This window comes from Haematobia irritans, chromosome 4, assembly GCF_050003625.1.
Source record: "Haematobia irritans isolate KBUSLIRL chromosome 4, ASM5000362v1, whole genome shotgun sequence".
NCBI classification, from domain to species: domain Eukaryota; kingdom Metazoa; phylum Arthropoda; class Insecta; order Diptera; family Muscidae; genus Haematobia; species Haematobia irritans.
Window position 1 is genome coordinate 124096097 of NC_134400.1, and position 72089 is coordinate 124168185.

The following is a 72089-nucleotide window of genomic DNA, read 5'->3' on the forward strand; positions in this document are numbered from 1 at the left end:
ATTTGCCTGAAATTTTAAGACCACAAGTATGTATATTGAAAATGGGGTGAATCGGCTAATGTTTTAGGGTAGCCCCCATATAGGCCGATCTCCCAAATTTACTTCTTGGGCTTCTAGAATCCGTAGTTTTCATCCACTTTGCCTGAAATTCCAATTACCAATTTGTCTGAAATTAGAATTCTAGAGGTATTTGAGGGCCATTAAGAGGTTTTGGTATAGCGCCCATATAGACCTACCTCCCGAATTTGTTTCTTGGGCTGCTAGAATCTGTAGTTTTTATCCACTTATCCTGAAATTGGAAACCTAGAGGTAATTTAGGACCACAAATATGTCAGCCGAATATGGTGTGTATCGAGCCATGTTGTTGATATAGCCCGAATTAACTTCTTGGGCTTCTGGAAACCGTAGTTTTTATCCGATTTGCCCGAAAATGTAAATATACTGGTATTTTAGACCCTCAAAAATCAGTATCGCATTTTTAACGGTCCATTTGGTAAGGCATCGATATAGACCGATTTCACTTCTTGAGGGTGTATCAAGCGCACTGATCATAAAAATTGAAATTGAAACTGAAAGTAAAATTTCGAGATTTTACTCCTCGTAATCATTTAAATAATGGCGGTAAAAATCTACAGATTTAAGATTTCAAACCTCTGGTTTCTCTAAAACTCAAGCAAAATTGGTTCTTATAAATCCATAATATGATCTAGTCTTCATAGGTAGAATTTTTAAATTTATCTTCGAGAAGCGTACTGGTTGTACTGATGTGCTTGGGAGAATATATGTCATAAAACCCCCTGAAATTCTGTACACTACACGCAAAGAAAAAAAAAAAACGTTTGGAAAACGTGTACCGAAAACGTTTTTTCTTTTGTTAGAGTTTTTTGAATTGCTTCGAAAAGTATATATTTTTATCACCAAAAAAATTCGTTTGTTACAAAATTTTTATTTTTTCAATAAAAAAAGTTATTTTTGAACCAACAACACAGTCCATTTCGTTTATATCAAACACTGTTCTTTTCTAAATTTAGGCCTTTAATAAGACACATTTTACAGTTCATAGTAAACATTTTATATAGTAGAACGTAATGTTGAACATTTTTTCAGAATCTTCCGACCGTAGTTGGAATATATGTAAAAAAAAAAAAAAAAAAAAACTTTGGTCGAAGCAGGGATCGAACCCACGACCCTTGGTATGCAAGTCGGACGTAGCAACCACTGCTCTAAGGTGCCCAACTAAATGTATTTTTCTATTAAATAAACTTTGTTTAATCGGCTCGTGAGCGCCGCAAGCTATGCTATATAAATATAACTTATATGGGTAATTGTCTATTGATGACAACAACGGCTACATGGCTCAGTGGATAGTGTGTTGGCTTACAAATTGGATGGTCCGCGGTTCGATTCCCCGTCCAGGCGAAAGGTAAAAAAAAAATTTTAAAAATTTATAAAATCGTATAATTTCTTCTACATTGTTTGTGTTACAGAAAAAGGTGCTAAGAACTAAAAAACTTCGTGGAAGTGAGGGAAAATGCAATTAGCCAGAAAATTTTTTTTGAGTTAGTCTTTATGGAAATGTTTTTACATCCTGGAAAAGAATAAACGTTTATCACAAAAAGTATATACTTTTCTTCCAAATACACTTCCTTTCAACGAAAAGCAAATGCGAAACGAACTTTGTTTGTCTAAAATTTCGTTTGGGAGGAAAGAATTATTTTTTTGCGTGTAGTAGAAAAAGTTTCGTTATATTAACGAAATGTGTCGTTAAAAGTCAGCCAATGAAACGAATTCGTTCATACAACGATTTTTTCGTTAATATAACGAATTTTCTGCAAATCAACGTAACGTTTCGTACTGTTAACGATTATTTTCATTGTACTAATGAAAATGTTTCGTTATATCAATGAACATTTTTCGTTGGCTGACTTTTGATAAAATTTTCTTTGTGTGTATTATTAACCCACTCCTACGAAGAGTTTTCGAAGGAAACTATTACATTTGATTCATTGTAGTGGGTATTTAAGATTCGGCCCGGCCGAACTTATTACTTTATATGCTTCTTTTGTTTAGAAATATACTTAAAGCACTTTTTACTTTTGGAGTAAAAAACTCATTTAGAATAATGAGGGGATTTTGGATGCCCGAGATTTCTGTCATGTATTGCGTTTTATGTTAATTCTATTAGGTTTTTGTTTCCGGCTTTACTTTATGTTTGTTGTTAAAACAATTTTGTGAACTTTAAAAAATGTACGTTATTTTTGATTTTTTTGCTGTTTAAAATTTTCATACAATTGCTTTTTGGCCATCTTGGTGGCATTGTTAGGACTGGTAACATAAAATTATATCTCTGAATTCCTTTCTTTAATTTTGTTGTTAGTTTTCATTTTATGGTTGTTGTTACTTAAATTTTGAAAAAGTCTAAAATGTTCACATTTTTTTCGTTTTGGCCATCTTGATGGTACTTTGAGGACTTGTAACAAAAAATGTATACTTGTTGATAGCTTTCAACTCAAAAAATAAAAGATTGCTAACTTTGAAAAATTAACGATATTTTTTTAAAAGTTTGTGTAACTGGTGAACATTTAAATTTTTTCTTTTTTTTTCATATTGGTAACATTTTGAGAACTTGTAACAAAAAATTGTATCTCTTAATTTCATTTCTGTCTTTGATTTTGTTTTATGTAGTTTTTTGTTTTATTTATGTATGTTATAACTAATACTAATATTATAGTAAATATAAAATTAGTATAAAAAATAACAAGAGCATTGGCAACTGAGGCCAATATTTAAATAGGTGTATTGGATTTCGTTATGAAGTTGTAAATTGCGTTAATGTTTTCAATGCTGGGTGTTTTAAGCATCATCATGCCCTTATTGTTAAGGAGATGACATAATTTCTTAGATTATTCAAGGTACAAGTTATCAGAATATGGTCGACGGTCAACAGCGTACTGCATTTCTCACAAGAGTTGGATTTATTGTCCAATACACTGAAAAAAAGCATGCCGGGTTCCAAAGATTTTGTCTTTACTTTAAAAATTTAGCTATTGATTCCGAGCCAAAGAAGCGGAGAATACAAGTAAGGATACTGAATAAAAATGCCTCCGCTTCGCTAGAGGTTGATGAACACACTCATTTTATTTTTATACCCTCCACCATAGGATGGGGGGTATATTAACTTTGTCATTCCGTTTGTAACTCATCGAAATATTGGTCTAAGACCCCATAAAGTATATATATTCTGGGTCGTGGTGAAATTCTGAGTCGATCTGAGCATGTCCGTCCGTCCGTCTGTTGAAATCACGCTAACTTCCGAACGAAAAAAGCTATCGAATTTAAACTTGGCACAAGTAGTTGTTTTTGATGTAGGTCGGTATACTAACATCATGTACCAAATGTCATCCGATCCGGCTGAAATTTGGTACATGGTGTTAGTATATGGTCTCTAACAACCATGCAAAAATTGGTCCACATCGGTCCATAATTATATATAGATCCCATATAAACCGATCCCCAGATTTTGGCTTGCGGAACTTCTAAGAGAAGCAAATTTCATCCGATCCGGCTGAAATTTGGTACATGATGTAAGTATATGGTCTCTAATGGCCATGCCAAAATTGGTCAGCATCGGTCCATAATTATATATAGTCGCCATATAAACCGATCACCAGATTTGACCCCCGGGGCCTCTTGGAAGACCAAAATGCATCTGATTCAGTTCAAATTTGTTACGTGGTGTTAATATATGGCCTCAAACACCCATGCAAAATTGGTCGAAATCGGTCCATAATTATATATAGGCCCCATATAAACCGATCCCCAGATTTGACCTCCGGAGCCCCTTGGAAGAGCAAAATTCATCCAATTCGGTTGAAATTTGGTACGTGATGTTAGTATGTTGTATCCAACAACAATGCAGGAATTGGTTCATATCAGTCCGTAATTATATACAGCCCCCATATAAACCGATCTCCAGATTTGAGCTCCGGTGCCTTATGGAGAAGCAAAATTCATCCGATCTGGTTGAAATTTGGTACGTGGTGGTAGTACATGATATTTAACATATACATACTTGTATATTTGTTTAATATTTCATTCTTACTTGCTATAGTACAAAATATTTCTTAGCCTCTTCTTACAATACCTTATCTTCTAATCCCTAAGTCAATACAAACTATAAATACATTAAACTCTAGATAAAACTAAGGTTAGGTTATGTGGCAGCCCGATGTATCAGGCTCACTTATTTAGACTATTCAGTCAATTTTGATACCACAGTGGTGAACTTCTCTTTTATCACTGAGTGCTGCCCGATTCCATGTTAAGCTCAATGACAAGGGACCTCCTTTTTATAGCCGAGTCCGGCGTTCCCTATTGCAGTGAAACCTTAGCCCAAACATTTTTTCTTTCGTGTTATGATACCCATTTTGAAGTGAAATAATTTAATTATAAGGGTGATACGACTTCATTGAAAAGTTTATCGACTTTTGGACAAGGAAAAAAACTTTATATTAGAGATATGCGTCTTCTATGCTAAGCAAAATTTGCATTCATATTTTAAAGACATGAAATCTTTGACCTCATGACAATATTTTTTTCAGTGTAAGTGTTGGTGGGTTGCAATGGTATGTTCCATACTCGTACACAGCCTGGATAATACACGAATCTTTTTTTGATCAATGTTTGTTGGGTATAATGGTTGAGTACAATCAGAGTTAATTCGGTTATAATGTCTATGTTTGTAGTTTTTGTCGAAGTGTTTTATATTTGTTGTAAGCTTTTAACTCAAAAAACAAGTATATACGGCCGTATGTTCGGCCAGGCCGAAGCTTATGTACCCTCCATCATGGATTGCGTAGAAACTTCTTCTAAACACTGCCATCCACAATCGAATTACTTAAGTTGCGGTAACGCTTGCCGATGGCAAGGTATCTTAAAACCTCCTAACACCATCTTCTATATTGTATGTAAGTCCATACGTGGTATATATTAAATCAAAAAAGATCGATCCAATACATATATAATTCAGTTTGACAAAGTAGACATAAAATTTTGACAAAATTTTCTACAGAAATAAAATTTTAACAAAAATTTCTATAGAAATAAAACTTTCACAAAATTTTCTATAGAAATAAAAATTTTGACAAAATTTTCTATAGAAAGAAAATTTTGACAAAAATTTCTACAGAAATAAAATTTTAACAAAATTTTCTATAGAATTAAACTTTTTACAAAATTTTCTATAGAAATAACATCTTGGTAGATTATTTTTGGCTCGAGTGGCAACCATGATTATGAACCGAATAAAATTTGAATAAAATTTTCTATAATAAATAAAAATTTTGACAATGATGAAAATTTTATTATGAACCGAATAAAATTTTAACAAAATTTTCTCTAGAAATAAAATTTTGACAAAATTTTCTATAGAAATAAAATTTTGACAAAATTTTCTATAGAAATAAAATTTTGACAAAATTTTTATATAGAAATAAATTTTGACAAAATTTTCTATAGAAATAAAATTTTGACAAAATTTTCTATAGAAATAAAATTTTGACAAAATTTTCTATAGAAATAAAATTTTGGTAGACTATTTTTGGCTCTAGTGGCAACCATGATTATGAACCGATATGGACCAATTTTGGTGTGATTGGCCCATTTTGGTATGGTTGTTAGCGACCATATACTAACACCACGTTCCCAATTTGGACCTAATCGGATGAACTTTGCTCCTCCAAGAGGCTCCGGAGGTCAAATCTGGAGATCGTTTTATGGGGGCTATATATAATTATGGACCGATATGGACCAATTCTGGCACGCTTGTTAAAGATAATATACTAACACCATGTTCCAAATTACAACCGGATTGGATGAAATTTGCTTCTCTTGGAGACTTCGCAAGCCAAATCTGGGGATCGGTTTATATGGGGGATATATATAATTATGAATCGATGTGGACCAATTTTTGCATGGTTGTTAGAGACCATATACCAATATCATGTACCAAATTTCAGGCGGATCGGATGAAATTTGCTTCTCTTTGAGGCTCCGCAACCGAAATCTGGGGATCGGTTTATATGGGCGCTATATATAATTATGGACCGATGTGGACCAATTTTTGCATGGTTGTTAGAGACCATATACCAACACCATGTACCAAATTTCAGCCGGATAGGATGCAATTTGCTTCTCTTTGAGGCTTCGCAAGCCAAATCTGAGATCGGTTTATATGGGGGCTATATATAATTATGGACCGATGTGGACCAATTTTTGCATGGTTGTTAGAGACCAACATCATGAACCAAATTTCAGCCGGATCGGATGAAATTTTCTTCTCTTTGAGGCTCCGCAAGCCAAATCTGGGGATCGGTTTATATGGGGGCTATATATAATTATGGACCGATGTGGACCAATTTTTGCATGGTTGTTAGAGACTATATACTAACACCATGTACAAAATTACAACCGGATTGGATGAAATTTGCTTCTCTTGGAGACTTCGCAAGCCAAATCTGGGGATCGGTTTATATGGGGGATATATATAATTATGAATCGATGTGGACCAATTTTTGCATGGTTGGTAGAGACCATATACCAATATCATGTACCAAATTTCAGCCGGATCGGATGAAATATGCTTCTGTTAGAGGCTCCACAAGCCAAATCTGAGGGTCCCTTTATATGGGGGCTATACGTAAAAGTGGACCGATATGGCCCATTTTCAATACCATCCGACCTACATCGATAACAACTACTTGTGCCAAGTTTCAAGTCGATAGCTTATTTCGTTCGGAAGTTAGTGTGATTTCAACAGACGGACGGACGGACATGCTTAGATCGACTCAGAATTTCACCACGACCCAGAATATATATACTTTATGGGGTCTTAGAGCAATATTTCGATGTGTTACAAACGGAATGACAAAGTTAATTTACCCCCATCCTATGATGGAGGGTATAATAAAATATTGCTAAAAATAATATTGGGTGTATGATATGCACCCTCCAAAAAATCGCTTCTGTAACATATACCCCAAACACATTTTGCTTCAAGCATATATATTGTTTGTATTATTCAAACATATTATGTTTCACCTTAGGGCATACACTGGTAGTAAAAATTTTTAATTAAATTTTTTTTACAAACATTTTATGTCCCAAACATATTAACATATATGTCCCAAACATGTTATGCTAGTTTATGAACATTATATGCTTGTACTTAAAAATATTGTGTTAAAAAATTTGAGTTCCAAACATATAACTTTAACATCCAAACATATGAAAAAAAGTCTTTTTCGTCCGTGTGGAAACTATATCTAAATCTGGACCGATTTCAACCATATTTGTCATATTTGACGATACCATCAGTTGTACACCTTGTGCAAAGTTTGAAGCAGATTTTTTTTCCAAACTAATAGCGATTGTCTTTGGCCCTATGCCAAAATTGAGGACGATCGGACTTAAACTACGAGCTGTACTTGGCACACAAAAATTAATTTAAAACGATAAAATTAATTTAAGACGATAAATTAATTTAAGACGATCGGTACACTAAACGATTGGCCACAGACTGCTCCTTCTAAGCGTTACACACAAATGTACAAACTTTTTATACCCTGTACCACATTAGTGGTGAAGTGTATAATTAAAGAACTTAAGTTAAATTTTCAAAAATTTGTGCCATTTTTCATTTTCAATTTCCAAATCCTGACATCCGTCAAAATCCCATTGATTAAAACAAAATAATAACTGTAAATGACATCCCTAGTAATTGTGTATTAAATAAACAAATGGTCGTGGGTCAGCTTAAGCGGAAAAAACAAAAGAACTCCCAACACCGAACACCTTGAACACCTAAACTTTATGGATGTATGAATGGATATATGTGGCATAGCATTTGACCACCTGAAATGGCCAAAGGTAAAGTGAAACGCGTTTCATGAATTTAGTTGCTAAATAGCTGCGTTCTTTAACACGTCTTATATAAAAAAGGAATTTTTTATTAACGAAAGAACTAGTTGTGAAAAAACTAACCACAAGAAATGGCCACAATATTATACACTTAAGACAACGTTTGCATTTATTTTCATATATTAGAGTTTTTGGTATAGCGAAAAAAGTTAAACTGAAATTTGAAATTATAAAAATAAAAGATAAAAAACAGCAGCAACAACAAAATATAACAATACCACAAACGTTATCAAAAATTTTACTTTGCCTTGCTTAAAAAACATAATGGGATGTGCCAGCAGTAATCCAATGGTTCAAAATGCTGGAAGTGAAATGCTCAAAACAGCCACACATGTTGCTGAAGATGCCACAAAAACTGCAGAAGTCGCAGTACAAGGTAAAAGGAAAATGATAAGCATAGACCATATTTTACATTAAGAGCTAAAAAGTAGAACAAATTTGACTTGGGTAAAGTTGAAACGAGCAGAAGAATTTGTTCTACACCCTACAGTGCATAAAAAGTCTAAAAGATCCTTAAAATCTGTAAAAAAAATCCTGGATTGGCAGTGTTCGCGAAAAGCAGCGATTTTTGCACTTGTGGTCATAATAGTGAGACTTTTAAGTGTGTCAATGCTTTGTCCCGGAATCTGTAACAAAATGTTACAGTGCGATAAGAAAAAATGAAGCACGGGGCCAAATCAAGATATTAGCATATGGTGGATGCAGTGGAGGTTTGCGTCGGTTATAACGGCGAAATATAAGTATTTGGTTCGCCAAGTGGAACAGTTTTTGCTTTAATTTATCGTCGAGTCGACCAAATAATTCGTCATAGTCCAGTTCAGGGATCCTTGCTAAAATTTCCTGCAGGATGTAATCTTCGCGATCTTTTGTAATTCTTAATGTCTCAGCTATTTTGAGCCTACTACTCGTCTAAGGAATTTTGTTACATTATTCTCCTTATTCATTCAATTCTAGATCTGGGGCAAATTGTCAAATTTGCGACCTAACAGGGGATTTAATTTCGAAATCCTTACGCAAAATTTCAAGTAAATCACGGTGGGCACAGAAAAAAAGTCCGTTGATAAACTGACATTGAAATAAACTTATGTTTAATTAAAACAAGTATATACCCGTAAGTTCGGCCAGGCCGAATCTTATGTACCCTCCACCATGGATTGCATAGAAACTTGTACTAAAGACTGTCATCCACAATCGAATTACTTGGGTTGTGGTATCTTAAAACATCGTTTTCTAAATTGTGAGTTAGTCCATACGTGGTAGAGAGCCAGTATTGAAATGTGGGGGTCGCTTATATGTGGGCTATATACAATTATGAACTTGATATGGACCAATTTTTGTGTGATTGGGGATCGATTTATCTGAGGGCTATATATAACTATAGACCGATATGGACGTAGTTACGCATGGTTGTTAACGGCAATATACTAGCACAATGTACCAAATTTCAACTGACTCGGATGAAATTTGATCCTCCAAGAGGCTCCGAAACCAAATCTCGGGATTGGTTTATATGGGAGCTATATATGATTATAGACTGATATGGACTACTTTTGGCTTGGCTGTTAAATATCACATACTACCATCACGTACCAAATTTCAACCAGATCGGATGAATTTTGCTTCTCCAAAAGGCACCGGAGGTCAAATCTGGGGATAGTTTTATATGGGGGCTATATATAATTATGGACTGATATGAACCAATTCCTGCATGGTTGTTGGATACCATATACTAACATCACGTACCAAATTTTAACCGAATCGGATGAATTTTGCTCTTCCAAGGGGCTCCGAAGTTCAAATCTGGGATCGGTTTATATGGGGCTATATATAAGTATGGACCGATTTCGACCAATTTTTGCATTGGTGTTTGAGGTCATATATTTACACCACGTACCAAATTTCAACTTAATCAAATGAATTTTGGTCTTCCAAGAGGCTTCGGAGGCCAAATCTGGTGACCGGTTTATATGAGGGCTATATATAATTATGGACCGATGTGGACCAGTTTTTGCATGGTCATTAGAGACCATATACTTACATCATGTATCAAATTTCAGCCGGATCGGATGAAATTTGCTTCTCTTAGAGGCTCCGCAAGCCAAATCGGGGGATCGGTTTATATGTGGGCTATATATAATTATGGACCGATGTGGACCAATTTTTGCATGGTTGTTAGAGACCATTTGGGAGTCCGTTTATATGGGGGCTATACGTAAAAGTGGACCGATATGGCCCATTTGCAATACCATCCGACCTACATCAATAACAATTACTTGCGCCAAATTTCAAGTCGATAGCTTGTTTCGTTCGGAAGTTAGCATGATTTCAACAGACGGACATGCTTAGATCGACTCAGAATTTCACCACGACCCAGAATATATATACTTTATGGGGTCTTAGAGCAATATTTCGATGTGTTACAAACGGAATAACAAAGTTAATATACCCCCATCCTATGGTGGAGGGTATAATTAAAGTTTTTAGCAATAGATTTATTTCGGTAGTGAAAGGGTTAACGAAAAATATTCTTGAAGAATAGAGTATAAATTTTCTTCTCATTAAAATTTCATTACTTTACAGAGTAATTGGTATTGTATAAATTGTGTATCCTGTCAAAGCCTTATTCGATAGCTTTTTTTTTTGTATGTGTCATTTTTTGTATGTGTAAACAGCTTTTTTTGGGCTCCCAATATGACAAGTTTCGTCCCAGAAAACTGGCATTAGGGGGATGTTTTGATTTACTTATTTAAATTGGAGCTGAATCACATTACTAACTTTCCGGAGTTTATCAGGAGATGTGGTGTGTATGTTTCAGAAGTGGTGGTTTGTATGTGGAAGACAAAGAACGTCCAGAACAACCGAAAAAGTTTAAAGATGCTGAATTGGAGGCATTACTCGATGGGGACTCGTGTCTAGCGCAAGAAGAGCTTGTCAAAATCAATCGAAGTTACACGCCAATGCATTTTCCATGGAATGAATAAGTGAGGGAAAATGACTCAAAAACAAGAAAATTGGGTACCGTACGAGTTAAAACTGAAAGACGTCAAATGACAATTTTTCACTTGCTAGCAGCTGTGCCGAGATGCGAAAAATCAATTCTTATAGATTTGACAAAAAAATTCCTCATTTTTTAATTTACGCCCCATATACGGTGGGTAACGGATATAAGCACATCTCATATAAGAATAAAAGCATATACGACTTTTTATCGAAACACCATGTCGTTTTGGTGTTTGTTGGTACGAAATATGTTTCGTAAAAGAAAAACGTTTATAAATGACTCTACTCATGAAAGAGTATTTGGTCCTAAGGAGGTAAGCTGTTTCCAATCGTGATCATTTATAAGTAACAGTTCAGTTATCTGCACTACGAAGCGTATGATAAACATTTGACATTACACTCCCGGCAAGTATACGCCCTACTAGACAATAATAAAATCTTCTTATTAAAAAGCTTTTCTGATATCCTTGACCACTCCTTGCTGTGGTGCAACAACAAACATATCAAATGCATTGCGAGACGATTCAAAGTACATAGACTGCTTTTATATGTATACTGAGTTATGTCAGACTATCTGAACGTTGTTTCGTTCAACATTTCATTCGATGTTACGAAATTTAAACTATACTCGAATTAATAGTCTCACAATCACTATAGAAATTAAGTTTTGACAAAATATTCTATAGAAATAAAATTTTGACAAAATTTTCGATAGAAATAAAATTTTGACAATATTTTCGATAGAAAAAAACTTTGACAAAATTTCCTAAAGAAATAAAATTATCACAACATTTTCTATAGAAAAAAATTTTTTACAAAATTTTCTAAAGAAATAAAATTTTGACAAAATTTTTTATAGAAATAAAATTTTGAGAAAAATTTTTATAGAAATAAAATTTTGACAAAATTTTCGATAGAAATAAAATTGTCACAATTTTTTTTTTAGAATTTTGACAATATTTTCGATAGAAAAAATTTTGTCAAAATTTTCTAAAGAAATAAAATCATCACAAAATGTTCCATAGAAATAAAATTTTGACAAAATTTTCGATAGAAACAAAATTTTGACAATATTTTCGATAGAAAAAAACTTTGACAAAAATTCCTAAAGAAATAAAATTATCACAAAATTTTCTATAGAAAAAATAAAATGTTGACAAAATTTTCTAAAGATGTAAAATTTTGACAAAAATTTTTATAGAAATAAAATTGTTGTTTTTTGATCTCAGCTTAAAACCATACTAAACTACAAGTGTAGCTTAACCAATAGAGGAAAAGTATGCTTGTCAAATTTATTTGGGCAAAGCCTTATAGACTGCAAGATGGTTTCGGAATTACCACATTCCTCATCAGCATCCTCTACTTGCAGCAAAACTATCAACCAATTATCAGAATAAATTCGAGTTAATCACTCAACCCAAAGTGAACCACACTTGAACCTTCCGAAAAAAGTTTTGATAGTCGGTTTGACAAAATTTTCGATAGAAATAAAGTTGTCACAAAATTTTCGATAGAATTTTGACAATGTTTTCGATAGAAACAAATTTGTCAAAATTTTCTAAAGAAATAAAATTATCATAAAATTTCCTATAGAAATAAAATTATCACAAAATTTTCTAAAGGAATAAAATTTTGGCAAAATTTTCTAAGGAAATAAAATTTTGGCAAAATTTTCTAAGGAAATAAATTTTTGACAAAATTTTCTAAGGAAATAAAATTATCATAAAATTTTCTATAGAAATAAAATTATCACAAAATTTTCTTAAGAAATAAAATTATCACAAAATTTTCTTAAGAAATAAAATTTTTGCCAAATTTTCTAAGGAAATAAACTTTTGACAAAATTTTCTAAAGAAATAAAATTTTGAAAAAAAATTCTAAAAAAATAAAATTTTGATAAAATTTTCTAAAGAAATACAATTTTGACAAAATTCTTCACAGAAATAAAATTTTGGGAAAATTTTCTATATAAATAAAATTTAGACTAATTTTTGTACAGAAATAAAATTTTAAAAATAAATTATTTTTTGTTTGGTAGTTTTTTGTTAAAATTGTCTCCAAATGTTGGTAGATTATTTTTGGCTTGAGTGGCAACCGTGCAATACAATACGAGATGGTAAATTTTAATTCCATAGAAGTTTTGAAGAATTTGGTTCAAATCTGTACAGATTTAGATATGTATTGTAACCAACTTCAGGTTGCCATCATTCTAAATCTGTCGTCTGACCGATTTATTCCAATGACAGTTAATTTTATTGTTTACATGCTTACAAACGAATTTTTATCTATTGCATCCAGAAATAAATTTATTCGTTATGAAATTCACAAGGAAGACCACAAGTGGCTATCGTTAGATTACTAAAGCAGTTTCATGTGAATAAATCTTTTGTTTCTTGTACCATTGCTCGTTACCGTGATACTGGTAGTGTGGCATCGCATCCAAGAAGGAAACGAAACAATAATCGGTAATACTGCCAGAAATGAACTGAAAATGAAAGCCAGATTTGATCGAGGAACATATCGATTGGACTACAGCATCCCAGCAAAAAAGCGTCGCCAAAAAAGTAATGAAAATGTTATTTTTGGATCCCGAAGTGGTGCAAAACTGACGCAGAAGCGATAAATATAACATGTGCTTGTCATAGGACGGAAGTCCTCCATTCCATCACTTCTTTAGGTGTGATCCGAACTCAATGTTTTGTATGTAAATTAAAAAATTCTGTGATATTTTGTCAAATAAATAATTTTTCATAATTTTTAATGGATTATAACGCTGGTCGGAAACGTTTGACCTCAAATATTTTCAAAAATTCACAATTTTTTTCAGATTGGATTTAGTATTTTTTTCGACAAAATTTAAATGATTTGTACCATTTTATTAATCCCTACTCTGGTTTTAACCTATTTGAAACAAAAAACTTAAAATTACCCATTAAAAGTATGAAAAAACTAAGTTATAAAAAATTCAATTAAAAGAACTTCCTGGGTAGTTAAAATAAAGAACATCATTGGGAGTGCATCTTCTGGAAGTGCTTTTAAAATTGTGCCTTTGGAAGAACTTCCAAATTTTTTTGCTGGGATTTGAATTTTCAAGAACTCACCGATACACAAAAAGTTAGACTGGATAGCAAGAAACAAGAAAGAGGCCAGTTACAGAATTTGGTTTTCTCCGATGCGAAGTAATTTCCAATTAAGCACTTTGTGCACCAACAAAATTAGTTACCAAAGAGGCACCAGAACTCAAGTGTCAAGAAAATGCTGAATAGTATTGAAGCTCTTGACAGACAAACATTTCGGCTGCATACTATGGACATTCCAACAGGACTCAGCACCGCACACTCAGCACGCGTCAACTACGATTGACTTAGGTTAGGTTAGATGGCAGCCCGATATATCAGGCTCACTTAGACTATTCAGTCCATTGTGATACCACAGTGGTGAACTTCTCTCTTATCACTGAGTGCTTCCCGATTCCATGTTAAGCTCAATGACAAGAGACCTCCTTTTTATAGCCGAGTCCGAACGGCGTTCCACAGTGCAGTGAAACCACTTAGAGAAGCTTTGAAACACTCAGAGGCTTTGAAACACTCAGCATTACTGAGGTGGGATAATCCACCGCTGAAAAACTTTTTGGTGTTCGGTTGAAGCAGGAATCGAATCCACGACCTTGTGTATGCAAGGAGGGCATGCTAACCATTGCACCACGGTGGCTCCCAAGATTGCCTTAGAAAGGAGGTTCCTCGCAACCAAAATCTCCGGATCTCAATTTGTTAGACTTTTGCTCTTGCTACATTTTGGAATGTAAGGTTGCCGCAGTTGGCAGATTTCTAACAAAAATGGTAGATTTTTTACAGTTACAGTTGGTAGAATTCTTGACGTATTGGTAGATTTTGCAAAATATTCCCGTCCAGTTAAGAGGTACTTCAATTTTCTATAGAAATAAAATATTGTCAAAATTTTCTATAGAAATAAAATTTTTCAAAAATTTTTATAGAAATAAAATTTTTACAATTTTCCTACAGAAATACAATTTTGGCTAAATATTTAAAGAAATAATATAAAACAAAAAAAATATAAAAAACACACAAAATTTTGATCAACAACTTCAAAATTAGATTTTTTAATTTAGTAGATTTTTGGTAAAATTTTCTTTAAATTTTAGTAGATTATTTTTGGCAACTAAATGACAAATATAAATAAACATTTTCGACAAATACAGGACAATTTTTTAGATATAATCTTTTTCACATGAAGAAAATTTTATAGTTAACAAAAAATAGGAGTTCAAAATTGCACAAATTTTGTTGGTCAATAAGTTTAAGACGGTCTTATTTGCAGTCAAATCTACACATTTTAAGAATATCCAAACTATTTTGTAGAAAATACGGATTTAGTAAATCATTATGTTTCATTTTTATTTAATTTAACTAACGTAGATAAAAAATTATTAAAGCCAATGAAACTTTCTCATATTGGAGAAATGTTAACTAACACATAATAAATTGTATGAACTAAAGTAGAGTTAAATTGGTTTTAGTGCCCAGCAGGGTTCACCTGTTTCTTTAATTGTAGTAATTTCTTACCACATGTATTTATCTCCTTCTTACTTGTTCAAAAATAACAATTTTTATTATCAACAATACAAGTTTCAGAATTTGCATAACCTTTTAAATTGTATCAGTGACTTTCCAACCACTTTATGCATACTTTTTTTATTTTTTTTTTGAAAAAATGTTTCCTCATAAAAAATAGCTCCACTTTTCACCTCAAGTGTCGTTGTATTTGTAAGAATTGGCTATTCACTTTCTGTAGGGTATACACTAAGTACACTTTGACTTTATATCTAACCTTTTCTATAGAATTGTCACCGCCAGAAATGTTGACATGGCTGATGGTTGCATAAAGCCACATACAAACTAAGAAGGCAACCATCGCCGCACTTTATCATCATAAGAAGGGCTTGTCAGGATGTTCTATGGAAATGACATTTTCTTGACTGCTCTCAGTTTATCGCATGCTAGTGGCAGATGTTTTTATGGTTAGACCATTACCAGGGTGAGTTGAAAGGACTATATGGGGAAGAGTTAACTAAATGGGCTTGTTGAACATTTTCCCCCCATTCCAAATCCTTGACAAAATGTTTTGTATGCAAAAATAAACTTGTCACTTGTTCATTCACTACCGCTCTTCCTGAGTGGGCATGAAAACTAAGACAATATAGTTTTTTTGACTTTCACTAGTTTATGCCAAAGCCATATCAAGTGAGTTTGGTGTTTCATTGCAAAGTTTTCGTTGAGTTTTTTTCCTGCTTGTTTGTTTTTTGCCATTACTTAAAGTATTTGTCGATTAGTTGTATTGGCCATTTAATAGCTGACATAGGGGCTGTGATTTTGTATGGCCAATATGGAGGTATAGGGTGTTGATTAACATCAACCGCTTTTACAGGAAGTGTTTAATTTTCTGAACTATAGTTGATTTAATTTGGTTAAATAATAACCGCAAGGACAATGTAAACATCAATTATCCAGTGTTCATACAAAAAATGAATTTGTATTCAGACATAGAAATCAATATTAGATATTGATATTTCTTATGGAAAATACATTTGAAATGACAGGTAAATGATAAAACATTTACCTAAAAGGTTAATGATCTGATTTAGTAGTGGTAACAATCAGGGCTGTGGAGCCGGAGTCGGAGTCTTGGAGTCGGTGTCTGAAGATTTTGCTGGAGTCGGAGTCGGAGTCGTAAAAATTTTGCTCGACTCTGACCAAATTTTTTAAAACACTTCTCATTTTTTTGTACCTAAGCAAGTTTTTAAGCGAATTAGTTTACATTGCGTTATTCATTCGATCAATGTACAGCATGATTGTAAATGAAAGTCAACTTCCAATTACGGCTATCTTTTTATATTTCAAAGAATGTTAGACTAGCAGATGGGCTGGATCGATCCATTTTAATGCCCATATCAATTTATTTGAAATATTTCGAACAATCGATACTATTTTTATTTTAATTTTATTTTAAGGCCATATACATACGTGGAGTATTGACAGAATTTTTTTCCAATATTGTTTTCTATAGACAATTTTGTCAAAATGTTATTTATATAAAAAGTTTTGTCAAAATTTTATTTCTATAGCAAATTTTATCAAAATTTTATTTCTATAAAAAATTTATTCAAAATTTTCTTACTATAGAAATATTTTTTTCTAGAGAAAATTTAGTCAAAACTTTATTTCTATAAAAAATTGAGTCAAAATTTTGTTTCTATAGAATATTTTGCAAAATTTTATTTCTGTAGAAAATTTTGCAAAATTTTGTTTGTTACACAAAATTTTTTTTAAAATTTTATTTCTATACAAATTTAAGTCACAATTTTATTTCTATAGAAAATTTTGCCAAAATTTTATAGTAATAGATTTTTTTATTAGAAAATTTGGTCAAAATTTTATTTCTATAGAAAATTTTGTCAAAATTTTATTTCTATAGAAAATTTAGTTTTTTTTTGTAGAATATTTTGCAGAATTTTATTTACTATACAAAAATTTTTCCAAAATTGTATTTTTATTGACAATTTTTCCAAAATTTTATTTCTATAAGGAAAAATTGTCAAATTTTATTTCTATAGCAAGTTTTCTAAAATTTTTGTTTCTTGCTGATGCTCACTGATACTTACTGCTATAAAAATGTATTCAAAATTTTAGTACTATAGAAATATTTTTTTTATATAAAATTTGGTCAAAATTTTATTTCTATAGAAAATTTAGTCAAAATTTTGTTTCTATAGAATATTTTGCAAAATTTTATTTCTATAGAAAATTGTGCAAAATTTTGTTTGCTACACATTTTTTTTAATTGTATTTCTATTGATAATTTTTTCAAACTTTTATTGCTATAAAAAATTTTGCCAAATTTTATTTCTATAAAAATTTTATTTAAAATTTTATTTTTATATATTTGGTCAAAATTTGATTTCTATAGAAAATTTAGCCAAAATTTTATTTCTATAGAAAATTTAGTCAAAATTTTGTTTCTGTAGAAAATTTTCCAAAATTTTATTTCTATGTAAAATTTTGTAAAATTTTATTTACTAGACAAAATTTTTTCCAAAAATATATTCAGTGAGCATGCAATTTTGGAAAAATTGCTGCTAAGTCGAAAACTTGTAGAAATGACTCAAATTTTCAATTTTTTTCAATGAATGAATCATAAATGCATTTTTGCGAAATTGTCTAAACAACTATAAATATTTCCCAAATATTGCCCGAGTTTTGTAGAAGTCTGATTTGAGATATTATCAAAATGTAGATCTTAATACAAAGTTGTGCAGAGTAACATATATTATAATCGGCCCGTAGATTGTAGAAGTATATACAATTTTGTCTAAATCGATTCAGATTCAAATTCATGCATATGGAAATATAAACCTTTATATAGCTCGCAACAAATTTAAAGGATTTGAGATAGTATCAATAATTTTGGTCCACAAATACATATACTGTTGGTATCTTCTCATATTATGATGGGTATTTATATCATTATTTTATTTATTAAGCATTGCCCTAAATTTGAAATATAGAGTTCAATTGGCATCTAATGTGAAATTAAGACCTTTTTTGCACACATAAATAAATACGATACTTTATATCGATCCACTTACGGTACCCCCACAATAGAACTACAAAGTAGTGGTATTAAAATGAGATTTAGTTATATTACCCGGAGTCGACTCCGGAGTCGGAGTCGAGCTGATGAAAAATGCTGGAGTCGGAGTCGAGCAAAATTGGCTCGACTCCACAGCCCTGGTAACAAGTAAGAACGGTGGTTTGATCGTCAAAGCCGAAACTCATAAACCAACCAACATTGAAAAAAAAAATATTACCGTAAGCCCAAAGATTCCATGTCCATAAAATACGAATGCGAATTTTGCTTAGCATAAAAGACGTATTTCTCTGACATAAAGTTTTTTTTCCTTGTCCAAAAGTCGACAAACTTTTTAGGGAAGTCGTTTTCCTTATAGTTAAGTGGTTGGCTCTATGAAATAACTCCCCAAAATGAAAAATGAAATATGTTTCCAAAATCAGCGATTTCATTTCTTCATAATGAAATAATTCCCTAATATGAATTTTGGGGAGTTATTTCATTTTCTTAAGTTGTAAAATAATTCATAAAAGTAGTGACGGAAACCGTTATGTTTATGAATTTTTGTGTTAGTTCTTTAGTAAACGTAAAGCGGTGAGAATATAAAATGTATTACGAATTTATAAACGGGTGTAGAAAAAAAATAGTGAATTTCTCTACGTTGTGGATCAAAACATGATTTATGAAAATAAATCTGTATACAGGATTAAGTTGACCTTATCGGCAGATGGAAGGCTAATATGTTATGGTAGTATATACTGCTAATGATCCCTACGGTTAGTCATATTTCGCCTGCTAGAAATGAAACCTTATTAAGAAATAAACGGATAAGAGAATAAAATGTTATCTGATTTAAATTGATTACAATCCATTATAAAAACTACAAAGAAGTGGAAAACATACAATTCGGCGAATGCAAAAATATTTTGCTTTTGCATTCACCGATTTGTATGTTTTCCACTTCTTCGCGAGAAATTTTAAATTTCTGTTTCTCGAACGCCCCAAAAACTAAAAAATATTTTGCTTTTGCATTCACCGAATTGTATGTCTTCCACTTCTCCTTCTGCAAAAGCAAACTATTTTTTCTTTTTTGGAGTGTGCGAGAAAAATTCTCGTGAATTTTTAAATTTCTGCTTCTCGTACGCTTCAAAACCTAAAAAAAAAATTTGCTTTTGCATTCCTCGAATTGTATGTCTTCCACTTCTTCTTCTGCAAAAGCAAAATAGTTTTTAGTTTTGGAGCGTATGTGAAACAGAAATTAAAAAATTTGCGCGAATTTTTTAATTCCTGTTTCTCGTACGCTCCAAAAAAATAACACGTAAGTAAAGTAAAATCCATCAATAAATGCGATGGATTTGACTTGGTACCAAAAATATTGATATACACGGTAGTGAAGCTTAAAATATAGTTGACCCCTTCCAATTTTAGACTTTACACGTAAGTAAAGTCTATAGACGGGCCGAACAAAATCTCTTTAATGAGATCCAATGAATGCATGACAACATAAAAGTAGAAGAAATAAGTCACTGGTTTCGAATGTGAACCAAAACATTGGACTTTATTTAATAAATTATTGGACTCGGAACAATATTTACATTCGTAAAAGAATACAAATTTTGTCCAAATCGGTTCAAATTGAAATACACGGTAGTGAAGGCTTTATTTGGTCTTTAAATGAGCATAGATATAAAGCTAGATAGCACCCTATAGATGATAATTTTAATAAAATTCAATAAAAAAAATTAAATAAATATATAATGTAAGCAAAGCTGGAAAATGTTGAAATCGCTTCAACATTATATGAACGAACCACCACAAAATTCTTATGACTCTCTAAAATGGTTAATTTGCGTGTCCAATATAAAAATAACATTTTGAGTGGATTGGTGTATGTGCGTGTTCCAATGGATGTGTATGTGCGTATATTTAAAACCCAAGTAATTTTTACAAAAAAAAAAAAAAAAAAAAAACACACACACACACACGAATAAATATATATCCATAAATAATAGCAGTCATAACGATTTAAGGAAAGAGTTTATAGAAGCCTAGTGCTGTAGACATACGAGCGCTTCAACACCAGTAATATTAGCCTAGTCTAGGGTTTTATACTCCACATGGTCTAAGGTCAATGCGACATTAGGTTCGCAATCTTCAGAGGTCATCAATTGGCTCCATTGTTTACATTTTTTAAGGATTAAGAGGTAAAGGGATTTACTAATGAGTGTAGAAATAATGTTAGAAGAAATATTTATGGAAATAAATAAAGAGAGTTTGTTGTTCATTTTTATTTTGTTCGTTCGGTTTGCAAATGTAAACGCAAGAATGGAAGGAAAAGACTTGTCAAGTTTTTTTTTATAAACATTGTTGGTTTTACGCTCGAAAAAACTTACCTATGTTGTGAAACATTGTGATATACATCGAAGTACTATTATATAGGCTGCTCTATTGGAAATATCATTTACCAGATATTTTCAACATATGTATCTTAAACATATCTTTGAGAACAAATTTATCAAAGGAATGGTGTATCCAAAATGCTAGTAATTTAAGAAATTTATTAGCATCATAAACAACTAAACAACAAAAAAATGGTTCATCGTTAAACTGATTCTAAAATCAACTTAAATTTACTGCAAAAAATATATTTCGCCTTAGTTTATTTTTAGAAATGTTTAAGAAATTTCCCCAAGACCAATGAATTTATTTTTATTCCAAATATGTCTCAAAAATTTTTTGAACCAATCGTGGGTATAAATTTTAAAATTTGAGCTTTAAAAATCGGTCAACGTTTGGCAACTACACGCAAAAAAATAATTCTTTACTCCCAAACGAAATTTTAGACAAACAAAGATCGTTTCTCATATGCATTTCGCTGTAAGGAAGTTTATTTCGAAGAAAATTGTATACTTTTTGTAATAAACGTTTATTCTTTTCCAGGATGTAAAAACAATTTCATAAAGACTAACTCAAAACCACAATCTATTCTAGCTAATCTCATCTTTCTCACTTCCACGAGGTTTTTTTAGTTCTTAGCACCTTTTTCTGTAATAAAGGGTGATTTGTTAAGAGCTTGATAACTTAAAAAAAAAAAAACGCATAAAATTTGCAAAATCTCATCGGTTCTTTATTTGAAACGTTAGATTGGTCCATGACATTTACTTTTTGAAGATAATTTCATTTAAATGTTGACCGCGGCTGCGTCTTAGGTGGTCCATTCGGAAAGTCCAATTTTGGGCAACTTTTTCGAGCATTTCGGCCGGAATAGCCCGAATTTCTTCGGAAATGTTGTCTTCCAAAGCTGGAATAGTTGCTGGCTTATTTCTGTAGACTTTAGACTTGACGTAGCCCCACAAAAAATAGTCTAAAGGCGTCAAATCGCATGATCTTGGTGGCCAACTTACCGGTCCATTTCTTGAGATGAATTGTTCTCCGAAGTTTTCCCTCAAAATGGCCATAGAATCGCGAGCTGTGTGGCATGTAGCGCCATCTTGTTGAAACCACATGTCAACCAAGTTCAGTTCTTCCATTTTTGGCAACAAAAAGTTTGTTAGCATCGAACGATAGCGATCGCCATTCACCGTAACGTTGCGTCCAACAGCATCTTTGAAAAAATACGGTCCAATGATTCCACCAGCGTACAAACCACACCAAACAGTGCATTTTTCGGGATGCATGGGCAGTTCTTGAACGGCTTCTGGTTGCTCTTCACTCCAAATGCGGCAATTTTGCTTATTTACGTAGCCATTCAACCAGAAATGAGCCTCATCGCTGAACAAAATTTGTCGATAAAAAAGCGGATTTTCTGCCAACTTTTCTAGGGCCCATTCACTGAAAATTCGACGTTGTGGCTCGTTAGTAAGTCTATTCATGATGAAATGTCAAAGCATACTGAGCATCTTTCTCTTTGACACCATGTCTGAAATCCCACGTGATCTGTCAAATACTAATGCATGAAAATCCTAACCTCAAAAGAATCACCCTTTACAAACAATGTAGAAGAAATTATTCAATTTGATAATTTTTTTAAATTTTACCTTTCGCCTCGATGTTTATAATTCATACAGTTTATAATCCAACACACTATCCACTGGGCTACGTATGTTAGCTGTTATAGTCATCAATAGAAGAATATCGTTATAAGTTATATTTATATAGCCTACCACAAGATATGCTACGCCCCCGAGCCGATTAAACAAATTTTATTTAACAGAAATATACATTTAGTTGGGCACCGTGTAGCAGTGGTTGGTACGTTCGCCTTGTTTACCAAGGGTCCTGGGTTCGATCGCTGCTTTGACCGAACACCAAAAAGTTTTTTTTATATTTTTTTTACATATATTTTAGATATGTTCGGAAGATTCCGAAAAGGTTTTCAATATTACATATTACTATATTAAATTTTTACTATGAAATTGTAAAATGTGTCTTATTAAAGACTTAAAGTCAGAAAAGAACATTGCTTGATATAAATGAAATGGACTGTGGTGGTTGATTGGTTCAAAAATATTTTTTTTTATTGAAAACAAAAAAAAAAAAAAAACAAGTATATACGGCCGTAAGTTCGGCAAGGCCGAATCTTATGTACCCTCCACCATGGATTGAATAGAAACTTGTACTAAAGACTATCATCCACAATCGAATTACTTGGGTTGTGGTATCTTAAAACTTCCTTACATCATTTTCTAAATTGTGAGTTAGGCCATACGTGGTAGAGAGCCAGAATTGAAATATGGGAGGTCGCTTATATGGGCGCTATATACAATTATGAACTTGATATGGACAAATTTTTGTGTGATTGGGGATCGATTTATCTGAGGGCTATATATAACTATAGACCGATATGGAGCTAGTTAGGCATGGTTTTTAACGGCCACATACTAACACAATGTACCAAATTTCAACTGACTCGGATGAAATTTGCTCCTCCAAGAGGCTCCAAAACCAAATCTCGGGATCGGTTTATATGGTGGTTATATATGATTATGGACTGATATGGACCACTTTTGGCATGGCTGTTAAATATTATATACTACTATCACGTGCCAAATTTCAACCAAATCGGATGAATTTTGCTTCTCCAAAAGGCACCGGAGGTCAAATCTGGGGATCGGTTTATATGGGGGCTATATAGAATTATGGACTGATATGAACCAAATCCTGCATGGTTTTTGGATACTAACATCACGTACCAAATTTCAACCGAATCGGATGAATTTGGCTCTTCCAAGGGGTTCCGGAGATCAAATCTGGGGATCGATTTATATGGGGGCTATATATAATTATGGACCGATTCCGACCAATTTTTGTGTGGGTGTTCGAGACCATATATTAACATCATGTACCAAATTTCAACTGAATCAGATGAATTTTGGTCTTCCAAGAGGCTCCAGAGGTCAAATCTGGTGATCGGATTATATGGGGGCTATATATAATTATGGATCGATGTGGACTATTTTTTTGCATGGTCATTAGAGACCATATATTAACACCATGTACCAAATTTTAGCCGGATCGGATGAAATTTGCTTCTCTCAGAGGCTCCGCAAGCCAAATCGGGGGATCGGTTTATATGGGGGCTAAATATAATTATTAACCGATGTGGACCAATTTTTGCATGGTCATTAGACACCATATACTAACATCATGTACCAAATTTCAGCCGGATCGGATGAAATTTGTTGCTCTTAGAGGCTCTGCAAGCCAAATCGGGGGATCGGTTTATATGAGGGTTATATGTAATTATGGACCGATGTGGACCACTTTTTGCATGGTTGTTAGAGATCATATACTATCACCATGTACCAAATTTCAGCCGAATCGGATGAAATTTGCTTCTCTTAGAACAACTACTTGTGCCAAGTTTCAAGCCGATAGCTTGTTTCGTTCGAAAGTTAGCGTGATTTCAACAGACGAACGGACGGATATGCTCAGATCGACTCAGAATTTCACCACCACTTTATGGGTCTTAGAACAATAATTCGATGTGTTACAAACGGAATGACAAAGTTAATATACCCCCGTCCTATGGTGGAGGGTATAATAAAAATTTTGTAACAAACGAATTTTTTGGTGATAAAAGTTTAAAATTTTCGAAGAAATTCAAAAAACTCTAACAAAACAAAAACGTTTTTGGTACCCGTTTTCCAAACGTTTTTTTTCTTTGCGTGTATGAAGTCATGCCAGAGAAGCCTTTGATGGTGTTCAAGTGAAATGTTTCGATTGCTCTGAAGATCATGGAACATTGGACACAATAGAAAAGATGGTGATTATCGTTTTTGTGGATCCACAAAAAGTGTTATTCAATCAGCATAATATCTCATAAATATAACTTCCGTTTGTTTCCAAACTCGCGTCTCAAGTTCAATTATTCATAGCTCCAGGTATACTTAGCAATTCAGTAACTGAAATCCTTAGATCAGCAGTCAACCAAAGCGGCACTCAGATCTGAACTTCACTCCTTGACACTCTGACAAGGATTTAGATCGTATTTTTGTGGCTTCATGAGGGTCTCAAAATTGTCATGCAAAATTTTGGATTTTTTCATTATGAAAACAAGTAAGGAAAGTTTTAAATCGGGCGGGGTCGACTAAACTGAAAAAGATATTGGCCTATTATGAAAGATTATGCAGCTTAAATTTTAGGATACGTAATTTACACAACATTAACGATTAGGGATACATTTCTTTAAAACAAAGAAATATTAATTACAAGACAGTTCATAATCTTTGGTTTAGGAATTGTTTTCTTTAAATTTAGGACACGAATCTTTGAAATTTGCATCCCTCAGTTAATGTCATATGTCTTTGAAATAATGGTAATTTTTCTTAAAATAAAGAAAAACATTTTTTATTTATGTAAAACATTTTTTATTTAAATTAATTGAGATTGTGCGACGCAGGGTATAAACACACCAATAAATTTGGGTGTTATAACTTTTTTGTTTGAGTGAAATATTGAGTCATTTTTCATATAAAAAGCTAACCTGAATTAAACAAATTAAAAATTTCCAATACATCCCAGCAAAAAATGGAGCACTATTTATGCAGGATTGTAAGGGAGAGAGGCAGTACCAACTGCTTACAAAACACCCGAATCAGCGCTGATTTTTGTTGGCGATGTCCCGATTTATATCAGCTTCAACATAACGCTGATATAATTGCTCATTTCAATAACAATATTGCTCGGAAGTGAGCAATATTATTATTGTTATGAAGGAAGACAGCACTACCTTTTGCGCATCTATACTGCATGAATTGGTTGCAATAACGTAAACGAATGATCATAAACTTGTTTGATTACTCGTTTACGTTATTGCCGCCGATACATGCAGCGTGGATGCACTGCCTACTTTATTGTATACCAAAAAGCGCAACTAAATTTCACTGCTGAAATATTTTTTGCTGGGATATTTCACTCAGGTGAAAGAGCTTCAGCCGCATAGCACCATCTCAGTGGTATGTTTGCTATCATTTCTAAATCGTTTATTTAAAAAAAAAAACATTTTGATCTATTGCATTCCGAAATAAAGATATTAGAAAAAAGTATATGCAGAAGTAAATTTGGCCGTGCCGAATCTTTAATACCCACCACCATGAATATAATAGTTTCTTTTGAAAACTCTTCGTCATAGGGTTTACTTAATAATATATGGAATTTCAGGAGGGTTTGACGACAGATATTCTCCCAAGTAGATCAGTTTAACCAGTAGGCTTCCCGAAGAGAAATTTAAAGATTATACCATTGAATACTAGATCAGATTCTGAATTTATAAGAAACATTTTGTTTGAGTTTTTGAGGAATCGTAAACATCTCGTTTAAGTGTGTAAGGAAAAACGCCTTAATTTGGAATCTAAAACAGTAGATTTTTACCGTCATTATTTAAATGTTTACGAGAAGAAGTCCAAGATCCTAAATCGGGAAATCGGTCTATATTGGGGCTATACCAAAACCATGACCGGTACTCACCATTTTTGGCACGGTCATAAAATATCGCTGGATTTCCAATTTCAGGCAAATTGGGTAAAAACTCCGATTTCTATAAGCCCAAGACCCCAAATCGGGACATCGGTTTATATGGTAACTATGTCAAAACCTGAACTGATATAGCCCTTCTTCGAACTTCGAACTTGACAAAAAACGTCAAAATTTCAGGACGATAGCGCCATTATTGAAGGCTGTAGTGTTATTACAACAGACAGACAGACGTCCATGGTTTTATCGTCTCCCTGATCAAGAATATATAAAGGGTGATTTGTTAAGAGCTTGATAACTTTAAAAAAAAAAAAAACGCATAAAATTTGCAAAATCTCATCGGTTCTTTATTTGAAACGTTAGATTGGTCCATGACATTTACTTTTTGAAGATAATTTCATTTAAATGTTGACCGCGGCTGCGTCTTAGGTGGTCCATTCGGAAAGTCCAATTTTGGGCAACTTTTTCGAGCATTTCGGCCGGAATAGCCCGAATTTCTTCGGAAATGTTGTCTTCCAAAGCTGGAATAGTTGCTGGCTTATTTCTGTAGACTTTAGACTTGACGTAGCCCCACAAAAAATAGTCTAAAGGCGTCAAATCGCATGATCTTGGTGGCCAACTTACCGGTCCATTTCTTGAGATGAATTGTTCTCCGAAGTTTTCCCTCAAAATGGCCATAGAATCGCGAGCTGTGTGGCATGTAGCGCCATCTTGTTGAAACCACATGTCAACCAAGTTCAGTTCTTCCATTTTTGGCAACAAAAAGTTTGTTAGCATCGAACGATAGCGATCGCCATTCACCGTAACGTTGCGTCCAACAGCATCTTTGAAAAAATACGGTCCAATGATTCCACCAGCGTACAAACCACACCAAACAGTGCATTTTTCGGGATGCATGGGCAGTTCTTGAACGGCTTCTGGTTGCTCTTCACTCCAAATGCGGCAATTTTGCTTATTTACGTAGCCATTCAACCAGAAATGAGCCTCATCGCTGAACAAAATTTGTCGATAAACACATTTCGAACCGAACACTGATTTTGGTAATAAAATTCAATGATTTGCAAGCGTTGCTCGTTAGTAAGTCTATTCATGATGAAATGTCAAAGCATACTGAGCATCTTTCTCTTTGACACCATGTCTGAAATCCCACGTGATCTGTCAAATACTAATGCATGAAAATCCTAACCTCAAAAGAATCACCCTTTATAATTAAAGTAGTCCGAAATGGATATATCGATGTGTTACAAACGGAATGACAAACTTATTACACACATTCTAGTGGTGGATATAAAAAGTTATTGAAAATTCACACGTGGCTATCGTTAGAACCAAGGCTGCCAATTTTGCCGATTTATCGGCATTTTGACGATTTTTTACTCCAAAAAAAAGCAAACGCCAATTTTTGCCCCAAATATGACGATATTAGCTCCGTTCAAAAAATTTTAATAGAAGCAGTTTGTTTAGACGTTTAAAGCCAGGAAAATAGAGTTTTTGCTAGAAATTTCAGACATGTAGGAGCTATACCTCATTTTACATCTACAGTATTAGTATCACGTTTGCCAATCGTGCCAAAAATAATCCACCAAAATGTTAAGAAAATTTTACCAAAAATCTATTAAATTAAAAAAAAAAAAAATATTTTGAAGTTGTTGGTCAAATTTTTGTGGTTAGTATGTTGTTTTTCGAGAGAAATGTTTTATATTGAATTTATATTAAATTTTGTTAACATTTTATTTATACAGGAAAAGTTGTCAAAATTATATTTCTATTGAAAATTTTGTGAAAATTTTATTTCTATGAACAATTTTTTCAAAATTATATTTCTATAGAAAATATTGTCAAAATTTTATTTCTACAGAAAATTTTGTTAAAATTTTATTTCATTCGTTTTGTCTGTTATTGTTGCTTTCTCTTCAATCATTATTGTTGTTTTTGATCTCAGCTTAAAACTATCAAAAGTTTATTTCCTTAGAAAATTTTGCCAAAATTTTATTTCTATAGAAAATTTTGCCAAAATTTTATTTCTTTAGAAAATTTTATGATAATTTTATTTTACAAAATTTTGTCAAAATTTTATTTCTATCGAAAATTTTGACAAAATTTTATTTCTATGGAATATTTTGTGATAATTTCATTTCTTTAGAAAATTTTGACAAAATTTTTTCTATCGAAAACATTGTCAAATTTCTATCGAAAATTTTGTGAGAATTTTATTTCTATCGAAAATTTTGCCAAACCGACTATCAAACCTTTCTTTCGGAAGGTTCAAGTGTGGTTCACTTTGGGTTGAGTGAATTACCCGAATTTATTCTGATAATTGGTTGATAGTTTTGCTGCAAGTAGAGGATTCCGATGAGGAATGTGGTAATTCCAAAACAGCTGTACATCCAACCATCTTGCAGTCTATAGGGCTTTGCCCAAATAAATTTGACAAGCCTACTTTTCCTCTGTTGGTTAAGCTACACTTTTAGTTTAGTAAAATTTTATTTCCGTAGAAAATTTTGTCGAAATTTAATTTCTATAGAAAATTTTGTCAAGATTTTATTTCAGTAGAAAATTTTGTCAAAATTTTATTTTCATAGAAAATGTTGTCAAAATTTTATATCTGTAGAAAATTTTTGCACATTTTTATTTCTATAGAACATTCTTGCAAAAATTTATTTCTATAGAACATTTTTTTATTGTACTATATTCTTGAAAATGTCATTTCTAAGAAAATTTTTTGCAAAATTTCATTTCTATAGAAAATTTCGTTAAAAGTTTTATAATCAAATTGTGGAAAATCGTTGCCCGATTATATACGTAAATATTAAAGATCTTTATTCTATTTTAAAATAAAAACTTAAATCTAATCATAATTATACCCTGCGCCACACTGTGGAACAGGGTATTATAAGTTAGTGTATATGTTTGCAACACCCAGAAGGAGACGAGATAGACACATGGTGTCTTTGGCAAAAATGCTCAGGGTGGGCTCCTGAGTCGATATAGCCATGTCCGTCTGTCCGTGAACACATTTTTGTAATCAAAGTCTAGGTCGCAGTTTTAGTCCAATCGACTTCAAATTTGGCACAAGTGTATGTTTTGGCTCAGAATAGAACCCTATTGATTTTGGAAGAAATCGGTTGAGATTTAGATATAGCTCCCATATATATATTTCGCCCGATATGGACTTATATGGCCCCAGAAGCCACAGTTTTACCCTAATTTGCTTAAAATTTTGCACAAGAAGAACAATTAGTACTATAGTAAAGTGTGCCAAATTTTATTGAAATCGGTCCAGATTTCGATATAGCTACCATATATATCGTTAGCATTGTAGCTATGCGTGCCAAGTTTGGTTGAAATCGGTTCAGATTTAGATATAGCTCCCATAGATAGCTTTCGCCCGATTTACACTCATATGACCACAGAGGCCAATTTTTTGCTCCGATTTAGTTGAAATTTTGCAAAGGGAGTAGAATTAGCATTGTAGCTATGCGTGCCAAATTTGGTTGAAATCGGTTCAGATTTAGATATAGCTCCCATATATATGTTTTTCTGATTTCGATAAAAATGGTCAAAATACCAACATTTTCCTTGTAAAATCGCCACTGCTTAGTCGAAGAGTTGTAAAAATTACTTTTGCAAAGTTTCCTTAAAATTGCTTCAGATTTCAATGTTTCCGATATTTTTTTTACTAACATTGTGTTCCACCCTAGTGCATTAGCCGACTTAAATTTTGAGTCTATAGATTTTGTAGAAGTCTATTAAATTCTGCCCAGATCGAGTGAATGTATGTATTTGGGACAAACCTTTATATATAGCCTCCAACACATTTGACGGATTTGATATGGCATCGAAAATTTAGATCTGCAAAGTGGTGCAGGGTATAATATAGTCGGCCCCGCCCGACTTTAGACTTTCCTTACTCGTTTTAAGTTCAGAATTGCAGAAAATCAATGTGCTTAAATTTTAGTTTAGTTTCCTTATTACTCAACAATCGATAAGGCCACCAGTCGCGTGCTCCAACTCATTCATTGCCACTTAAGCATATTTATTGTGAATGAGTCCGGCGAGAGTTTTGGTTGGCAATTCTTTAGCAATTACATTCATTCATATTGATTTTTTATATGAAACCAACAACAAACACATTAATATTTAACCCATTGTTTGTGTATGTGTGTGTGTTTTTTCTCCTGCAGGTGTTAAAGACTCTATGGGGAAAACACTTGAATCAGCCAAGGAAACAGTAACCGCTAAAGTGGAAGAGGTCAAGCATGATGTGGAGACAACATTGAAAGAAAAAGTTCAAGATCTCGATGAAGTGAAAAATAATTTATTGGGAAAATTAAATTTAAATTCCCATGTCAGCACAGGAAAGGTATTGGAAACAGCAGAAAATTCGGTGATGGCTATGCAAGAAGATGTCATCAAAGCGGGTGAAGAGGAAGTGGAACAAGTTGTGGACACTCTACACACAAGTACAGACACAATGCTGAGCAAGAGTAATGCCATGGCACCAACATTGGCACGAACCGATACGGAAACTGATAGTTTGCGGACTACAACACCGGAACCGGAAATCGAACGAGCATTGGCCAATACAAAATCCAATAATGGAAACGACGATGACGAAGACAATCCACCAACACCCAAACCCACTCTAGCTGAATTGGAAAACCTCAGTCATGAATTGCTACAGAAACCTACGGTCAATGACACGACGACGGCCAATGACCAGGTGGTGGCAAACCTAAAAATGCCCCAACCCTCCAACACGACAGATACCACGAATTCCAGTGCAATGCAGTGAGTAGGTTGATTAGTATCTAACTGACTGGCTATTAGTCAGTGTGTCAGTTAGTTAGTTCATGCAGTCTATCTGTCGTTCTCACCGTTATTCGTTCGAGCTATTAAATGTCTGTGTATGCTTTTATGTGATATTTGAACCATTCATTAAATTTACTAGTCCTTTTGCCAGCGCAGTTTGTTTGCTGGTTTTCATAATTAATCTTTTTTTCCCTTAGTCAAAGTAATCGTTTTGTTTAATATACCCCCTGTATTTGTTAGTAAGCTTTGGTTCTTATGAAAACAACAAGAAAAATAATTTATGAATTTCGTTTTAAACAGCAGCTGCAAAAGCCATCCATCTTTACAGGGTTAAGCAAATTAAAAGAAAAACAGAAGCAACACAAAATTGTCATTTATTTTCTAAAATTTTACTCCTATACATATAATATAAAAACTGCACACCTCATTAGATTTGAATCCACTTTTTGTTGGCCAGCCTATTTCAAATATGTAAAGTAGTAGAAAAAGAAAAAGAATGTAAACCCTGTTAGTACAGTACCACCCTGTTGTAATTTGTATTTATGTTTTGCCATTTGCTTGGGCATTGAACTTTAATGCCTAACTTCAACTTATAAACTTATGACCACTATGCAACAAGTGAATAGTCAATATAATGACAATGGATGGACAGAATGGAAAAAAGTGCACAAAAGTTGAATTGAACAATTATATACAGAGATGGGTATTTAAAATCCGAACTTTTGGTCGTATATAATTGTTCAATTCTACTTTTGTGCACTTTTTTCCATTCTGTCCATCTATTGTTATAATATTGACTACATAACAGGTTGGCTGATTAGTCCCCGGTCTAACAAAGAAAAACACATTTTTTTGTCAATATATTACAAAATTTTTTGTTATATATAACATCACGACTTTTACTGCGGATAAAAAATTTTTAATATCGGGTTTGTAAGAAATTTGTTCTGGACATTGGAGGTCAATTTGATGAATCATACCCCTCGCTCTACTGAAATCAATCGGTTCAAATGGTACGGTTTCCGAAGTTAATTTTCAAATTTGTAACGTAGGATTTTAAAATTGTTTAAGCGTTCAAGAAAATCGAATGAATATATCGATGTCCTCATTCCAGCACCAAGAAAAAAGTGACCCCTTCTTTAAGTTAAAATTAACTCATTGTGAAGAAAGTTGAACTTCGTATAGCGCCAAAGACAATTTTATTTGTTTGAACGATGTGATTTTCGTAGAAATTTGCTAAAATGCATTCCATATATTAATTAACATATTCCTATATTTATGTACCACTATGTTTAATAATTTTCAAAAAACGAAAAATTTTCTCACTAATTTAAAAAAACAATTATTTTATATATTTTATTTTTATTTATTATATTATTTTACTATATTATTTTTAACAATCTCTCCGTATACCATGACAACGTGATTCCAACAAAAAAACAACCCACTCACAAACATATCGATTACATCGATTACAGGTAGACAAGAGAAATATAGGAAAATTTCCTATATTCTAACAAGTATGTTTCCTTAAGTTTTGAAAGGATTGAATACTTCTTAGTACGAATGAACTAAAATATTTTTCTATGCCAAGTATTATTCGTATGTATGATAAGCTTTCTATAATAAAGAAAGTCAGAATTATCATTTTATAAGAAATTTTACTAAATTTGAGGAAACTTGGTTTTAGTCCGCTATCGACTTGAAACTTGGCAAAGTAGTTGTTATTGATGTAAGTCGGATGATATTGCAAATGGGCCATATCAATCCAATATTACGTATAGCCCACATATAAACGGACCCCCAAATTTGGCTTGCGGAGCCTCTAAGAGAAGCAAATTTCATCCGATCCGGCTGAAATTTGGTACATGGTGTTAGTATATGGTGTCTAATGACCATGCAAAAAATGGTCTACATCGGTCCATAATTATATATAGCCCCCATATAAACCGGTCACCAAATTTGACCTCTGGAGCCTCTTGGAAGACCAAAATTCATCCGATTCAGTTGAAATTTGGTACATGGTGTTAATATATGGCATCAAACACCCATGCAAAAATTGGTCGAAATCGGTCCATAATTATATATATATATATATATATACATAATTATATATATAAACCGATCCCTAGACCTCCTGTGCCTTTTGGAGAAGCAAAGTTCATCCGATTTGGTTGAAATTTGGTAAGTGGTGGTAGTAAATATATAATATTTAACAACCATGCCAAAAGTGGTCCATATCAGTCCATAATCATATGTAGCCCCGATATAAACCGATCCCGAGATTTGGTTTTGGAGCCTCTTGGAGGAGCAAATTTCATCCCAGTCCGTTGAAATTTGGTACATTGTGCTAGTATATGGCCGTTAACAACCATGCCTAACTAGGTCCATATCGGTCTATAGTTATATATAGCCCTCAGATAAATCCATCCCCAATCATACATATCAAGTTCACAATTGGTCCATATCAAGTTCACAATTGTATATAGCCCCCATATGGGAGCCACCGTGGTGCAATGGTTAGCATGCCCGCCTTGCATACACAAGGTCGTGGGTTCGATTTCTGCTTCGACCGAACACCAAAAAGTTTTTCAGCGGTGGATTATCCCACCTCAGTAATGCTGGTGACATTTCTGATGGTTTCAAAACTTCTCTAAGTGGTTTCACTGCAATGTGGAACGCCGTTTGGACTCGGCTATAAAAAGGAGGTCCCTTGTCATTGAGCTTAACATGGAATCGGGCAGCACTCAGTGATAAGAGAGAATTTCACCAATGTGGTATCACAATGGACTGAATAGTCTAAGTGAGCCTGATACATCGGGCTGCCACCTAATCTAACCTAGCCCCCATATAAGCGATTCCCATATTTCAATTCTGGCTCTCTACGTATCGTGCAAAAAGTCCATATCAATTCGTAATTATTTGTAGACTTACCTATACATAACTTTTTGGTCTAATATATACCACGTATGGACTAACTCACAATTTAGAAAACGATGTTAAGAAGTTTTAAGATACCACAACCCAAGTAATTCGATTGTGGATGACAGTCTTTCGTAGAAGTTTCTACACAATCCATGGTGGAGGGTACATAAGATTCGGCCTGGCCGAACTTACGGCCGTATATACTTGGTTTTCATTAGTACGAACGTGCCTCAAGAAAAAAATATTTGCGAATTTGGAAAAAGGTTTTTATACATTTGATTTTTTCCAAAAAATACAACAAAAATGTTGAAAGTTTTTATTACATCTGTTGTAGTACATGTCAAATAAAATATTTCTGGAAGTCAAATCTTAGAATTGCAAAAAAAACAACAGATGAGAAATTTTTAAAGTTGTAAAGTTGCCTGTGGACAATTTAGGGCAATTGTGGTAGTAAAATTGCATATTTTTTGACATAAGACCTTGAGAAAAAAGGTTGGAAAAACAATGATTTTGAACAAATTTTGAACTTCGATTGGGATATCCCAGTGACGACGAATGCGGTGATTATGTGGAAAACATATCTGCAGTGCTGGGAAGGAATTTCGAAGGAATCGTTAAAAGGGAGGAAGCCAAAGATGTCGACCTTCTTGGCAACATACTGGTGGATTAGCACGAATATTGGCGCTTTATTATACTTTTGTTTTTTTTCACACACTTAAAATGGCATGGGTCAAAAAAAAAAAAAAAAACGTTTTCGTGAGTCACGCGTGATTCATGCGACGCCGTGAATGAAATTTAAACTAAATCTCGTGAATGTGCGTGAACGGGACTAAACAAATATGTGTGGTGCGTGAGCGTGAGTAAAAATCAAATTGTGTTCGCGATTGTGAGTGAGTAAAATTTCTCCGAAATCGCGCTCCTGACAAAAATTCTCGTTCACGATCCAACTCAAGCTCACGATAAAATACACATTCACGATAAAATTCACACTCACGGTAAAACAGAGACACAAAAAAATCACAATCACTAACAATTTCACGTTCACGATTAAATTCACGAGAAATATCGTGAATTATGAGAATTTTATTGAACCACGAAAATTGTCAGATCACGAGATTTGCGTAAATCGTGCGGGAGCGTGAGGCATAAACGTTGTTCGTGTATCAGCATGCGAGAGTATGCATTTTCATTTCGTGAATTTGCGTGGCGTGAATTCCTACCCACATGGCGTGCGTGAGTACAAATATTTCCAATCCAATAAAATATAATACGTCTATCATTACAAAAGAAACTATTTTATAGCCACAATTACCCACAGGCAACATTATCTACCGCCTAAACGAATGGGCGGGGCTACCCGAAATTATGGCTAGACGCTTCTTAAATGACATCAACATGATTAAAAGTAAAAAGAATATTTTAGCGACACCTATAAAAATTCGGGGAAAAGGTTAATAAAGTAACCACGAAATTTTCAATGCGAAAAGCGAACATAGTACTTACCTTTATATGGTTTTGGATAAATTCCAAAAAAGAAAAAAACTTTGAAGTTGTTTCACTTTTTAGACTTAGCATACTTTGGAATGGAGACATCGATATAACCTAACATATGATTAGATATCTAAATGCTGTCGATTTACACACAAAAGCTAATGCCAAAATTTTACCAATTTAAATTTGAATTGAATTTAAAAAAATATTCAATTAACAAAATAAGTAATTCGTCAAAAATCAATCACAAAAATAATTATATCTATTAACTTATTAATTATATCAATTAACTTCTTTGGAACAATCTGGTTGGTTCAACAGAAGAAGAATCGAGAAGGTTCAGCGGTTAAAACTAGAAGTGCCCATATGTAATAGGTACTTTAGTTAACGTGGTATCACAATGGACAGAATAGTCTAAGTGAACATGAATCTTAATCGGGCTGCCACTTTAACCTAACGTAACTTCTTAATTAGACGAATTAATTATTTAATTCACAATGGTGATTGCTACTATCATTTCTGTGTTTGAAGAAATTTTAATTGCAATTAATTGGATCAATTAATTTCGTGATTGAAGACAAAAAATATTTTTTTCTGTGCAGGGATATTGGTCCAATATCGACAAATTGAAACGATATAAACTATATTTGACATAACCCTTTTGGATCTAAAATTCCCCTACATTTTAAGTTTTAGACAAATCGAATAAAAATGGCGTCTTCCATGCCCTCAAATTGGGAGATCAGTTTATATGGGAGCTATATTAAAACACGATCCAGTATATACTAAATTTTATATAGGTAGTTCTTTACGACTTTGGTCTATATGGGCTGTTATATACGAAATTTTTCACAGCTGATTATGAACGTAAAATACCTCTAGATTTCAAATTTCATGCAAATCAGAGGAAAATTGCGGCCACCATGCCATCAAGAAGTCAAATCAGGAGATATGGATCTACATGGGGGCTATATCAAAACATGGACTGATATCTGCCCAATTTAGCATAGATCTTTATGAACCTAAAATACCTGAAGTTTTCTTATTTCATGAAAATTGCGGCCACCATGCCCTCAAGAAGTGAAATCCGGAAGCTATATCAAAACATGTAGCCCATGTTTGAACTTGCCTGCCAATGACGAGTTTGTGCACAATTTTAGCATTATTGCTTTATTAGGACTGTTTTCTTTAGAACTGGATACCCTAAGCCGTGACAGACTGAATGAAAACAGAGTACTCGTTTATCCAGAACATCTCCAAAAATATGAAACACTGTCATCAGCTGTTTAAAAACAATCACAGAAAATAAGTGAAATCTTACATTTGTAATATATAAAATGATCTAATAGCAATAAATATTTACTGCTGTGATTATTTATGACCAGAAAATGAAGCCACCGCGGATTATAGCCGCCGGATTATAGCCGCCGCCGAATATGTCGACTCATCTCGACTCAAATTTAGCCGCCAATTATTCAAACGTATTGATTTACATTGGAAAAATATTTTTTTTGTATAATCGTTTATTTATTTAGGTTTATATATGATATTTTACTACAAATAAACAAATAGATAAATTATTTATGTTTAGTACACACAGTTCCTAAGCAGGACTCTCAAGTACAATTTTTAAGATACATTTACTATTAAGATTAATTTTCTTTAATTTTCTTTATGTTATAGAGACTATAAATTCCAATAATTGCTGTGTAATGATTTTTTTATTTACAAAAACATCACTTTTTTATTTGTATTGGAAAAATATGTTAATAATTGTTGTATTTTTGCCAAAATTTTGAACCATCCACCCATATTCAATCAGTATTAAGTTGCTATAATAATTTAGCAAAAATTTAGCTTAGAAAATTTGAATGCATTTTAAGATAGGTTGTACATTTTATCTCATTACCATTCGGGTAATTTCAAATTAATTTTATAACTTATATCGGTTTAGCTGTCAAGCCGCCGCCGGATGCAAAAATTGATTGTCAGCCTCCGCATACTAAAATGGGTCGGCTTCATTCTCTGTTTATGACAGTGTACCACTTTGAATTTCATGTTATTCAACAAATTAGTCACAATAAGTAGCTATCGTGAATAGAAACAAGTATATACGGCCGTAAGTTCGGCCAGGCCGAAGCTTATGTACCCTCCATCATGGATTGCGTAGAAACTTCTTCTAAACACTGCCATCCACAATCGAATTACTTAAGTTGCGGTAACGCTTGCCGATGGCAAGGTATCTTAAAACCTCTTAACACCATCTTCTAAATTGTATGTAAGTCCATACGTGGTATATATTAAATCAAAAAAGATCGATCCAATACGTATATAATTCAGTTTGACAAAGTAGACATAAAATTTTGACAAAATGTTCTACAGAAATAAAATTTTAACAAAATTTTCTATAGAAATAAAATTTTCACAAAATTTTCTATAGAAATACAAATTTTGACAAAATATTCTATAGAAAGAAAATTTTGACAAAAATTTCTACAGAAATAAAATTTTAACAAAATTTTCTATAGAAATAAACTTTTGACAAAATTTTCTATAGAAATAAAATCTTGGTAGATTATTTGTGGCTCGAGTGGCAACCATGATTATGAACCGAATAAAATTTGAACAAAATTTTCTATAGAAATAAAATTTTGACAACATTTTCTATAGAAATAAAATTTTGAAAATGATGCAAATTTTATTATGAACCGAATAAAATTTTAACAAAATTTTCTCTAGAAATAAAATTTTGACAAAGTTTTCTATAGAAATAAAATTTTGATAAAATTTTCTATAGAAATAAAATTTTGGTAGATTATTTTTGGCTCTAGTGGCAACCATGATTATGAACCGATATGGACCAATTTTTGTGTGATTGGACCAATTTTGGTATAGTTGTTAGCGACCATATACTAAACCCTCCCCTTCCTAATTTGAACCGGATCGGATGAATTTTGCTCTTCCAAGAGGCTCCGGAGGTCAAATCTGGAGAACGTTTTATATGGGGGCTATATATATTTATGGACCGATATGGACCAATTCTGGCACGGTTGTTAAAGATCATATACTAACACCATGTTCCAAATTACAACCGGCTTGGATGAAATTTGCTTCTCTTGGAGACTTCGCAAGCCAAATCTGGGGATCGGTTTATATGGGGGCTATATATAATTATGAACCGATGTGGACCAATTTTTGCATGGTTGTTAGAGACCATATACCAACATCTTGTACCAAATTTCAGCCGGATCGGATGAAATTTGCTTCTCTTTGAGGCTCCGCAAGCCAAATCTGCCGATCGGTTTATATGGGGGTTATATATAATTATGGACCGATGTGGCCCAATTTTTGTATGATTGTTAGAGACCATATACCAACACCATGTACCAAAATTCAGCCGGATCGTGAAATATGCTTCTCTTAGAGGCTCCACAAGCCAAATCTGGGGATCGGTTTATATGGGGGCTATATATAATTAAGGACCGATATGGACCAATTTTTGCATTGTTGTTAGAGACCATATACCAACATCATGTACCAAATTTCGGCCGGATCGGATGAAATTTTCTTCAATTTGAGGCTCCGCAAGCCAAATCTGGGGATCGGTTTATATGGGGGCTATATATATTTATGGACCGATATGGACCAATTCTGGCACGGTTGTTAAAGATCATATACTAACACCATGTTCCAAATTACAACCGGCTTGGATGAAATTTGCTTCTCTTGGAGACTTCGCAAGCCAAATCTGGGGATCGGTTTATATGGGGGCTATATATAATTATGAACCGATGTGGACCAATTTTTGCATGGTTGTTAGAGACCACATACCAACACCATGTACCAAATTTCAGCCGGATCGGATAAAATTTGCTTCTCTTTTAGGCTCCGCAAGCCAAATCTGGGGATCGGTTTATATGGGGGCTATATATAATTATGAACCGATGTGGACCAATTCTTGCATGGTTGTTAGAGACCATATACCAACACCATGTACCAAATTTCAGCCGGATCGGATGAAATTTGCTTCTGTTTTAGGCTCCGCAAGCCAAATCTGGGGATCGGTTTATATGGGGGCTATATATAATTATGGACCGATGTGGCCCAATTTTTGCACGGTTGTTAGATACCATATACCAACACTATGTACCAAATTTCAGCCGGATCGGATAAAATATGCTTCTGTTAGAGGCTCCACAAGCCAAATCTGAGGGTCCCTTTATATGGGGGCTATACGTAAAAGTGGACCGATAACGCCCATTTTCAATGCCATCCGACCTACATCGATAACAACTACTTGTGCCAAGTTTCAAGTCGATAGCTTGTTTCGTTCGGAAGTTAGCGTGATTTCAACAGACGGACGGACGGACGGACATGCTTAGATCGACTCAGAATTTCACCACGACCCAGAATATATATACTTTATGGGGTCTTAGAGCAATATTTCGATGTGTTACAAACGGAATGACAAAGTTAATATACCCCCATCCTATGATGGAGGGTATAGAAAAACGTTACTTATCAAAATGCAATCTGGCAACACCAACGCGACTTCAACTGATGAGATGTTCTAGATAGAACACCAATGCAACGATGTGCTGGATAGCTCATACAAATTTTGCATCCAGTACTAAAAGAAAACAGGCCTATTATTTAAGATTGTGGCGTGATTACAACAGACAGACGGACATTGTTCGATCGTCTTAGAATTTCTTCCTGATCAACAATATCTACCATATAGTGTATAATCGATATTTCGATGTATTAAAAACGGAATGACAAACTTATTATATACCCATCACCATCCCATGGTGATTGGTATAAAAATGTTGCATGTTGCTACAGACTTCAACTGTCAATGTCAGTTGTTATGTGTGTTACCCATTTCTTTGTACCTGTTCAGAACCCCATTCTAGAATCGTCGCATTTCGATGATGCTATCGAAGATAAGTCAAGGTTAGTTTAGGTACCTAACCTAACCTTACCTTGGCACGGAATCAATATCAAAATCGTTTAAGTAAATACAAAATCTTTGGAACTGTGTAAGCTTTTTTCTCCACATTTGAACAGAAAGCAAGGGGTTGCTAAGAAAATTCTTAATAAACTGGTTATCGGTTAAACTGCTACGCAATTTGGTCTTGAGTAATTATTTACATTTTGGACATTTGAGTGGATAATTTTGTTGCATTTGATAATTTACTGAAAATACTACGATTTTAGTTTAAAATAAATTAACAGGAAGAATAACCTTCCAAAGTGATGTTTCAAAGTAGTAGCTTGGTTTATACATAGTCATAATATCTAATAAAGTATATTACCTTATGTGATATAGAATTGTTTTAGCACCAATATTCATCGAGCTATTTTTTTATATCCATATACCAAAAGAGTTAGCAAACAAACAATGTAAATATATTTGCGTACACGAGCTATTTACATAATATCTTTAAATAATTTGAAAATTTGTGGTTATGAAAACATCAAAATAATTAAAAATGCCAGAATATGCGACACGAGCTATTTATATAAAATCTTGAAAAAATTAGAAAATGTGTGGTTATGAAAAAACTGTAGATTTTCTATGACACTATCAGTATTTTTTGATGTATATAGTATATCTTACTTGCATTGAAAAATTATTGTCATGAGGCCAAAGATTTCTTCTTACAAGTAGTAAAACAAGTATATACAACCGAATGTTTGATCTCCGAAAAATCTGGAGATCGGTTTATATTGGGGCTGTACCAAAAATGGACCTATATGGCTCATTTGCAATACCATCCGACTTACATCAAAAACAATTACTTACACCAAGTTTAAAGTCGATAGCTTATTTCGTTTGGAAGTAAGCGTGATTTCAACAGATGGACCGAAATCGCTTGATCGATTCAGAATATATATACTTTATGGAGTCTTAGAACAATATGTTACAAACTGAATGACAAAGTTATAAAATAATGAACTTGTTCACCACCGTTGCATACAACAAGTGTAAAAAACTGAAGCACTCTGTGGAGCAGACATAAACAATATACTCAGATAGATGATCCTCTTCTGTCCACGAAAAAATGTGTCAGTTTCAAAAATTAATTTTGTTACAATTTGTTTTTACTTTTTCGTAAAGAGTCAGTCCCACACGTTAATTTTCCGGCATATGCTTTTGTGTTGTTCGTAAAGAGCGATGGTGATCAAAATTAAATTTTGTATTTTTGTGGTTTTGGTCACAATTTTTTGTTCAAATATAAGCTTTTAATATATTAATTTATTTATAAATCCTCTGGTGCATCACAAACGTTCTAATTTTGTGTAAAATTGGCAAACTACAAAAAGGAAAACGAAAGAGAACTTAGGCGTGCTCTTATTTTCTTCGTTTCTTCTTAATTTTCGGAACTGGCAAATATCGTGGACACCGATGGATCATCTATTTAGTATATGGTCTATGACAATACCCGGAAGGAGACGCGATATACAACTGATGTCTTTAGCAAGTTTGCTCAGGGCTGGCCTCCAGGTCGATCTAGCCATGTCCGTTTGTCCGTCTTTGAAAGTGTATGTTGCAGTTTTTGTCCAATCAACAAAAGTTTGTATGTATGTATGAGGAATTGAACTTTATTGATTTTGGAAGAAATCGGTTCAGAAACGGTTCATAGTAAGGACAAATTTAAAGGAAGTTTATAATGATTGCTTCAAAAATGAAGTTGAAGTTACAGTTTTGGGAAGTAGAGCAACTTTTCGCTAGAGCAAAAAAATATTTTTGATTTAAAGAAATCGTCTTTAAATTTTGAAACAGACATGTCAATAGTAGCTTTATTAATTCATCGCAAAAGAGAATCAAAACTCCATAAATGGGATCTGTATTCAAATTTTAATCCTGGTCCTTGATCTAGTCTAGTCTTAGACTAGAGAAGCTTTGAAACATTTCTAAGGGTTTCAAAGCTTCTCTATGTGGTTTCACTGCAATGTGGATCGCCGTTCGGACTCGGCTATAAAAAGATGGTCCCTAGTCATTGACATAACATAGAATCGGGCAGCAGTCAGTGATAAGAGAGAAGTTCACTACTGTGGTATCGCAATGGACTGAATACACGCAGAGAAGAAACATGATTGCCACAATCATATTCGAAGAGCAAAATAATATGATAGCAGCTATTTTTGCGGCGACCATGTAACATTTTAACCTGCAACCATGTTGGCTCAGTGAACATGGTTCTAAGAAAAATACAATTGTCCTCATCTAAAATGTTATTATATTGATAAAAAGAATTTTGTTTCCATTAAAAGACAATGTTCACGATCTAAAATGTTATGTTATTCGTCAAAAATGTTTTTCTTCTAGTTAAAAGAACATGGTCACAACCTAAAATGTTTTGATTTTTATGAAAAAACTTTTTTCGTCGTCGAAAAATGGACGCCACTTGAGAAAAGAAAACACAAAATCAACTTTATTTATTTGTTTTTATTTATTTATAAACTAATTCATTGTTTATTTGTATTTATAATGTCGTGCAAGCAAACTTCACATATTTTTACACACTCTAGTTTGGTTCAATTTCAACAATAAGTAATCATTCCATATTTACTTCGTGACCATCAAATGTACAAACGCAGACATCATGTAACTGTAAATAAAAATAAATTATTATACCATATATCAAAATGCAGAACAAAAACCAGGTATATTTTTTTCAATTACACTTTCCTTGTTTGTATTCACATAAAACCACGTGCCATTTCTGAATAAATAAATTAACACAAAACACAATAATTCCGTATTCTCCGTCCATTCCAAGAAACAATCAACACACGACTGACGCGCAAAATGAAAATCGTGTGTACCTGCTCAATGTTTTTATAAAATTCTTGTCGCTGCAAAAAAATTAAAAAATTAAATGGTCACGAAAACAATGTACATGGTCTTTATGACCATGTAATGGTTGTAGATATGTCTATACGTAAACTATAAAAATATTTTTTTCTCTGCAAAAAAGTAAAAAAATTGAATGGTCAGATACATGATTTTCCTGACCATATAATGGTCTCAAATTCTATCATTTAAATAATAGAACATGTTTGCGGCATTTGAGAACCATTTAAATGCTTATTGCCAACATATATTTTTCTCCGCTCGAAAATTATTTTTACAAAGACAAAATACATGGTTTTCGCGACAATTACATACTCAAAATAAGCATTAAATGGATGCGGCAACCATGTCCAAACATGTTTTTTCTGTGCGTGTAGTTTAAGAGAGTCTGAAATGTCGGGCTGCCACTAAACCTAACATAACCTAGTCTAGTTTTTATTTTAAAAATAGCTGCATATTTGGCTCAGAATCAATGCAATAATCGTTATAGGAGGGTCAAAATCTTTGTATCCAAGTTAATTTTTTGTTTTTGGAAAATGTAGGTCTGCAAATTGGTCCAGGTTATAATATTGTCAGCCCCGACCGACTACAGAGTTTCATTAATTATGTACTTTCTTTGAGATCGAACATAGAAGATGTCTTGAAATATTGGATATAATATTAATAAATTACAAAAATACAAAAAGCCACTTCTTGGTTTATTGAAAACGACCACATTTTCATCCTAATTAGATTAAATAAAGGAATAAACATCCCCTGAATTGAGGTCAATAAAAACTGTCTATAATATAGAAAACTGTCTATAAAAAGAATTGATGTTTTTTTTTTCAAAACCACATTTTTTCAAAACGTATGCACCAAGACACATTCTATGAAGTTTTATCTAATGCTAAAAATAGATGTTTTTAATGTAGACTAGATTTTAATATATTCGTTTTTTTAATATAACCCTATGTAAATATTTTCTATAATGTTTCAATAAAGTTTACAACAAAAAATATTTTCCTAACACAACAACAAATTTGTAAATATGTTCTCTATCAAGGAAATTTTAGCCTACCTACGCGAGCACGCATTGCAGAAATATAAGGGCTTATTCCCTAATGCTGAAATGGATTAAATGTTAAAGGATCTCACAACTGATTAAGGACACTCTATTGTGTAAAATCCTAATGATGTTAAAGGAAAAAAAAACAGCACAATTAAATATTTCTGAGCAACTTTTCAATATGTAGTTGAATAACACCAAGAATTAATTGTAGATATTTGGATAACTTCAGCACCATCCATCCCTAACACCATCCATCCACTCATATATCCAATGCATATACAAATAATGCAAACTATACTCTGATAAGTCAATTCAAATATTATGATTAGCCTAGCACCACTACAGTTAACATCGGCCACCTCCATAGCTACTGCAATAGCGGCTAGCACTGCCGGGGCAGGTTTGGCCAGCTTGATGAGTGCCACACCTCCTCCAGCTGTTAATGAGCAAGAATCGATTGCTCCGCCCGTTAAATCGAAAGCAGCAAAACGACTAGAGAAACTAGCAGCCGAAAAAGTCCGCCAACAGAAACTGATACAAAAACTTCTGGAAGAGAAACGTCCAAGAACCACAGAATGGGAAAAATATGCCGATATGTTGGCCCTATTTCGTAAATATAATCCTCACGATGCCTTTCGTCGCGGGGGAACCCTCACAAAATTTAATGGTCAATATGGCGGAGCAGCACCTATTCGTGAGAATCCTCTACATGGATTCGCAGATGATAATAGCAGTGATACAACGTCAGTTTGGGGCCGAAAAAGTCCTACAAGACGTTCAAGTGCTCGTCTCAATGGTCGAATGCAACGTCAAACGCAGCGTCCCACCTCGGCAAGTCAGCGTACAGTATATGGTCAAACGGCAAGACGTGGCAGTAATGCCATTGGCAGTGGTCGCAAATTCGATTACAATCCCAGTCGATCGCGAGTGAACGAACGCGGTGGCTCCAGCAGTGTAAGTTCTGGTCAAAATTTATACCAATTTGCCCAATCTAAAGCAAATGCTTATCATCTATCGCCCTCCTCTGGCACTCAATCGCCCACTTATGCACATGAGCGTGTTAAATCTCCTTTAGAAATGAGATCACAACACCACCCTTTAGGTGCAAATTCTTTCCAGCGTGCATTAGAACCCATATGGTATGAGCAGTCACAAGTACTACCTCTAGGGGGTCAGCAATCCACAGCGGAATCGCATTTAAATGCTGCCCATACACAACCACCGTTGGCACCAGCTGGCAGTAGTATGCCACTAGCTGCAATGTCTTTGCCCCGTGTACTATATTCTCCATTAACCCGTGAATCTTCTGCTACTTCTTTATCTAGTCAAACCATGTATCCCGGACACATACGTTCGTCTAAGTCCTCCCAGGATTTGAGAATGCCACCAGTCCACCAATATCATTATCATCAATGTCATCATAACCATGATCGTCCCATGCAACACCCACCGGTTCGAAATACATCATCATTCCTAGCGACTCCACGTACCTCACCATTTGGCATAACGAAATCTTACACCGACCTATATTTCAGCTCAACATCGAGTAAAGAGAACGAAATTGTCTTCCATTCGGATTTGAGTTCTATATCTCAGCATCGCCAGCATATCCGGGATAAAAGCCCTTATAAAATGCGTGATCGTTGTGAGCATTGTGTCCAGAAATATATGAAGACATAAGAAATAAACGGCTCGGTAATGGGTATGTGGTAAACGAATAAAGAAGTTTATGTGTTTGTATTTTCGACTTGAAGTTTGGGTTGTTTTATTGGCATTACATCAAAGTCAGGACCTAGGTAAGTATTCGAGTTTAAAGAGAAACAAAGCGCATACGAGAAAGTTTTGCCTAAACTTTCCTTTTCTTATGAAATAGTAAGAATGAGCTGAACCGATATTGATGATTTTTTTGCACATATTGTTAGTGCTACAACAGATTAGAGTAAGTCAAGTTTGAGTAAGATCAGTTGATAAATAAGGGTTTTATGGCCAAATTTGTCAAAATCGGGCGATACATATATATGGGAGCTATATCTAAATCTGAACCGATTTCGATGAAATTTTGCAGTCTTCAAGGGTGATGAATGATGAATTTGTGCCAAATTTTATGACGATAGGTTAGTCAAAATGGTGCAACGTGACCCCATTTGTCGAAGTCGGACGTCCTAAATTCAATAGCTACTCTAAACAACAAGTGGCCAACAAGTTATATTAGATAAAGCTCTTGGTGTCCGTCTGTCGGTCAGTGTATTTGTTGTCCGCATCATTTTTTTTAGCTCATACACTGTTAGAAATATATGTTTTTCATATGTTCCGATATAAACAAAATGTGTTTTTTAAACACAATATATTTAAGTTCAAAAATGTAATGTTCCTACACCCTCAAAAAAATCGCTTCTATAACAAATACCTCAAACACATTTTGCTTCAAGCATATATATTTTCAGGATTGGTGCAAACAAAATATTGTTTGTATTAATCCTACATATTATGTTTCACCTTAGGGCATACATTGGTAGTAAAAAATTTTAATGCAATTTTCTTTGTGTGGATATGTTTTTAGGGCGCCAATTGGTTACTTCCATTATTTTACTTGCAGCATACTCTCTAGGTCTCTCTTTCGAAACACATATATGTTTATCCCTTGTGTATGTGATAACACCGGAAGCGATACCAGCGTGATAAGGTCCCGTGGGACCTATAATAAAAAACGGATGGTAGAGAGGTTATCCCTACGATATTTTTCGATTATTTACTATAGGTGGAGTCTTCTATGAAGCACAAATTGCATATATAGATATTTGTTTGTAAATATAGAGTTTTCTTTAATTTTTAATAGAATACAGATAATGTTTACATTTTTATACCCTCCATCATAGGATGGGGGTATATTAACTTTGTCATTCCGTTTGTAACACATCGAAATATTGCTCTAAGACCCCATAAAGTATATATATTCTGGGACGTGGCGAAATTCTGAGTCGATCTAAGCAGGTCCGTCCGTCCGTCTGTTGAAATCACGCTAACTTCCGAACGAAACTTGGCACAATTAGTTGTTATCGATGTAGGTCGGGTGGTATTGAAAATGGGTCATATCGGTCCACTTTTACGTATAGCCCCCATATAAAGGACCCTCAGATTTGGATTGTGGAGCTTCTAACAGAAGCATATTTCATCCGATCCGGCTGAAATTTGGTATATGGTGTTGGTATATGGTCTCTAACAACCATGCAAAAATTGGTTCACATCGGTCCATAATTATATATAGCCCCCATATAAACCGATCCCCAGATTTGGCTTGCGGAGCCTCAAAGAGAAGAAAATTTCATCCGATCCGGCTGAAATTTGGTACATGATGTTGGTATATGGTCTCTAACAACCATGCAAAAATTGGTCCATATCGGTCCATAATTATATATAGCCCCCATATAAACCGATCCCCAGATTTGGCTTGTGGAGCCTCTAAGAGAAGCATGGTGTTGGTATATGGTCTCTAACAATCATACAAAAATTGGGCCACATCGGTCCATAATTATATATAACCCCCATATAAACCGATCGCCAGATTTGGCTTGCGGAGCCTCAAAGAGAAGCAAATTTCATCCGATCCGTCTGAAATTTGGTACAAGATGTTGGTATATGGTCTCTAACAACCATGCAAAAATTGGTCCATATCGGTCCATAATTATATATAGCCCCCATATAAACCGATCCCCAGATTTGGCTTGTGGAGCCTCTAAGAGAAGCATATTTCATTCCATCCGGCTGAAATTTGGTACATGATGTTGATATATGGTCTCTAACAACCATGCAAAAATTGGTCCACATCGGTCCATAATTATATATAGACCCCATATAAACCGATCCCCAGATTTGGCTTGTGGAGCCTCCAAGAGAAGCAAATTTCATCCGATCCGCCTGAAATTTGGTACATGATATTGGTATATGGTATCTAACAACCATGCAAAAATTGGTCTACATCGGTTCATAATTATGTATAGCCCCCATATAAACCGATCCCCAGATTTGGCTTGCGAAGTCTCCAAGAGAAGCAAATTTCATCCAATCCGGTTGTAATTTGGAACATGGTGTTAGTATATGATCTTTAACAACCGTGCCAGAATTGGTCCTTATCGGTCCATAATTATATATAGCCCCCATATAAAACGTTCTCCAGATTTGACCTCCGGAGCCACTTGGAGGAGCAAAATTCATCCGATCCGGTTCAAATTAGGAACGTGGTGTTAGTATATGGTCTCTAACAACCATACCAAAATTGGTCCAATCACACAAAAATTGGTCCATATCGGTTCATAATCATGGTTGACACTAGAGCCAAAAATAATCTACCAAAATTTTATTTCTATAGAAAATTTTGTCAAAATTTTATTTCTAGATAAAATTTTGTTAAATTTTTATTCGGTTCATAATAAAATTTTCATCATTGTCGAAATTTTATTTCTATAGAAAATTTTGTAAAAAATTTATTTCTATAGAAAATTTTGTTCAAATTTTATTCGGTTCATAATCATGGTTGCCACACGAGCCAAAAATAATCTACCAAGATTTTATTTCTATAGAAAATTTTGTCAAAAGTTTATTTCTATAGAAAATTTTGTTAAAATTTTATTTCCGTAGAAATTTTTGTCAAAATTTTCTTTCTATAGCAAATTTTGTCAAAATTTTTATTTCTATAGAAGATTTTGTGAAAATTTTATTTCTATAGAAAATTTTGTTAAAATTTTATTTCTGTAGAAAATTTTGTCAAAATTTTATGTCTACTTTGTCAAACTGAATTATATACGTATTGGATCGATCTTTTTTGATTTAATATATACCACGTATGGACTTACATACAATTTAGAAGATGGTGTTAGGAGGTTTTAAGATACCTTGCCATCGGCAAGCGTTACCGCAACTTAAGTAATTCGATTCTGGATGGCAGTGTTTAGAAGAAGTTTCTACGCAATCCATGGTGGAGGGTACATAAGCTTCGGCTTGGCCGAACTTGCGGCCGTATATACTTGTTGATTAGTATTCTAGAGCCCTGATGTTTGTCACAGGCGAGGTACCTATAAGTACCAAGCAACAATATATTGTTTTGAATGTTCTGAACAAACTGGGTTTTTGGAAGAAAAAACCATACGATTTTTTAGTGACGCTCGTTTTTTCGCAGTATTATGTGCATAGTGGTTACTTCAAACTTGGTCTAAATTGAGGAACATCTTGCCAAATTCCAGGAGCCGATGGGTCTGGAATATGTATAGAAATATAAAAACTGAGATCGACCATTCCTCTTGTTGTTTCGCTACAGTGGATATATCTTCGGAAGACATAAAATTATGTACTACGAAGCAACGAAACCAATGAAAATTTCAAAAATGATAAATTCTTCTAAATAACGGTATTTTCTGAAAGGATGTTATTGTTATTAATTGTTCCAAATCCAAAAATCGCAATATCTTTACGCTGCTTTTTAAACTGCTCTGAAACCACTAATGCAATTAGTGGTAGGTCCCATTGGACCTCATCACGCAGAATCGCACTAAACTTTTTAAAATACCTATAAAAACCGATTTAATGATTCAATTACATAAAAATTTACAGTTTTCAACTTAAGACACTTTAATACAAGAAGTCATAAACCATCACGCTGCAAATCATGTAAAAGATAAAGTTATGTAGGAATAAAAATCAAAAAGGTCCAGCAGGACCACATTACGCACAGAAGGGTTATAGGCTATTTCCAAATTAATATATGATTGCATCTAAGCATATTATATTTACAAACATTTTATGTCCCAAACATAATATGTTCTAACATATTAACATATATGTCCCAAACATGTTATGCTAGTTTATGAACATTTTATGCTTACACTTAAAAATATTGTGTTAAAAAATTTGACAAAACATATAATTTTTACATCCAAACATATGAAAAACAGTCTTTTTCGTCCGTGTAGGCTAGCATTATATGTTTTAAACACATATGTTAATATGTCAGAATATATTATGTTTGGGACATGAATGTTTCATACAATAATAATATGTGTGAATGTAAACATATATAAATTTACAAATTTCGAGTAAACATATATATGTTGTGATATTTTATTCAGAGAACGACAGAGAGAGAGAGAGAGAGAATATAGAGAAAGAAATAGAGATGGAAACCGGAGAATCGAAAGAGAGCAATTTTCGGAAAACTGTTTTATTACTGTTTTGTTTTGGCTGTGCGCTTGGCATGTTAATAAGGCTTCGCCAAAAATTTGATATGCTTAAGTCTAAATATTATTATTAAAAAGTGTATTCGGAGTAAAGAGGATAGACATCCGGAATCAAGAGAATAGACTTTTGAAAAAAAACAATATGTTTTTTTCTTTTAGAGCAGCATTTTATGTATTTGGGGACATGTGTTTTCTTTATCATTTTAACATTATGGGCACAATGTTTTTTCTTGGTTCGTCAAAAGAAATCGGAACGTACGGCGAGTAAGTCAACATATTCAGACAAAGGGATCTTCGTAAAAATAACGAATGGACACTAATACTATTTTTAGAGTTGGGACAGTAAAATGAAAAAAACGGGGAAACAGTGAAAAATTAAACACTAAAATGTATAAAACAAAGTTTCGTTCCTCTTTATTATTACACCCTCAAAAAAAAATCTCTTCTCTAACATATGTTCCAAACATATTTTGCAGGAAGCACATATATTATTGGATACTGCCGAAACATTAATATGTTTGTTTGATGTGAACATATTATATGTTTGGTCTCATTTTGAGCCCAAAAATATTATATGCTTGAAAGAAATTTCCTCAAAGAAGATTGTGCTCATTCCCTCACATAATTTTCACTTCCAAGAAGTTTTTTAGTCCCTGGCACCTTTTTCTGTAATACAAATAATGTTGAAGAAATTATTCAATTTTATATTTTTTGAATTTTACCTTTCGCCTGGACGGAGAATCGAAACGAGGACCATACAGTTTGTAAGCCAACACACTATCCACTGGGCTACGTAGCTGTTATAGTCACCAGTAGACAATTATCGTTATAACTTACATTTACATAACAGGTTTGCAGCGCCCACGAGCCCATGTCGTGGGTTCAATCCCTGCTCCGACCGAACACCAATTTTTTTTTATTTTAATTTACACATATATATTTATACTATATTAAATTTTTATAATGAAACTTCGAAATGTGGGTTATTAAAGATTTACAGTCAGAAAAAAAAACAGTGTTTTATATAAACGAAATGGATTTTTAAAATATTATTTTTTTATTGCAAAAATAACAATTTTGTAACAAAAAACAGTTTTTGGTATAAAAGTTTGAAATTTTGTAAGGAATTCAAAAACTCTAACAAGAAAACATTGTGCCCATAATGCTAAAATGATAAAAAAACACATGTCCACACATACATAAAATGCTATTCTCTTGGTTCCGAATGTCTATTCTCTTTACTCCGAATACTCATCCTTATATTCAAATTGAATAATATTTAGACTTAAGCATATCAAATTTTTTGCCTTATCATAAAACAGTTTTCCGAAACAACATACAACCAGTTTCACAGAAATTGCTCTCTTTTGATCCTCTCGCAGGCGAAAGGTAAAATTTAACAAATTTATAAAATTGAATAATTTCTTCAACATTGTTTGTATTAAGAAAAAGGTGCTAAGAACTAAAAAATCTCGTGGATATGGATAAGATATGAGGGAATATGCAATTAGGCAGAAATAAATTTTTTTGAGCACAATCTTCTTTGGCAGAAAATATGTTCACGTAAAACAAACATAACAATGTTTCGACAATATCTAATAATATATGTGCTTCCTGCAAAACATGTTTGGAACATAGAAGCGTAAAATCACCACGGCTAAGTAGGAAAAATTATAAAAATGCCTCTAATATATATGTAGGGAGCCACCGTGGTGCAATTGTTAGCATGTCCGCCATGCATACACAAGGTCGTGGGTTCAATTCCTGTTACGACCGAACACCAAAAAGTTTTTGAGCGGTGGATTATCCCACCTCAGTAATGCTGGTGACATTTCTGAGGGGTTGAAAGCTTCTCTAAGTGGTTTCACTGCAATGTGGAACGCCGTTCGGACTCGGCTATAAAAAGGAGGTCCCTTGTCATTGAGCTTAACATGGAATCGGGCAGCACCCAGTGATAAGAGAGAAGTTCACCAATGTGGTATCACAATTGACTGAATAGTCTAAGTGAGCCTGATACATCGGGCTGCTACATAACCTAACCTAACCTAATATATATGTATCGTCCAATAATTCATAAATTCTCTTTTACGCAATTGCTAAAAATAACCCTAAAAATTACGGTTTCTAGAAGCCCAAGGAGTTAAATCTGGTGATCGGTCTATGTGGAGGCTATACTAAAACATGGGTCGACACACACCATATTCGGCTGATGAAATAACGCCTTGATTTGAAATTCGGTCTATTTGTGGTCAGCCGGAATCAAGAAGTCCTAGAAATAAATTCGGGAGTTAGGTCTATATGGGGGCTATACCAAAACATGGAGCAATACTCACCACTTTTTCCTCAAATACCTCTAGAATTCCACTTTCAGATGAATTGGGTGAAAACTACGAATTCTAGAAGCCCAAGAAGTAAAATCGGGAGATCAGTTTATATAGCGGCTATACCAAAAACCGATACGACATTTTCGACATACCTCTAATTTCCCGGGACTATATCAAAACTTGGACTGATATAGCTTGAACTTGACCTGCCTGCAAACAAAAAACGAATCTGTGCCAAATTTCAGGACGATAGCGCCATTATTGAAGGCTGTAGCGTGATTACAACAGACAGATGGACATGCTTATATCGTCTTAGAATTTCTTCCTGATCAAGAATATATATACTTTATATAGTCGGAAATTGATAATTCGATGTGTTCCACATGGAACGACAAACTTATTATACCCCCATCACCATTGTATGGTGGTGGGTATAAAAATAAATCTATATAAAAACAAGTAAGGAAAGTATAAAGTCGACTGTATTATACCCTGCACCACTTTGTAGATCTAAATTTTCGATACTAGATCACATCCGTCAAATGTGTTGGGTGCTATATATAAAGGTTTGTCCCAAATACATACATTTAAATATCACTCGATTTGAACAGAATTTGATAGACTTTTACAAAATCTATAGACTCAAAATTTAAGTTGGCTAATGCACTAGGGTGGAACGCAATTTTAGTAAAAAACAAGTAAGGAAAGTCTAAAGTCAGGCGGGGCCGACTATATTATACCCTGCACCACTTTGTAGATCTAAATTTTCGATACCATATCACATCCGTCAAATATGTTATGGGCTATATATACATGTTTGTCACAAATACATACATTTAAATATCACTCGATCTGGACAAAATTTGATAGACTTCTACAAAATCTATAGACTCAAAATTTAAGTCGGCTAATGCACTAAGGTGGAACACAATTTTAGTAAAAAAATATGGGAAACATTTAAATCTGAAGCTATTTTAAGGAAACTTCGCAAAAGTTTATTTATGATTTATCGCTCGATATATATATGTATTAGAAGTTTAGGAAAATTAGAGTCATTTTTACAACTTTTCGACTAAGTAGTGGCGATTTTACAAGGAAAATGTTGGTATTTTGACCATTTTTGTCGAAATCAGAAAAACATATATATGGGAGCTATATCTAAATCTGAACCGATTTCAACCAAATTTGGCACGCATAGCTACAATGCTAATTCTACTCCCTGTGCAAAATTTCAACTAAATCGGAGTTAAAAATTGGCCTCTGTGGTCATATGAGTGTAAATCGGGCGAAAGCTATATATGGGAGCTATATCTAAATCTGAACCGATTTCAACCAAATTTGGCACGCATAGCAACAATGCTAAATCTACTCTCTGTGCAAAATTTTTTACCAAATTGGGCCAAAACTCTGGCTGTTAGGACCATATTAGTCCATATCGGGCGAAAGATATATATGGGAGCTATATCTAAATCTGAACCGATTTCAATCAAATTTTGCACACTTGACTATACGACTAAGTGTTATGTTTGTACAAAATTTCAAGCAAATCGGTATAAAACTCTGGCTGCTGGGTCCATATTAGTGCATATCGGGCGAAAGATATATATGGGAGCTATATCTAAATCTGAACCGATTTCTTCCAAAATCAATAGGGTTCTATTCTGACCCAAATTAGTAACATGTGCCAAATTTGAAGGCGATTGGACTTAAGTTGCGACCTAGACTTTGATCACAAAAATGTGTTCACAGACAGACGGACGGACGGACGGAGGGACGGACGGACGGACAGACGGACATGGCTATATCGACTCAGGGACCCACCCTGAGCATTATTGCCAAAGACACCATGTGTCTATCTCGTCTCCTTCTGGGTGTTACAAACATATGCACTAACTTATAATACCCTGTTCCACAGTGTGGCGCAGGGTATAAAAAATGTGGGAAACATTTAAATCTGAAGCAATTTTAAGGAGACTTCGCAAAAGTTTTTTTTTATGATTTATCGCTCGATATATATGTATTAGAAGTTTAGGAAAATTACAGTCATTTGTACAACTTTTCGACTAAGCAGTGGCGATTTTACAAGGAAAATGTTGGTATTTTGACCATTTTTGTCGAAATGAGAAAAACATATATATGGGAGCTATATTTAAATCTGAACCGATGTCTACCAAATTTGGCACGCATAGCTACAATGTTAATTCTACTCCCTGTGCAAAATTTCAACTTAATCGGAGTTAAAAATTGACCTCTGTGGTCATATGAGTGTAAATCGGGCGAAAGCTATATATGGGAGATATATCCAAATCTGAACCGATTTCAATCAAATTTGGCACGCATAGTTACAATGCTAATTCTACTCCCTATGCAAAATTTCAACTAAATCGCCAATAATTACCAGATCGGTGAAAAATATATATGGCAGCTATATCTAAATCTGAACTGATTCTTTTTTTTGAGCCGAAACAGGACCCTATACCAAATTTTAGGACAATCGGGCTAAAACTGCGAGCTGTACTTTGCACACAAAAATACATCAACAGACAGACGGACAGACAGACAGACGGACATCTCTAAATCGACTCAGAATTTAATTCTAAGCCGATCCGTATACTAAAAGGTTAGTCTATGATTACTCCTTCTTGGCGTTACATACAAATGCACAAACTTATTATACCCTGCACCACAGTAATGGTGAAGTGTATAAAAATGTAATGTGTCCGATATATAAAACAAACATAAACTGCCAAAAATTAGGACGGGCGGAATTTTAAATAAGCACCACCATACAACAGATAAAAAGAATAGCTGGACAGTTACGAATGTTGTTTCTATAGGAGTAAAATTGTGAAACAGCAATTTATGGACATTAGATGCTATTAATTTAATGTAAAGAATTTCGAATAGCTTTGATGAAATAAACTTTCTCCCAAATGGCCGACACAGATGGCACGTTGGCAGAGGTTTACTTTAAAATTACAGCTTCCAAGGACATCGGATGTATGTGGAGATTTCTCAAGTAATTATGTAGGGCTATCTTAAAATCTGGGCCGACGGGAAATTTCCGCAATAATTTATGGATCTCAAATAATATACAATTCTATATTCAAAATTTCTGACAAATCTTATGAAAATTTTAGACTGGGAAAAATTTCTTAAAACACATCGAAAGTTGGATTTATATGTAACAGGTTAGCTGATAAGTCCCCGGTCTAACAAAGAAAACACATTTTTTTGTCAAAATTGGTTTTTATTATTCAACATAGTTCCCTTCAAGAGCGATACTGCGATTATAACGACCTTCGAATTTTTTGATACCATTTTGGTAGTACTTAGTTAGTTAAGTGCTATATCACAAATTATTTCGGTATGACCAAGGCCGTATTCAGGGGGGGGGATGAGGGGGATCAAACCCCCTCCCCCCCGAAATGAATGAATATTTTTATATAAATAAATATATATTTTTAGCTGCATAGAAAAATCTTATCGAAGATGTTGAAAAAAGCTGGAGATTTTATTTTGAAGAACGCTTACCTATAAAACTTGCACAAATCATAGACTACTAGTTGAAAAGCCCGTCAAACGACGGTCGAAAAAAACAAATTGTTTTTGTTCTCGCACCACAAGTTTCATTTTTGGAAAATGTCTTTCTGCTTTTTATTTGTGTTTGTTGTTCTTTTTGTGAACATGACTCGCTTTGTTTGGCCATAGCAACAACAACGAAACAGCCAAACACACATGTGTAAATGAAATGGCGCAAAACCTGCGAAAAGAACCTGCCTAATTCAGCGATGGAAGCACTTGCAGAGTGCAATAAAGAGATATTTCCACACGTGCATATTCTTTTAAAAATTTTGGTCACTTTGCCTGTTACTCAGGGATGGAAAATACAATTTTTAAGAAAGTACAAAAAAGGTATTTTTTGAGCGGAAAGGTACTTTTTACTAAATTTCAACAAAAATTTCACTGGGAAACTATTGTCAGGAGACTAAATTTTAAAGAAAATAAAATTTTGACAAAATTTTATATATAAATAAAATTTTGACAAAATTTTCTATATAAATAAAATTTTGCAAAAATTTTCTATAGAAATAAAATTTTGCAAAAAAAAACTGTAGAAAAAAAATGTTGCAAAATTTTTTCTATAGAAATAAAATTTTGCAAAAATTTCCTATAGAAATAAAATTTGTACAAAATTTTCAATTGAAATAAAATTTTGACAAAATTTTCTATAAAAATAAAATTTTGCAAAAATTCTATATAGAAATAAAATTTTGACAAAATTTTCTACCGAAATAAAAAATCGATAATATAGATTCGCATGTTTTTTTCGACTAAAACATTCTTGAAATTCAATGAAATCGTGTTTTTGGCTATGGCTTTTAAAAAATCGAGATTGTCTTCCCGTATGAACTTGTCTGTTTTGCCATATTTGTAAAAGACTATTAGCAAATTAGGTTGATAAAGACTTTCTCAAAATATTAAAATATTTTGTCAAAGCTATTGTACCATAAATCTGATATCGACTCAAAAATGTCTACACAAAAGGTACTAAATCATTCGCGGGGGTACTACGGTACTGACCGGGGTAAAAAGTATTGAAAAAAGTACTATAGTACTGCATTTTCCATCCCTGCAGTTACTACGTACTCATCCGAACTTTCATTTTCAACAATGAAGAGATTAAAGACGTATCTTAGAAATTCGACTAGCGAGAGTAGACTCAATGGATTGGCATTAGTGTCGGTTCATCGCCGAATAAATGTGCCGACTGAAGAAGTAATTGATTTATTTGTTGCCCAAAAAGCCCGTCGGCTCAATTTAATATTATAAAAATCTTGTATACATACCTATGCATAAATAAAACTTTCTACACTTGAGATTATATGAATATTTTTTTTTAATACTCACTGCTAAGTCGAAAACTTGTAGAAATGAGTCAAATTTTCAAATTTTTCAATGAATGAATCATAAATGCATTTTTGCGAAATTGTCTAAACAATTATAAATATTTCCCAAATATTGCCCGAGATTTTGTAGAAGAGATTTTATCAAAATGTAGATCTAAATACAAAGTTGTGCAGAGTATATTATAATCGGCCCGCCCGACTTTAGACTTTCCTTGCATTTTTATTTTTTGTTAAAATTGTGTTACGTCCCATAACGTTAGATTTAAATTTTAAGTACATAGATTTTGTAGAAGTATATACAATTTTGTCTAAATCGATTCAGATTCAAATTCATGCATATGGAAATATAAACCTTTATATAGCTCGCAGCAAATTTAAAGGATTTGAGATAGTACCAATAATTTTGGTCCACAAATACATAACATATACTGTTCGTATCTTCTCATATTATGATGGGTATTTATATCATTATTTTATTTATTAAACATTGCCCTAAATTTGAAATATAGAGTTCAATTGGCATCTAATGTGAAATTAAGACCTTTTTTTTGCACACACGTGGAGCAGTGGCTAGCATGTCTGCCTTGCATGCAAAGGGTCGTGGGTTCAATCCCTGCTCCGACCGAACACTTTTTTTTGTTTTTTTTTTTTTTAATTTACACATTTATATTTATACTATATTATATTTTTATAATAAAACTTCGAAATGTGGGTTATTAAAGATTTATAGTTATTAACAGTGCTTGATATAAACGAAATTGACTGATTTTTGGATAAAATATTATTTTTTATTGCAAAAATAACAATTTTGTAACAAAAAACTGTTTTTGGTACAAAACTTTAAAATTTGGAAGGAATTCAAAAACTAACAAAAGAAGAACGTGAAGTCGAGTATAAACATACATAAATAATTTTATAATATAAATATAAATTTATTTTGGCGTGAGCAGTTTTTTACTAGCATTTAACACCATCTGTCTAAAATGTCTTTTATTTTTTTTTTAATAATTCATTTTAAAGAAAATAAAATTTTTAAATTGTTTTAGCTGCAAAACTCGAACTTAATAGAAAAAGTAACATGAAAAACAACAAAACACAACACACAACAACAGCACCAGTCGCGATATCAATGTGACTTTTAGCTAATTTGACTGCTGCAACACTTGTATTAAACAATGCATGGCTTCTAAAAAGCACAAAAGGGCAGCGTAAAATTTTGCAATATAACACAGATTTATGTCCTCTTTAATATAAACTACAAATTATGACACGAATGTGGACGAATAATAACTATATATCCATTTAAAATATAAAAATATTATTTTTTTGGCATTTTCAATATAAATAACTACATCTAAATCACTTCCACACATAATTTGAGACACAAATGTTAACGACATATTTGCAAAATAACCTGAACTTGATGGTTCCATTAAAAAATGTTTAACTTATAAAGGGTGATTCTTTTGAGGTTAGGATTTTCATGCAGTAGTATTTGACAGATCACGTGGGATTTCAGACATGGTGTCAAAGAGAAAGATGCTCAGTATGCTTTGACATTTCATCATGAATAGACTTACTAACGAGCCACAACGTCGAATTTTCAGTGAATGGGCCCTAGAAAAGTTGGCAGAAAATCCGCTTTTTTATCGACAAATTTTGTTCAGCGATGAGGCTCATTTCTGGTTGAATGGCTACGTAAATAAGCAAAATTGCCGCATTTGGAGTGAAGAGCAACCAGAAGCCGTTCAAGAACTGCCCATGCATCCCGAAAAATGCACTGTTTGGTGTGGTTTGTACGCTAGTGGAATCATTGGACCGTATTTTTTCAAAGATGCTGTTGGACGCAACGTTACGGTGAATGGCGATCGCTATCGTTCGATGCTAACAAACTTTTTGTTGCCAAAAATGGAAGAACTGAACTTGGTTGACATGTGGTTTCAACAAGATGGCGCTACATGCCACACAGCTCGCGATTCTATGGCCATTTTGAGGGAAAACTTCGGAGAACAATTCATCTCAAGAAATGGACCGGTAAGTTGGCCACCAAGATCATGCGATTTGACGCCTTTAGACTATTTTTTGTGGGGCTACGTCAAGTCTAAAGTCTACAGAAATAAGCCAGCAACTATTCCAGCTTTGGAAGACAACATTTCCGAAGAAATTCGGGCTATTCCGGCCGAAATGCTCGAAAAAGTTGCCCAAAATTGGACTTTCCGAATGGACCACCTAAGACGCAGCCGCGGTCAACATTTAAATGAAATTATCTTCAAAAAGTAAATGTCATGGACCAATCTAACGTTTCAAATAAAGAACCGATGAGATTTTGCAAATTTTATGCGTTTTTTTTTTTAAAAAGTTATCAAGCTCTTAACAAATCACCCTTTACAATACTTTTTAAAATAAATAAAATTTTCAACGGGAACGTTTTCACTTTTTTCAGCCTTTTTTGCACAAAAATTTCTATGAAGTTTGACTTTGAAGTTTCACTACAAAAACACCAGACCACTTGTGAAATTTAATTTAGCGACAAGTGATGTAATTTTATATACTGTAACCGTGTGCAAAAAATTTTAACGATACTTAATTTTTGTTTTTTTTTTTTTTTTTTTTTAATTAATCCAAGAAAACAGGCTATTCTAACCCTGTGTGCAGCGCACAAGAGTGTTTTAACAATGGCTAAAATCAATGAATTAAAGTAGAGTTTGCCTTAGGTCAAAGACATCCGACTTTAACGAAGGGACGCAAATTTACAAAATTTGTGTCCTAAATTTAATGAAAAAAATTTTTAAGCAATGATTATAAACTCTATTTGAATTTGTAAACTGTGCATCCTAAAATGTAGTTGGCGTAATCTTTAATATCAGTGTATATTCCCATGTTCCGGAATTCGGAATCTTTGTAGTTTTACAACAAATTAAGTCTTTAAAACACATTTTCACTTATTTTTAAAGGGTTTTGGGCAAAATAAATGTAGGTTTCCTAAACTTATTTAATAATACCTCTCAAATGTTTAAGTTTACTAATTCAGTAGTGATATTTTAGGGTATGATATAGTCGCCCTGGCCCGTCTTTCTACTTTACTCACTCGTATATATATTTACTGCAATATTTTGCTCAGTATGGGTTATTGTATATCAACCACAAATATGAAGAGCTGGATTTAACATTCAATAACGAACGTTGAGGTTTCTGTTTAGTTTTTGTATAAATCTCCGAGTGAAACGATATAAAATTGAATACTAGCTTATCAGATATATTAAAATATATACCAGTATGACGGTATATAAAAAACTTATTGAAAATGTGAATATATTGGAATATATTTTTCAATTTCTAACACTGGAAGAACAAATCGAATGTGCCGATTTATGTGAATCATTTAATGTGGCTATAACAAAACGAATATGGAGTAGAATGTATAAAAATTTGAATATACATAAAACTCCCAACTTCATCATCATTACGGCAGGCCAAGAAATCGAGATAAATCAACGTAATGGATTGCAACAAATGAGGGAAATCAAAACAGCCTTACCCTATGATAAGGGTAAAATTTTCCTACGACAAATTGCTCCATATGTTCATAATCTGGGAGAATTTTCTGAATTTCACAATTTTTGTAAAAATGTGGGAGTGGCATTTCGCCATGAATATATGTTTGAGAATTTATACCGATTGTCCTGCTATAAAATGGTCATAACAGATGAGCAATTGCAATTAATAGGTCAATATTGCTTGCAACTTCAAACATTGGAGCTGATAGAGTGCACTTGTGCAGAATTAGAATCACTAATTCCTGGTTACAATTTGGATATTCGGACCTTGATAGTAATGCCCAAACTATACAATTTACTAGTGGAAAGTGAAGAAACTCTCAATATGCCAAAGATGGATTGTGATGTCCTCCATGAAATGTTAATGCTTTTGCAATTGAAATCTCTGGTCTTTAAAAACATAATTGTTGTCGACCAAGGTCATGATATTGTAGATTTGGCCCTGGCCGATACGGTGGAAATTTTAAATGTAGGTCATATTTCTAAAGAATATTGGGCAAACTTTAAATATCATTTAAAGGACTTTCGAAATCTTCAAGACCTCACTATCAATACTTTGGACTGTTATACTTTAGTGAATAACGAGGTCTTTAAAGATTTGGCCAGCTGTTGTGGCCTTCTACAGAAATTGTCTTTGGAAAATTGTGATCTCTCGGTTGATAATTTTGGTGCAATAAAATCTTTGCAACATTTATCACTGATCAGTTGTGGAGGCTTTACTTCGGAAAATCTTCACCAAGTTTTAACCCATCCAACCCTAAAGATATTATCGATTAGCCATACTCGGATATTGGGTCCTATGGAGAAATGTTCAATTTCGCCTACACTGGAAGCAATTTACATTGACTCAATTCATTCCAACACATTTTCGGAAATATTCCAGAAATCCATAAACAGCATGGACAATGTACATACCATAAAGTGGTTAAATGGCCACATTTCCTGTGATTGGATTGTTGAAAAATGTCGCAATTTAAGAAGCCTTCACATACCCAATCCCCATTTGATACGGCAGTATATTTTGATAATGGGTTGCCTTCAAGAGCTATCATTCTCTTCGTGTAAGGGTGTTACATGGTATTTTCTAAAAGTCCTTATCAAAAATCTCCCACTACGATTCTTAGCCATACATACTGATGATGCAATCATTGATGATGATATTCCCGAATATGCTACTGGAGTGGATACTTCATTGGAAAGCATTATCATACCCTATCATATATACATAGCTGCTCAAAGTTTTTGGATGGATCTAATTGATATAAATCGTCACTTACATCTCACTATTTATGGTGACTATGTGGATTTGTTGAATAGGAGCATTTTGAAACAAATACTGCAGTATCGGCATGTTCGTGATAATCTAAGATATTTGAAAATTTGTGGTTTTCCCATAGGTAAGCATTGGATCTTCAATTAGAACATTGAAGGTGCTCATGCCGAGCAAACCAATCCAATTTTTCGTACCATTTTATTTGGGTGGTTTTATTGAAAACAGGACTTTCTGTAAACTTTGGAGAAGATTTATTACCTACTTTGAATCAGTGTTACCGTTGCGCCAAATCGATTTTATGTACACCTTTTTGCGATAATGTGTCCCTATTGAATGAATTCCTTTCTTAGTGTAATAGCTTTTCTACATTTTGACCTCGGATCACATTAAAACTTTGCATTTGATAGGTGACAATACTATATGTATGAGCACTGGCTTCTTTTTCATACTATAGATTTTCAAGCGAAAAATGATGACGCCAATCCTATAGTACCAACTGAACTGGTACTATAGGATTGACTTCAGTGAAAGGGAGATAAAATTATACTTGACCTAATTTAGATTTAATTTGCAAAAACTCGTCTTCAAAATTTCCTTTTAATTTGTATATAGTATTTTTACGGCCTCCACCATAGAATGGAGGACTTTGTCATTCCGTTTGTAACATATCCGCAATATTGCTCTCAGGGGTCATTGGGAAATTATAAGCCTAACTAGAAATGTCCATCCAACAGTTGAAATCACGCTAGCTTAAGAACAGAATAGTCTTAGAAGAGCAACTTAAGTATATACTCTCTAACAACAATATCGGTTCATAATTGTATATAGCCCCAATATCGGTCCATAATTAGGTCTTGCGTTTCGAAGCCTGTGGTAAGAGTAATTTTTCCGGTTGATATTTGGTATGCGATGTATGTATATGCCCTCTAACAATCATCCAAAAATTTGTCCATATCGGTCCATAATTATATATAGACGCCATATAAACCGATCTCCAGATTTGACTTCCGGAGTCTCTTCGAGGAGCAGATTTCATCCGATCCGGTTGAAATGTGGTACATGATGTTAATATATGCTTTATAAAAGCCATGCAAATGTCGGTCCATATCGGTCCGTTATTATATTACCTCCATATAAACCCCATATTTGATTTCTCATCAAATTTTTTAATTCAGGTGACAATTTTTATCTAACATACGAATAACAAATCCAATGTAATATATTTAGAAGTCATACTATATTGACAACACTCGGAAACAAGAAAAAGGAAATCTTCTGTATCACCTTTAAGCCTGCAAAATTTCATCGAAATCGGTTCAGATTTAGATATAGCTCCCATATATATGTATATATTGAAGTTTGCTCTCGAAACGACAGCATGCATACTCGAAGGGCAGGTCTACTGAGACCGCATTGCATGAACTGGTCAGCTTTATTGAAGGCTCACTATCTGTCAAAGAATACACAATCGTGGCGTTTCTAGAAGGGGCGTTCAATAATGTCCATCCGAGCTCGATATTAAACGGACTGACAACTCTGAATGTTGATCCAGGTATACTTAGGCTGTTAGACGAACTTCTAATAAAGAGACGTATTTCAGCCACACTAGGGCAAGCAAACATACAAAGGTATGTGAACAGAGGCACTCCCCAAGGAGGAGTTCTATCACCTCTTCTTTGGAATGTTGCTATAAACAACCTTCTGGTTTCTCTAGAAAAAGAAAGGATAAAAGTGGTGGCATACGCAGATGATGTGGCGCTAGCAGTCAGGGGAAAATTCCCATCCATAATCAGAGATATTATACAGAGAGCTCTCCGGATGACTGAGAAATGGGCGAAGGATAATGGTCTTGGTGTAAATCCAGCAAAGACAGAAATAGTCATGTACTGCATAGATCGCAAAACTCCCACGGTTAGGCCCATTTCCTTAGGCGGTACTGAAATTTGGTGAGTGTGCAAAATACCTTGGCGTTATTTTGGACAGGAAGCTGAATTTTAGGCTTAATATTGAAGAGAGGGCGAGAAAAGCCACGGTAGCTTTGTACTCGTGCAAAAAGGCAATAGGGAAAAAGTGGGGACTAAGACCAAAAATTGTGCATTGGCTATACACGGCAGTGGTTAGACCTATAATGCTATATGGTGTTGTAGTCTGGTGGCCGGCACTTCTGAAACCGACTTGTTTAGATAAAGTTCAGCGTATGGCGAGCTTATGTATTTCAGGCGCATTTAGTAAGACAGGAACAGACTCCCTTAATGTCATGCTACATCTATTGCCTTTAGACATTTTGGCCAAACAGTCAGCTGCAACAACGGCTGTGCGGTTGCGCGAGCTATCGCTGTGGTCGGAAAAAATGTACGGTCATAGTTCGGTCCTCAAAGTAATGCCAGATGTGCCTAACGTAGTGGATTACACCCTGGCAAAACCACTTTTCGACAAAAAGTTTGAAACTCTAATTCCCAACAGTGAGGCGTGGTGTACACAGACACCGGGGAATAAAAGATATATAGATTTCTATACTGATGGCTCCAAATTGAATGGACAAGTGGGGTTCGGAGTATATTCTAAAGATCTGAAAATTCGAATAGCGAAAAGATTACCTAATCACTGTAGTGTTTTTCAGGCTGAAATATTGGCAATAAGAGAGGTGGTGAATTGGCTGAGAAGTAATGTTCCAACAAATATTGGCATTAATATATACTCAGACAGTCAACCTGCAATAAAATCCTTGGACTCTGTGTTCCTTAACTCAAAAACGGCCATAGACTGCCGCAAATCTCTCAACGAGATGGCTGAGCAGTACAATATTCACCTAATATGGGTGCCTGGTCATAGGATCATACCGGGGAACTGTGAAGCAGATGTGTTAGCAAGGCTAGGAACTACCTTACAGATTCCAGGGGAACTAGAATCTGTTGGTATGCCTCTGGCCACCTGCAAGCTCTTACTGCGTGAGAAGGCTGTTATGATGGCCAATATTCGATGGGAAAATTGCAAGGGTTGTAACGACACCAAGCAAATATGGCCCCATTTAAACTTAAACCGCACACTAGATATGCTAGTGTTCTCAAGGCGTCAGATAGCACTCCTAATATCTGCTATAACGGGTCGCTGCCTGATAGGCGAATTTGCAAAAACTATAGGTGCGAAGTATAATGACTATTGTATAAGCTGTCATGACGTGGAGGAAAAGGAATCAATTAAACACCTCTTGTGTGAGTGTCCTGGTTTTTGTGTAAGGCGTAAGCGAATTTTAGGAGCATATAGCTTTAGATTACTGGCTGACCTGGAAAACGTTAACTTAAGCAGTTTGTTAATGTTTTTGGAGCAATCTGGTTGGTTCCACAAAAGTAAATAATAGAGAAGGTTCAGTGGTTAAGACTAGAAGTGCCCATATGTAATAGGTACTTTTAGTTAAATGTGGTATCACAATGGACTGAATAGTCTAAGTGAGCCTGAAATTTAATCGGGCTGCCACTTTAACCTAACCTAACCTAACCTATATATCTTCTGTATCACCCTTTAAGCCTGCAAAATTTCATCGAAATCGGTTCAGATTTAGATATAGCTCCCATATGTATGTATCACCCGACTGTGCCAAATTAGGTCATTAAACCCTTATTTATATGTGCAAACAATCATCGAAATCGGTTCAGGTTTAGCTATAGCTCCCATATATATGTACCACCTGATTTTTCTAAATTTTGCCATAAAACCCTTATTTATCAACCGATCTTACTCAAAGTTGGCTACATGTAATCTTCTACATCACTAACTATATGTGAAAAAAAATTTCGATATCGGTTCAGATTGAGATATAGCTCCCATATATATGTATAGCCCGATTTTCCCAAAATTGGCCATAGAACCCTTATTTATTTTCCGATCTTACTCAAAGTTGGCTAGATCCAGTCCTCTATAGTACTAACGGTATGTACAAAATGTCATCGTAATCGGTTCAGATGTAGATATTGAGCGATTTTCTCTTTTTTAATAATGGGCTCAATACGAGTATTTGTGGCATAATAACCCCGTAGGTGCAATATCAACTACAACAGGTGTTGCTAGAAGTAGGGGAAATTCCCTAATTGTAGGTTTTTTTTCTAATATTTAGCGTCTTGTAGGAACGTAGGGCCACAATGTAGGGACATTTTGTAATAATTTTTTAAAATTTTGGTGGCTCCAGAGGAGGAAATTAGAAGCCGGCAGGGCTTGATCTTTAACAATGTGTGGTAACAACAGTTACCATTCGTGCAAAAAAAAATTAACAAAATTTGAATATTACCACAAATTACCCCAAATCTACCAAATAAATATTTCTATAGAAATTTTTGTCAAAACTTTATTTCTGTAGAAAATGTTGTCAACATTTTATTTCTATAGAAAATTTTTTCAAAATTGTATTTCTATAGAAATTTTTTTTCAAACTATTCCATAGAAATTTTTCTCGAAAGTTTATTTCTATGGAATTTTTTTCTCAAAATTTTATTTCTATAGAATTTTTTATCAAAATTTTATTTCTATAGATTATTTCTATATAATTGCTCAAAAAAATTTGTTTATAGAAACTTTTTCCAAAATTTTATTTCTATAGAGATTTAGCAAAAAAAAATACTATTTTTGGTAGAATTATATATTGGTATATTTGGTAGAATAAGATAATAAAGTACTTAGAACCATTTTTGTTCTATAAAATTTGTTTAAATTTAACGAAAAATATTGTAGGGAAAATTGTTTGGGAATGTATGGGAGTGTAGGGAACTTTTTTTGTCCTTGTAGGGTAAACCGAACATTTTCCCTGGCAACATTGACTATGAGCTATAGTCAGATTGAGACAAAGCACCCATAAACATTTGCCCCTTAATTTTCTTAAATATGCAACTGCGGTTTATCTCCCAGACCTATATCAATGTTACCCCACAAATGCTTATGATTAATAATTCAGTAAGGGTGGTTTAGGGTATGATATAGTCGACCCCGCCCGACTTTCTACTTTACTTACTTGTTAATAATGAATTTAATATTAGTAGAAAACTAACTCTGTAGGTGCAAGCTCAACTGTAGCCCCAAATATCAGACATTTCTGATCATATTGAGGTACGTTAGCCGATATTTCAGGCTCACTTTGACTATTCACTCTATTATTAGAGAAGCTTTGAAACCCTCAGAAATGTCACCAGCATTACTGAGGTGGGATAATCCACCGCTGAAAAACTCTTGTGTATGGAAGGCGGGCATGCTAACCATTGCACCACGGTGGCTACCCACTCTATTATTACTGACTGGCTCCCTCAGATTGATTACATGTTTGTGTACCCCTTAATGTTCCTAAATATGGAAATGCGATTTATCTTCCAAACCTATACCAATGATACCCCACAAATGCTTACGTTTACTAATTCATCAAGGGTGGTTTAGGCTATGATATGGGCGGACCCGCCCGACTTTCTACTTTACTTACACGTTTCATTTCAATATTTCATTAAGACAACCATTCTACTATTTATTTAGCATTTTGAATAGAATAAACTTTTGCACGAAAAAAATGGTTTGAATAACATTTTTCTTTTGTATTTTTTTTTCAGACCTCTATCAACTGAAGATGGAATTTGATAAAACTCTTCTCAACATTGATTGCAAAATAAATCACTTTAAATTGAAAAACTGTAAACTAACTATTGAAATATGACTTTTTCTCCCAAAGTAAAAAAGCGAAGCTATGTACAATATTTGTTAGCAAACAAAAATATGCAGGAAGTTCAGACTGACTTTTGTATCTGCCATCATAAATCATGGTCCAAAGATCTAATTAAACAAATTTTCGAAATTCGAGATGATTTTCTCCAAAACGAAAATACAGCACACAAAAAAAAAAAAAATTTCTGATTCAATCACGACATTAATTGATCCAATTAATTTTTAATTGAAATGTCTTCAATCACAGAAATGATAGTATCAATTAAAAAATTAATTGAAGGTCAATCAAAAAGTTAATTGATCCAATTAAAAAATTAATTGATACTATCATTTTTGTGATTGATTTTTCTTTCAATTAAAAAATTTGTTGAATCAATTAAATTTTTAATTGAATATTTTTTAAAACTCAATTAAAATTTTAATTGGACAAATTTTCGTGAATTTTTTTGAAAGCATTAGTGATTAAACTTTTTTGCTTAGGCCTTAATAAATACTTTTCCATTAATCTGGATATTTGATTTTAAAATTTTGTTTTGTAGCTAGTTTTTTTTAATGGGATTGGAATCTACACAGAAAAAAATGTATTAAAATAAAAATCAATTATTGGCATAATTAAATGGAAAACAAGTAAGTAAAGTCTTATGTCGGGCGGGGCCGACTATAGTATACCCTTCACCATTATGTAGACCAAAATGTGTGTTACCATATCTGATTTATATCTGAAACGATTTGGAGACAATTTTTTGTACTTCTACAAAATCGCTAGAATTAAAAATTAAATCGTCTAATACCCTGGGATGAAACACAATGTTAGTAAAAAACAAGAAAGTAAAGTCTAAAGTCGGGCGGGGCCGACTATATTATACCCTTCACCACTATGTAGACCAAAAATTTGTGTTACCATTTCAAATCCTTCAAATTTGTTGGGAGTTATTATGAAGGCTTTTATTAAAAATATTTATATAATTTATGTATATACAATATGGAGACAATTTTTTGAACTTCTATAAAATCTCTAGAATTAAAATTTAAATCGGCTAACACCCTGGGATGAAACACAATGTTAGTTACAAAATATGGGAAATATAAAGCTAGAGCAATTTTAATGCAATTGTACGAAATAATATTTACGATTTATCGAGCGAGAAATACGTATTCGAGATAAAGGAAAATTTAAGTAATATTTAAAATTTTTGCTACAGTGGCGCTTTCACAAGGATATTGGTTAAATCTCGGCATTATATGTGGTCAATTGTGGGCTGTGATATATTATTCGGCCTAGTTTATTTAAAACTCGACCGTTTTGTGGAAAGTGTGGTATTACAGTGTGAAATATGACTACGAAATCTGAACCAATTAGATCAAAAAGCATATTAAATATATTCTCTGTGGAAACTATCGAGTCATGGGAGCTATATCTAAATCTGAACCGAGTTCAAACAAATTTGGCACAGTTAACCATACTATTAAACGCACTCCTTTTGGAAAATTTGAAATCAGGGTAAAATTGTGGCTTTAGAGGGCATATAAGTGCAAATTGGACCAACGGTATATATGGGAGCTATATCTAAATCTGAACCGATTTCAACCAAATTTGGCACAGTTAACCATATTATAAAACCTACACTTTGTGCAAATTTTGAATCAAATCAGGGCAAAATTCTGGGTTTTTAAGTCATACAAGTGCAAATCGGACGAAAGATATATATGGGAGCTATATCTAAATATGAACCGATTTTAGCCGATTTTGGCACAGTTAACAATATTATTAAACGTACTCCTTGTGCTAAATTTGAAGCAAATCAGGGTAAAATTCTGGCTTTTGAAGCCATATAAGTGCAAATCGGACGAATGATATATATGGGAGATATATCTAAATCTGAACCGATTTAGCTGATGTTTTGCAGGTTTTACGTGACCGACAAAACATTCAGATGTACAAAAGTTGAAGAGGATCGGTTCATAAATACGTGAATTATGATCAAATCGGTGATAAATATATATGGCAGCTATATCTAAATCTGAACTGATTTTTTCCAAAATCAATAGCGATTGTCTTTGACCCGAAGAAAGACTCTATGCCAAAATTGAGGACGATCGGACTTAAATTGCGAGCTGCACTTTGTGCACAAAATTATATATACAGACAGACGGATGGACGAACAGACAGACGGACATCGCTAAATCGATGTCATTATATCAATGAAAAATTTTCATTGGCTCAATTTTAATGAAATTTTCTTTGTGTGTGCTACTCAGCAGTGGCGATTTTACAAGGATATTGGTTAAATCTCGCCAAGATATGTGGTCAATTGTGGGTTGTGATATATTATTTGGCCAATTCGGGCGATATTTCCACAAGTCGGAGCTTTTTTTTAAAATTCGACCATTCTGTGGAAAGTTTGGCATTACAGTGTGTAGGCTATGACTACGGTATGGGGAAATCATCACTGAATTTTGTGTAAAATGTGGGTATTTTGGCCATATTAGATCAAGATGACACACTTAAATAGCATATTAAATGTATTCTCTGTGGAAACTATCGAGTCAATTGGAGGAAACTCCCATTGAAAATGGGTCTAAAATATGAAACATTCTACCATATTTCCCCTACTCTGGCGAAAATATATATGGGAGCTATATCTAAATATGAACCGATTTTGACCAAATTTGACATGCATAGTTAGAATAATAATCCTGCTATCTCAGCAAAAAACATAAATGGGAGAATAATTTTGGCCTCCGTGGTCATATGGGTGTAAATCGGGAGCTATATCTAAATCTGAACCGATTACAAGCAAATTTGGCACACTTAACGATACTATTAAACGTACTCCTTATACAAAATTTGAAGCAACTCAGGGCAAAACTCTGGCTTTTGAAGCCATATAAGTGCAAATCAGACGAAAGATATATATGGGAGCTGTATCAAAATCTGACCGATTTGAACCAAATTTGGCACGCTTAACGATATTATTAAACGTACTCTTTGTGCAAAATTTGAAGCAAATCAGGGCAAACCTCTGGCTTTTGATGGCATATGAGTCTAAATCGGGCGAAAGACATATATGGGAGCTATATCTAACTCTGAACTGATTTTAACCAAATTTAAAACACTGAATGATACTCTTAAATGTACTCTTTGTGCAAAATTTTAAGCAAATCAGAGCAAAACTCTGGCTTCTGAGGCCATATAAGTGAAAATCGGAAAATATATATATGGAGCTATATTTAAATCTGAACCGATTTCAGCGAAATTTGGTACACTTAATGATACTATTAAACGTACTCCTTGTGCAAAATTTGAAGCAAATCAGGGCAAAACTCTGCCTTTTGAGGCCACATAAGTTCAAATCGGACGAAATA

General features: G+C 33.7%; 2 protein-coding genes across 3 annotated transcripts; both read left to right on the forward strand.

The window, feature by feature from the left end:
- Nucleotides 1-7984: 7984 nt before the first annotated feature.
- LOC142235759 (uncharacterized) lies at nt 7985-46418 on the forward strand. Its single transcript, XM_075307017.1, has 5 exons — nt 7985-8353; nt 30780-31386; nt 40669-40779; nt 40894-40937; nt 45046-46418. The coding sequence occupies exons 1-5, from the start codon at nt 8242-8244 to the stop codon at nt 46416-46418; spliced, it is 2247 nt and encodes a 748-aa protein (XP_075163132.1). The 5' UTR covers nt 7985-8241.
- A 15006-nt stretch (nt 46419-61424) lies between these two features.
- On the forward strand, nt 61425-68912 carry LOC142233781 (uncharacterized). 2 transcript variants are annotated; one of them, XM_075304813.1, is made up of 3 exons: nt 61425-62817; nt 62881-63153; nt 68612-68912. In XM_075304813.1, the coding sequence occupies exons 1-3, from the start codon at nt 61476-61478 to the stop codon at nt 68713-68715; spliced, it is 1719 nt and encodes a 572-aa protein (XP_075160928.1). In that variant the 5' UTR covers nt 61425-61475; the 3' UTR covers nt 68716-68912. The 2 variants fall into 2 exon arrangements, with proteins under 2 accessions (XP_075160928.1, XP_075160927.1); XM_075304812.1 differs by having other exon boundaries at nt 61425-63153.
- The last annotated feature ends 3177 nt before the right edge of the window (nt 68913-72089 follow it).

Excerpts from the sequence above, each read along its gene's own strand:
- LOC142235759 (XM_075307017.1), top strand. The coding sequence starts at position 8,242 with ATGGGATGTGCCAGCAGTAATCCAATGGTTCAAAATGCTGGAAGTGAA. Across the intron at positions 8,354-30,779 it reads TGCAGAAGTCGCAGTACAAG|GTGTTAAAGACTCTATGGGG; the intron begins GTAAAAGGAAAA and ends TTTCTCCTGCAG. Across the intron at positions 40,938-45,045 it reads TCTTAATAAACTGGTTATCG|TCAATTCAAATATTATGATT; the intron begins GTTAAACTGCTA and ends TACTCTGATAAG.
- LOC142233781 (XM_075304812.1), top strand. The coding sequence starts at position 61,476 with ATGACGGTATATAAAAAACTTATTGAAAATGTGAATATATTGGAATAT. Across the intron at positions 63,154-68,611 it reads AATTTGTGGTTTTCCCATAG|ACCTCTATCAACTGAAGATG; the intron begins GTAAGCATTGGA and ends TTTTTTTTTCAG.